The 69,256-nt window shown below is 43.6% G+C and overlaps 1 long non-coding RNA gene across 1 annotated transcript; it reads right to left on the bottom strand.

Annotated features, from left to right (window-relative positions):
* Window positions 1-9,181: 9,181 nt before the first annotated feature.
* Window positions 9,182-36,564, bottom strand: LOC133382873 (uncharacterized). Its single transcript, XR_009762108.1, has 6 exons — window positions 36,197-36,564; window positions 35,911-35,997; window positions 19,454-19,567; window positions 16,585-16,776; window positions 13,926-14,066; window positions 9,182-12,174 (listed from the first exon to the last, which is right to left on the bottom strand). It is a non-coding gene; the product is annotated as an uncharacterized LOC133382873 (long non-coding RNA).
* Window positions 36,565-69,256: the final 32,692 nt, after the last annotated feature.

Below are 69,256 nucleotides of genomic sequence, written 5' to 3'. Positions count from 1 at the left end.
TGTTTATGTGGAGGGGTTTGTCACCTGAACACTGATATGCATGATAGCCAAACTACCTCTGACAGCGTGTTTTGGTGTTAGTGTCAGAAGATCATATGCAAAAAAAGATGTGTGTGCTTGAGACTACTTAGGAGGATAAATCTTGATTGTCACAGGATTCCACCTGGCACTCAGGCCCTTCACAGTGATGCCAACTGTGTATCTCAAGACACTGTGGCTGACACTAGTCAGCAGGCACACTCACCTCTCACATGCTCATGTGAGAGAGAGAGAGAGAGAGAGAGAGAGAGAGATCAACTTTCCTGATATTTCTATGTAACCAATTTAGGATCAGCATTGTTGAACAGACACACAGAGGTGTATTCGGCACTTTCATTATACAGGGTCCATCGTATGCTGAAGACACATTTTTACCCTGGCTGATGACACCTGAGATCTACCCTACTCTATTCCTGTGACTGGAATTTGTTTTAAACAAGTCATTAATCTACTGCAAATCATCCAGTTTTCCACTTGGTCCCAATTTACCTTCTGCCCACACTCCTAATAGGTGAACAGGAAGGGATTTACTTTGAGATTCAACCAAAGGCCAGCTGTTATGAGCTCTGGCAGCGCTATACATTTAATAGTCTTTGCTGGCAACAATGGCACTCTTCAGTGCCAGGTTTATCATATTGTTAATTAAAGATAAATAAAATGTTGATCTCCCCCTCATTGACCAGCATCACCTCCCTACCCCCAAATAACCTTGTCTGCAGAGGTGTAATTTCAACAGCATCAAATGGAATGAGCCTAGTGTACCTCATAAAAGACCATCATTTCTCACAATGTATACAATCACCGACTTGTCTTATTCCCCACTTTTACTTTATGATCTGGACTCTGGATAATTCAAGTGCAATAATAAACTCTCATGCATTGGCCATGTCACTTTTTAATGATGTGAATAAATTCTACTCCTTTCCCTCTTGTCTTAGGTTGCTTTGCTTTCTGGTATAAATTTTGGTACAAGGCAAGCCTGAGTGTATAGGAGAGGCAGCTGCAGAGCCTTCTGTTTATGAACAAACCAGCAGAGGGAGCAGAGTCAACGCCACTGGGTCTCTTTCTCAAACTTGTTAATTTTTTCTTACCCATGTAAGAAAAACTAAAGATGCTCAGGAGGTTTGCTCACTGCTTAGATATTTCATTTAAAAAATGAATTACTTCCAGTTCCAGTTCACCACCACCCAAAAGGATCTAACTCCATTCCAGTTCAATTCACAATTCATTCATGCGGTCCTCGGCATCCCCCCCTTCATCATATTTAGACAATCTATTTAAGAAGACGAAGAAAATATAGAAACACACAATGTGAACAATTACTTTATTTATCCCCCCCAACAATTACGATCTTTATGCTTAAACAGCAGCATCACTTCTCAGATAAGTAAAAATGGTAAATGCAATGGCCACAATCAAACACAAAGTTAAGTGTGATGAAATCCCTATATATAAACATTATTGAATTAAAATTAAAATTGAATTGAATTAAAAATCGGCCAATGTTCCACTGCAAAAGGAACTTAATTCACATTTAGTTCACCTGGAAATTTTTGGAACTACTTTCAGAGAGTTTTGAATTAATTCAGCAAATTAGTTACTCTGAATTAGTTCATTCCAAGCACTGGGTTTGTTTGGCCATACATTGTTATTGTTTGTGTCATTGCAACTGTAGCTTAGGGCCAATCCATGCAATTTGGCTTATCATTATTGTGGAATTATCACTGTGTTTTGGGGGAATGTATATATATCATTTAGCACTCTTCATCAGTATGCTTCAGAGCTCTGTATGGAGCACACTGAAGGCCAGCTTACACATTTAGCAGAATCAAGTGATCAAGCTTTACTTGGAATGTACCACTTCAGACTTCGGGTGAGGGTGACTTGCCACGTGCTCTCCTATCTTAACAATTTTGTGCATATCCAAAACTAGCACATCAAGTAGGAGGGTTCAGTGTAGCCATCTTCCCAATATGGAATTTACCTATGCAGGGAGTCCATATACCCCTTGCGAGCATTCAAACACCCAGCATTGACAGCTGCCTGATTGAACACCTCACTGTGCCTGATGGTAGGGCCAGCCCTGATCATAATGAAGTAAGGGGGGGATTTGTGGCAGACTTGGCCATTCAAACAGGAGCTTGTGATGTTCCTGTATTAGTGTAAATAGGGTAAGTGCTGTTTGTATAGGAGATACATGGTAAGTAGAATGAAAGAGGAAGGGGGAGTGAATGGGCAGTAGAATGTTGGATGATTGGCTGAATGTTTAAAATGGCTGACAGTATAAAAGGAAGAATGACAGTGGAATCTGGGTGGTGGTGAATGTTAGTGGGTTGTTTTGGTGGGTTTTGAGAGGAGATTGTGTGGAGAGTTGGTGGATGTGAGGAGAGGGTGGAGTTTGGATTAATACTAAGACCAGTACCTCAGGAATAGATGTAACCATATGCTTAAGTGCCTTTTAAAGAAATCTTGTTATCTTTGTTATTCAATAAATACTTTTGGTTTACCAAAGGCCTGATCCTTGGCTGGGGTTTCACAGACCAGAAGAGAGGGTAAGGTAAATACCAAGGCTGAAGGATAACATATGGTGGCAGCGGGGAAGGGAAGAATAATACCACAAGCAGTCTGAGTAAATCAAAGGGATTGGGACAGCTTAAGCACGCAGTCACAGAGGTAACCTAATTGAGGGAGACTCAGGCCGAGTCTCTGGGACTACTGGTTATAGGACGTGACTGGTGGTGCTGCCTAGCAGGGGGATCTGTTGAGATCTGTGCTAGAGCGGGGAGAGAAACCATAAAAAAGGACAGTCCGGACTGGTGGAGTCGCTGGTGGTGCCTAGAGACAGGCAGTAACCACGAACAGGTAGGAACCTGACAGGGAGAGCCAGGGAAGGGCGTCACATGTGGTGGCAGTAGCGGTGGGATACGAACCAAAGAGAGTCCCAAAGACACGTGGTGACAAAGGAGACTACGTCACAGGTGTTGGCTGTAGCGGTGGTACGAATACTAGAGAATCCCTAACAGTGGTGTGGCAAACAGAAATAACAAAACAAGATTACTTGTGAGAGTGACTGGCAAAGAGTGTGTGGCAAAGAGTGAGTGAACTCAAACACCATGGCTGAATATATAAAAATGAAAAGAGAGGAGCTGGTGGAGAAGTGCATAACATTCAATTTACCTCACGAGGGTAAAGGGGTAGATGAATTGAGGGTAGCACTTATAGGATTTGCAACTGCCCAGCAAAAACAACCTGTCAGGGAAGAGACCCCAGAAGGATACTCAAGCAATCCCGCTTATATAGAGTACTTGAGAGAGAAGTTAAGATGGGAGCATGAGTTGGAAACTCAGAGATTGAGGAGGGAGGCTGATGAGAAAGAAAAGCAGCGGGTCTTTGAGGCTGAGGAAAAAGACAAGCAGAGGGAGTTGGAAACTGAGAGATTGAGGATGGAAGCTGATGGGAAAGATAAACAGCGAGAGTTAGAAACTGAGAAGTTGAAGATGGAAACTGAGAGATTGAGGATGGAAGGTGCAGAGAAAGATAAACAGCGAGAGTTAGAAACTGAGAGATTGAGGATGGAAACAGAGAATGAGAGTGGATGCGGAATTACAGGCAGAAAAATTAAAATTGGATAGAGAGAAATTTCACTCTGAGGAGACAAGGAAAGACAGAGATGGAGCAAAAATAAAAATTACTCCAAAGGACTTTGGTGTGTATGAGCCTGGTCAAGATCCTCAAATTTATCTCACAACCTTTGAAAAGGCAGCTCAATTGTGGGGGCTACCTGAACATAAATACATGCAGTATTTATCAAACCTGATCAAAGGGGAATTGGCTGAGGTATACCAATATTTCCCCTCAGACAGGCCCGTCACCTATGCTGAGTTTAAAGAGGCAGTATACAAAAGGTTCAGACTGGGACCTGACTACTTTAGAACATTATTCCGAAACTGTCAGATCCAAGCAGGGAGGTCTTTTGTTGAACTGGGAGCAAAGTTGATGGATATATTTGGGAAGTGGATGAGTAGTGCCAAAGCTCAGTCAGTGGAAGAGATGAAAAGCCTCATGATACTGGATCAATTATACCATCAGTTACCACCAGAAATAAGGCTCCTGGTCAAAGACCGTTCCCCTACATCGGTGCAGGAGGCCGCAGAGATGGCGGATCACTTTGCCTCCAACAGAACTGGCTGGGTGGGGAAAACATCAACAGAGTTTAAACCCAGACCATATAATGGTGGCAGAAAGGATGTGGTGCCACAGCGAGTGAGTCCTCCAGTAAATCTGAAGGGCACAGGACACCCCAGAGTGGATCTGTGTACCCTAAAACAGAGGAGAAATTATGCTACAAATGTGGTATACCGGGGCACCTACGTTTTCAATGTGAGGTTGCCAACCCCATTAGTAATCCTGCTCAGGCAAGGGCAGTAAAAATAGAACCAAAAGATTTAACCACAAAAAAGGTTCAGTTCTGCCAGATAAACTGGACAGAAGTAACAGACCTTGATTCAAGTCTGAGAGAGGAAGTGAGTGTACAAGGGGCAAATTATTGGGCATTGCTTGACACTGGTGCCGCTCAGACATTACTGAGGCCAGATTTAATAAAATCTGAAGAAATATTACCTCAGGAAACGGTGAATATCCAAGGAGGGGTCAACCAGAAAGCTTGCCTGTGGCCCTGGTGAAAATGGCGTGGAGAGGCCGAGAGGGCAGATATAAAGTAGGCATTAATGCCCAACAACAAGAACCAGTGATACTGGGAAGAGATGTTATGGGGGCACAAGGGAAAATATATGTGGTGACCAGACAGCAACTTGGCAGAGAAACAGAAGCCATGTTAAGGGGGGCTGAAACAAACAAGGTGGAATCTGTTTGCAAGCCTCAGGTCCCCATAGCAACCCTTGGCAGGCCTGCTGAAGGAGACAAACTGTATCAACTGGTCTCTGGGGAAGAGACAGAGCATTTCAGAGAAGAACTGAGTAAGGATACCAGTTTGAATCAAATAAAGGAACAAGCCCTGGCCCAACAGATTCCTTTCACTGACAAACTGAGGAATCAAGTTGTGTGTGAGAATGGGATTTTATATAGACTGTGGATGCCTGCTGAGAGAAAGGATGAATGTGAACCAGTGAAGCAATTGATAGTACCTAGCAAATACAGAACCAGATTGCTAGAGGTAGCCCACGATGTCCCATGTGCAGGACATCTGGGAATAAAAAAGACCAAGAGGAGATTGGCTGCACACTATTATTGGCCAAACATCTCCAAAGATGTAAAACAACATTGTCTATCTTGTGGTATCTGCCAAAAGGTGGGAAAAAGTGGAGTAAAGACTAAGGCACCCTTAAAGCCCCTTCCTATAATTGGACAACCCTTTTATAGAGTGGGAATAGATTTGGTGGGCCCTTTTTCCATACCCACAAGGCATGGCAAGAAATATCTAGTGGTGGTGGTGGATTTTGCCACCAGGTACCCAGATGCAGAAGCACTAAGATCTGTAGAAGCCCCTGTAGTGGCAGAGGCTTTATTAAAAATCTTTATGAGGCTGGGTTTCCCTCATGAAGTGCTGACAGATCAAGGCAGTGTATTCATGGCAGAAGTGATGCAATGTATGTGGAAATGTTGTGGTCTAAAAATCTAAAGACCACTATTTACCATCCCACCACTAATGGGCTAACAGAGAGATTCAATGGTGTTTTGAAGGGCATGATAAGAAGCTATGTTCAAGATCACCCACAAGACTGGGATGAACGTTTGGGATGCTTCTTATTTGCATACAGAGAAGTCCCTCAGGAGTCAACAGGCTTCTCACCCTTTGAACTGATGTTCACTAGAAAAGTGAGGGGACCTTTGGAACTATTAAAAAATTCATGGGAAGGAACCCTGGGAGAGAACAAAACATCTGTAGTACATTTTGTATTGGAATTCCGCAATAAATTAACATCAATGATGGAGGTGGTGAAAAAGAATTTGAGTCAAGCACAGCAGAAGCAAAGTTACTGGTATGACAGAACAGCCAGGGAATGTGTGTATGATGTGGGAGATATGGTTATGGCGTTCATACCCAGGAAACATGACAAATTACAGGCTAACTGGGAAGGACCATATACCATCAGAGAAAGGCTTGACACAGTGACGTATGTAATCACCACAGACCAATTAAACAAAAGCAAAGTGGTTCATGTAAATATGTTAAAGCCTTACCATACCAGGGATGCACAGGTGTTGCAAGTTACCTTATTCCCTGAGGGAAGTGGGCCTGAACTTCCAGATTTGGTAAAAGAAAGCAAAGACAAAGGAGGGGTAGATCAATTGGAATGGTCAGAGGAGGTGAAGAAGGAAGTAAAAGAAGAGATTCTGAGAGTTTTGAAAAACTATGGGAATCTCTTTAATAATAAACCTGGCCGAACCAGTATAGCCAGACATTCCATTGATACTGGAGAGCATGCCCCAGTCAGATCTGTACCGTGCTGTGTGAATAAGAAGTTTGTGAGAAATTTTGGGGAAATAGCAACCCCCTTGCATGAATTAACAAAGAAGAAGTGTTCTGAGCGGGTGGTATGGACGGATGAATGTCAGAAGGCTTTTGATCTGCTGAAGCAAGCCTTGTGCCAAGGACCCATATTAATAGCACCAGACTATGAGCAACCATTCATCGTGGCTACAGATGCGTCAGACCTCGCGCTGGGAGTCGTCTTGCTGCAGGAGAGAGAAGGCACCAGACATCCAGTGGCGTATCTGAGTCGCAAGCTGACGCCGAGGGAGAAAAACTATTCGTCGGTCCAAAAGGAGTGCCTAGCGGTCGTGTGAGGACTGAACAAGTTGCGCCCATACGTGTGGGGACGAAGATTCACGGTAACAACGGATCATCGGGCCTTGTTATGGTTGCAGACTATGAAAAACCATAACACTATGCTGCAGAGGTGGTCCTGGGCCCTACAAGACTATCAAGTGGACTTCCAGTTCATAAAAGGCAAAGACGATGTACTGGCCGATGGACTTTCCAGGCAAGTGGCTGGGACTGCAGTGACGTGACCAGACGGAGGAACAAAGAAAGACATTTTCCCCATAGAGACTTGTTATATTGTTAACGCGACGTATACATTCTGGAACAGGAATAATACTCTGCCGTTGTTTTAAGGGGGGGGGAAATGTGATGTTCCTGTATTAGTGTAAATAGGGTAAGTGCTGTTTGTATAGGAGATACATGGTAAGTAGAATGAAAGAGGAAGGGGGAGTGAATGGGCAGTAGAATGTTGGATGATTGGCTGAATGTTTAAAATGGCTGACAGTATAAAAGGAAGAATGACAGTGGAATCTGGGTGGTGGTGAATGTTAGTGGGTTGTTTTGGTGGGTTTTGAGAGGAGATTGTGTGGAGAGTTGGTGGATGTGAGGAGAGGGTGGAGTTTGGATTAATACTAAGACCAGTACCTCAGGAATAGATGTAACCATATGCTTAAGTGCCTTTTAAAGAAATCTTGTTATCTTTGTTATTCAATAAATACTTTTGGTTTACCAAAGGCCTGATCCTTGGCTGGGGTTTCACAGACCAGAAGGGAGGGTAAGGTAAATACCAAGGCTGAAGGATAACAAATGGTGGCAGCGGGGAAGGGAAGAATAACACCACAAGCAGTCTGAGTAAATCAAAGGGATTGGGACAGCTTAAGCACGCAGTCACAGAGGTAACCTAATTGAGGGAGACTCAGGCCGAGTCTCTGGGACTACTGGTTATAGGATGTGACTGGTGGTGCTGCCTAGCAGGGGGATCTGTTGAGATCTGTGCTAGAGCGGGGAGAGAAACCATAAAAAGGACAGTCCGGACTGGTGGAGTCTCTGGTGGTGCCTAGAGACAGGCAGTAACCACAAGCAGGTAGGAACCTGACAGGGAGAGCCAGGGAAGGGCGTCACAGAGCTCTCCAAAGCCGTTGAGGTCTCATGTTGCCTAGAATCTATCAGCCCTATTAAAAGCAATGATGGTACTGAATCCATAACTGTGTAACGCCATATTGTGAGAACTAGTCTTATATATTAATTGTACAATAGTTCCATGTATGAAAATCAAGACATACTTTACTTCCTGAATCTCTAAATTGAAAAAAAGAAAAAGAAATAAACCTCAGATGATATCAAAGTCGTATTCAGAGTAGGGAAAATAAATTATTTAAACCCATTACTTTTAATGGATCTACTCTAAGTATGACTAACACTGGATACCACACCTTGATTACAATTCCAAATGATCTCACTTTTTAACAAATGGTGACACTCCTGTTATTGGATAATTTTTATGCCACCTGTTTATTTTTTTTACTTTTCAATGCACAAACCTGCTTAACTCCGCATTCCTTAGAATCATTTTTGTTTTTGATGATGCAGTGTTATTTTTTTAAATTAAATAAAATTTTAAATTTATTTAAAACTTTAAATTAAATAAATATTTAAGATAGCACAATCAATAAAAATAATAAAACAAATCCCCCAAATGGTATTTGCTCTCCCTGTCCTGACTCATCTAATTTAGTATATCCAAGAGTCCCACATAGATAATAAATGTAACTTACAGTACTTACAGAGCAATCCTAACCCCGGCTGGGCAGCAGTGGGGTGTGATGGAGTGGCACAGCCTCTGCTGGGGCAAACACTTCACTTGCGCTGACTGGGGTGGAAAGCTGGGGGTGGGGAGGGAAATGCCTGTTCTGTGCTATGGCAGCCTGGAGCTAAGGTAATGACTGACATCGTCAAGTGATGGCATTTTATTTATTTTTATTTATTATTTGATTTATATCCTGCCCTTCCTCCCAGCAGAAATCCCAGGGTGGCAAACAGAAATGCTAAAAACACTTTAAAACATCATAAAGCATTGAAGCTGGCTCAGGATCAAAACAGATCCTGGAGCAGCTCATTCTCTTCTCGCCTCTGGGATGCCCTGTCTGGGGGCTTTCCATGGACTACCACTATGGAAGGCAGTAAGTACTTCCACCTGCCCACACTTTGTTCGGTATTATAAAAATACACACACAGAAATAGGAATTAATTTGGTTGGTCCTATTTCTTAGCAGAGTTGTAAAAATACAAGCAGCGGAATGAGAATGTAAACCAGCCCACCTTTCTCTATATAAATAACAACAGACACTATCCTTTAGGTAAAAGAAAAAGAATGTTTACTCGCAACCTCATATGTTTAGAAGAACATGGGCTTTAGCTTGGAAGAAAGAAATAGTCTCAGTCCATTTTGGTGTTTGTAATGGATGCTCTCAGAGAGAGAGCATCTTGCCATGTGGCCTCTCTCAAAGGTGGGAAGATCAGCAGGAAAGGGAGAATATTCAAAAATCCCCCAGGACAAAGGAAAAGGAAGTCAGGTAACTAAACCCCACCCATTAGGAAGTTACATCATGGTAAACAGGTACATGGGATATTCCCAAATATCCCTTAAAGTGACCATGCAACATTAGCCTATTCCAACACACTTTTGGTAGGCAGAATAGGGAGCTCTGCACTAGAGGAGTGATGCTGGTGTCCCTTCGAGGTCAGAGGCTGGTGGAGCTGTTTTGAGCTGGGCAAAGGAAGACCTCTTCTCCATCCACCACTACCGCCCAGCATGGCAGGTCGGGAGTTTGGATTTCAGTTTTAATCTTACAAGATATAGAGTGACCTGCATTTGTCTGGTTTTCTTCTTGTTTGTTTTTGATTATCCATATAGCTTAGAAAAAGTCTCCTGGTTCCTTAAGAAATAGTGTTTCTTCTGATTATGCACATTAACTAGGGATGGGCAAATCTGTCAATTTCAGTTTGTCTCTGTTTCTCATTTCACCAGTTTTAAATTTAGTTCATCACATTTCCACATAAGTTTGAGGGTTGTTTTTTTTTAAAAAAAAAACCATCACAAACATTTGTCAGTATTTTTCTTCACTTCTCATAGTATGCATATTTTGTATTAAATTTTTCCTAATATACACATTTATGTAAGCAATTTTCCTGAGTAAAATGAACGTTTGTATGTTATTTTCACTAATAAATGAAGTTTTTGCACACTTGCCTCCAATATACACATTTCTGTACACATTTTTGTTGGAGAATCACATCATAAAGTTCAGAGCTGTGTGGATTTCAAAGGATTAGCTGCAATGCAATTTGTTGATTACTTCAGGAAATGCGAATTACGTAGATTCACATTAAACTGCAACCAAGATTAATTTCTCCCCATCCCCAACATTAAATCCATCAGATTGGCAAGTGCCAGATACAAGGGCTTTTTGGTGATGGCCTCATATTTGTATAACTTCCTCCCAGGGGATATACTTTTGGGTCCATCTTGGTTAGTTCTTAAATGAGCCTTGAATTCAAGCAAAGTTTCAGTTTGTACCTAGCTAAGATGTTGGGCTGTGCATTTAATTGTATAAACTGTTTCTATTTTTTTTTTCATAACCACTTACATCTGTTTTATCTGGCTTGCTGTGCTGACCTGTGTGGTGTTTTTCAAACTGCTATTTTAGTTTTGTAATTACAGTAAGATTATTTTAATTGTGTTTTATGTTTTAATCAGGCATACAAGTTCCCATTGGGAGGGCTTTCAAAGGTGGCCTTATAAACGCCAGAATTAAACAAACAAACACACCAACCAGTAGCAGTTGGTGGGATGGCAAAGGTAGGGCAGTGTTGCGTACCTGGACTCTGGATGCTGAACATCGCTGCTGCTTACTGAAAGGGAGGGGGTGAGGTGTGGCCAGAGCGGCATGAGGAGCGAGAAGTGTTGTGGGTGTGCTGGCAGAGCCAATCCAACGCTCCTGCCATGGCACCTGCATCACGCCTAATATCTTCCCTTCTCCCTCTTAATAAGTGGCAGTGACACTTGTTGTCTGGAAGCCAGGCACATAACACTTTCACTGCCCTACCTCCCACTACTGCCACCAATATTACTTCCCCCTTGTGGGTGCCTATGCACCGTTCTCTTTTTGAGCCACACATAGCTTGGCCACTGCTCTGTCCTGGTCCTGAGGTGCTGCTCATGGGGTACAGGAAGGCAGGTTGGTGGATTCAGCACTATGGGAGCTCTAAGTGAACAACTTCCTCTGAGGAGGGCTAGAGGTGAACTGAGAACTTTTGAGCCTCTGCTTCCAGTCCACCTCTCCTATGCTGTTCCCCCTTTGGTGGACAAGGACACTTCTTAAAGGACCACTGATCTGGCTTAAAGATGGGTGCATCACCTTTGTTCCATGGCGTCTTTCCTGGTGCATTCTGTAGGCCATTGGATCAGCAGGGTACTGTGAGAGGCACTTAGTTCCTCAGGAGTTGGCAAGACATCTGACATTTTCCTGGCTCAGACTCTGCAGGCCCTAGTGCTGTGGCATCTAATTCAGCAGTCTCCTGTTTACCTGCCTCAGCTTCAGTGGGTCCCACCAGTATCAGATTCAAAGCCAGGATTCTGGTCCAGCACCTCAGTCAATGGCCTGTAGCTTCTGATTCAGTATCCTGGTCACTGTGGGTAATGACAGCAGCAAGCCACAAACTGATTATCAAGTGTTTGTGGCTAAAGCTGCAATTCTACCCCAACTTATTTGAGAGTAAGTCTCAGTTAATTCAATAGGAATTCCCTTTAAAAAGACATGCATGGGGTTGTACTGTTAAGTAACACAAGGTCTTTCCATCTGACATTTTGCAGTATTAGCAAGGATTGAGTGAAAAAGCATGTATGTGATTTCCTTTTTTAATCTCTTATCTGTTCCCCAAACTCATGAGCACCAAACAAGCATTAATATGCCCTCTTTACCATTTCCCTTTCAGCACATCTGATTCCTACTTTCCACATATCCTCGAGTTGTATGAAGGGGACAAACCACCTACTCACAATTTTGTAGATGACTTCTTTCAACAAGGCACTGAATAATAAACATTCATTTGCCTAACATCTATGGAGGTCTTCAATCCTCTTACATCTTGCTGGATTAGATGCGCCTTTAGCCTTATTCAGCCAAGCTTTTCTCATGTTCTTACCTACAGCTTTCTCCAATTACTCAATAAATTGTTTGCTTCTTTGATAATCCCAGCAAGAGAAATTTGTACATTTCAGATGTTCAGTCATTAAAGCCACTTCCATCAGTCTCAGTTGGATAGTTAATCCTGTCAGGTGTTGCTGACCTCTGTAAAAATGTGGGGTTGGGATGGAAACCAAAAAAGATGAGACATAGTTATTAGGACATTACCCGACTTGATTTTACATAGCACTCTTTCACAGGAGAAAAAACAATCCTTGCAGAATAACATTTTTAAACCTGTCAATTTTTATGTTTTTTTTTTTAATGAACCGTTCCCTTTTCTTTTCTAGGAATCAATAACAGGTATGAGATAAAAGAGGAAAATGGAGAGTTGCCAAGTGTTAATAATTTTGTCACTTCCCGAGACTCTCACTGTGTCAGCCATTACTGGGTTTTCTAGGTGGGTATATGTAACTTGTTCCCTTCAAGAGATGTACAGGAGGAATTTCCTCCCTGTTCTCCCCCACCCCCAAATTTCTCCATTAAACAGGTGCTTTCTCCCCGGATGGTAAAATTTGCCTCTTCTCCATTAAACAAGATAACTAGTCAAGGAATTAATTGCTCTCTAAAAGATTTATAAAAATCCAGCCAGCATGCTCTGAGAGATTTGCCATTCTTAAGATATTTAATAATAACATCACCTACATTCTTATGTCTGTGATTGGTGCATTAATCCTTGCTATATCTTCCCTGGTTAGTGCAAGAAAGTTAACTGAGTCCAAATAAACCTTAATTTTACTCTTACCTGAATTCTTTCCAATGTAAAAAGTCTCAGCATAAAATGTGGGAAATTCATCACAAATTCCATTATGGCTGGCATGGCTAACTTCATTTGGCCTGAGGGCTGCAAGCCAGCATCGGGTGTAGCCAGACTCCCCACACTCTTGCACACACCCAAATACCTCTCCTCAGCTGATCCATGCAGATCATCAGAGGAATTTATTGTCTCCTCCCTGTCCAACAAATGATTGGTCTAATAACTAGGAAAGGGTTCTGAGCTGGGTGGAGAGTTTTAAACCTCTTTGTCCACTCCAGTACTATGTCTACTTTATTTATTTATTTATTGCCATTGCTGCCAAAGTTAGTGCAGATGGGAGGAGGCAGAAAAAGATCTTTGGGGGCTGGATCAGGCTCCTGAGCTGGTGGTTAGCCCCCCCCCGCCATAGGGGTTTGTAGGTATGAATAGACCATGACTTATTCCTAGATGCTCAACCTTTGCTAACAATGCTAAGACTTAACAATGCTAAAACTACAATCTTCATGACATGTGGTCTTTCCTGCTTCCAAACTCACAGCTTTGCATGACATAAACCAGAATGCTTGAATCTTGTTAATTTCCAGTAGGTTTTTTTTAATGAATTGTTGCAGAATGTTACCTTTTAAATCTGGAATCTGCTTTAGCCCCCTTGTTTTGCAACTGACATGTGATCTCTCTCTCATCCCTGTTTGCCTCTTTTTCTTCAAACCTGAGTTAAAATCAAACCAAGCCAAGCTCTTTGAAGGCATCCCATTTAATCTGAGTGTTGGCTTGTTAATATGTGTAGGCTGCTTTCTGAGTACAACTCTTTCAAGGCAGCTTACATAACAGGAGTTCAAAATACATCTTTAATATTTATTACATTTCTTTCCTGTCCTTCCTTCCAAAGAAGCCCAGGATGACTAAGCAGCAAAACAATACCATTAAAATTGGGTTGTTTTTTTAACAACATTTAAAAACGTTAAGAACATTGAAAAACATTGAAAAACAGCCTTATAGCTGATAATTTCAAGGGTGTCAGGAACGGTGTCTCTGAGCCATCATATGCCTTGATGGACAGGAATGTTTTAAAATAATGAAGGAGACAGATGCAACTTACCGGGGAAGGCATTCCACAAACTGGGAACCACCACCAAGAAGACCTTGTTAGCACCAACTGGGCAACGCCATCAGCGATACAAAACATTACATGCAATATAACCTCTACAAACGACCCAGAACAATAATAAACCAGTGGCAACTAAAAAAATAACAAAAACATTATTTTTGTAAAAACATGAGTTAAAAATACCCCAACAAAGAAAGTCGTCACAATCATGTGTAAACCATGTGACACAAGTAGGTCTTCAAGGTCTTTCAAATAGACTAAAGTGTGGGAGCCTTCCAATATTAGTTAATTGCATAGCTATGGGGGCCACAACATTCTCCTCTTCTCCTGCATGCTCCTTTTTTTTTTAAAAGGTAAATATTTTTTCTCTTTTTTTAGCCCTTATTTACCCCTAAGCATCTCATGGCCTGACCACATTACTGGAAATATGGCCATAGCCACAGAAACCTCTTCTGCACCCAACGATGTCAAATGAGATCTAATCTGGAATACAGAATGCTATGCAGGAGAAGTCTATGTTAAATATTTGCTGAGAGATAAAATCTCATGGGTGTTGCGAGAATTTCTCAAATTTTGAATTTGGCACCGAACGTTGTTCCATTCCACATATTTGCAAGCTCAATGGACTGACCTAGTTGCCTGCGGCCTTCTGTGGATTTTCCCAACATGGGATTTTAAACCAGCACTTTGAATATCACCTCAGCAGGCAGGCTCTCCCTTTCCCAACCGCTGCCTCTGCTGCGGCTATTAGCACTGCTGCTAAAGCCCTCCCCATTCTTTCTTTGCTCTACTTGCCCTCTTCCCTCCCCATTCTTGTGATTTGTGTACATGTGAAAGCATTTCTCTTTCTCTGCAGAGTCTCTCGAAGCAGCAGCAGGAGAAAGGAGGGATGGAAAAGGGGGGGATAAGCGTGTCACTCATACGCAGTCTCTCTCTCACACACGCACACATACATGGTGGGGGAGAGAAAAATTAAAGGGCACAAAACGACAGAGGAGGCTGCAGGGGGGAAGAGGCAAGTGAAGGGGGGAGAGAAAAAAGGAGCTCTTAAGCAAAAGGCACTTGGTTCTTCCTGGGCATTTCAATGAAAGAAAGATAGGAACATCATTATTTCTCAAGGGGGAAAAAGCCAAATTGATAAAAGAAAAGTGGCAGCGAAATGAACACGAACTTACTGCCTGCAAGGCGGATGGAACAAGATCCGAAACGGAGCACTAAATGGACTCTGTCCCTAGTTTGGACTTTGGCTTCTCTCCTGTAACGCCAGCTTGGTCTCTGTCAAGAAGTGCCCCACCCAGTGGCTTTGTGGTGCTCTGACATTCTGCAAACTCTGTATACCCTGGTTCAGGGATGCCAGCTCACCCCAAGTCGTGGTCAGGAGGAACCATGCTGTGCCTGTCAGTCATATTTCTTACAGAAAAAACAGTCACCACCTTACCAGTTTCATGGAACATGCCTCTGCTATGAGCGATGGGAAGCCAGCAGCTCTGGATAGGCTAAAGAAGAAAGTTGCTATGAAGCCTTCCTGAAGGCTTATTAGTGACATGGTTGTTGGGAGGCTAAACAAAAGAGTGCCGTTTTGCTAGCAGGTGCTCTCCGTCATTATGAGGAAGCATGATTGATTTCCTCAAAAATAAATCGCTTGCCAAAGTGGACTGCTGTGAGGCACGAAGTGGAACTAAGCGGAACTTGTTAATTCCCTTTCGACTTTCTTTCATTTGCTAAAAGTACCTAATTATACAAATGCAAATCGGCAAATCGGAAAGAAAAGGAAGAGTTTATATTTGGCAAACTGCATTCTGCTAGCCCTCCTCTCAGAGGTAAGCCTGCTGAGAAACCAATGAACCTTCCACCATGCCCTAAATGACAACAGGGTGAAAAGAAGAACGGCAGGTCTTGGATTCTCTCTCCAGTGGGAAATGGTTGGTATCTAATGTAATCTTTATACTAGAAGACAAGGGTCCATCAAGCCCATTGTCATTTCTCTGGTTGTAGCTGGAATGGATGGGAAGGATGTAATGATATGCACCATGCATCATTCACCACAAGTCTTTAGGACAGGGCTGGGGAACCACTTCTGCCCCGAGGGCCAGGACTGAACGTGGCCAGCCTTCCAAGACCACATTCCAATGGTGGATGTGGGTAAAAGGCATAAATGGGTGTGGGGAAAGTGGGTGAGGCCAAAGCGAAGAGGGTGTGATTAAAGACAAATCAGAACAATAAACAAAGAGCAGTGTGTCTATTACGAGGCGAGCACAGATGCAAAGTCTCCCCTCAAAGCAGCAACCAGTTCAAAGCATCAAGGTCCATATCACACATCAAGCAATGTAGAGCAATAAGACAGCAAACCCCTCATGAGCAAACCATGGGGGGGGGACATCATGTGCAAAACACAGGAAAGTTAATAAACCATCATTTCAGTTCTCAAGACACCAATTATAAGCAACAAATAAGCTGATTATGAGCTAACCACAGGGTGGGGGGGGCGCAGGATCTCTGAACACAGCCACCACGCAGGCACAAACACAGTCCCCTATCACACACTCACAAGCATGAAATGATTTAGACATGGTGACGTGCAGCACACCCGTCTTCTTATAAGAATGCACCATTTCACAACTGCAAAATAAGTTCCGCAAAGAAGTCTTACTGTTCAGCCGAGAAGGGAACTTCCAGATAGTTGCTGTTTGGGGGTGGGATTCAATCACATGCTGGCAAATTCAGGTTTTGAAATTATGGTTGCTTGGGAGGTCTTACACAACAAACCTGCTTTTACAATATACTGGACTTTTTGCGATAAAAATGCACTGGAAAATGTGGGAGAATACTTGCGTTAACCTCTCTGCAAACAAATCAGAATGAAAGTTCAATAAACAGACCATCTGGATGCGCCCCAAGTCTCTGCCACTTTTCAAAAGTTTAAAAGAGTGTGCTGTCTGGCACTCTGAAGTCTCCGGTGTGCAAGAGGGGGAAGTTCATCAGAAGCCGCATTCAGAGTAGCCTTGGCAACTGTCTTAGCAACTGGATGCAGGATGTTAAAAAGGTGCCAGTTTCAAAGGTGCATTAAGAAAAACTGGCTGTTCATAGAAAAAGCAATGCTGCAGTTAGAATTTACAAGCTGTGGCTGTTGTGGAAAGTGCGTATAGCAGCATGGGCAACTGGGGTCAACCAGAGTGAGTGGCAAGTGATGTCAGATGATGGACTGCCTTCAAGTCGATTTCGACTTATGGCGACCCTATGAATAGGGTTTTCATGAGGCTGAGATGCAGTGACTGGCCCAATGAATGAATGAATGAATGAATCTTTATTTTTACCCCGCCCTTTTTCCAAAACTGGAACTCAGGGCAGCTTACAAATAAAAACTACACATAGGTAAAAAAACATACAAAATATACAATTAAAATAGAATTAAACTATTCGTGACATTAAAACCATGAAACATACACTTAAGATACTAAGACAATTTAAAACATTAAGGTCACCCAGTGAGCTTCATGGCTGTGTGGGGATTCGAACCCTGGTCTCCCAGGTCATAGTCCAACACCTTAACCCAGCCTTTCCCAACCAGTGTGCCTCCAGATGTTGTTGGACCAGAACTCCCATCAGCCTCAGCCAGCATAGCCAATGGTCAGGAAAGATGGGAGTTGTGGTTCAACAACATCTGGAGGCACACTGGTTGGGAAAGGCTGCCTTAACCACTACACCACACTGGCTATCACATGATTGGAAGGTGGGCGGGCTTTGGAAGAAATGGCTTCATGGACCATTTGGAGGAGCCTGAGGGGCCTAATGCTGCCCTGGGCTCTTACTGGGAGGAAGGGCGGGATATAAATCTAATAAATAAAATAAAATAATAAATAAATAAACCAATAGGCCTGTGGGCTGGAGGATCCTCATTACTGCTCTAGAAGATGTCTATCATTTAGGGACAGCCTAAAACTGAGGATGTACTGTCTTCCTGCTGACATTTCTACGGTCTATGAAATGTTCCATTCTGGCATTTAATTCTACACTGGACGTCAGAGCTCACCTTGAAATGTGGTCAACAGCAAAAAAAAGAAAAGAAAAGAAAGCCCCCCACAACTGGAAGTCCTCATATATAAAATGGCATGGGTGTGAGAGAGCAAGAGCATGGGGTGGGGGCGGGAAGCTGTAGACTTGGACAGTCTCCATACCTCACCCAAGAGGATGAGGAGCTATTTAAAGGAGCAGTCAGCTTCATTCCACTTCACTCTGCCTTCAGAGCGTAAGAGCCCTGCTGGATCAGGCCAGTGGCCCATCTAGTCCAGCATCCTGTTCTCAGAGTGGCCAATCAGATGCCCATGGGAAGCCTGCAAGCAGGACATGAGTGCAAGAACACTCTCCCCACTTGTGTTCTTCAGCAAACATGTGCTTCCCAATGACTGGTATTTTATCTTTTTTCCAGAAGGAACAAGATTCGCTTCGCATTGACTTCCACAGACTCTTTTATGAACACGGTCTATACAAATTTGACTAGTGCTATGCTTGTTTACTCAGAAATAAGTCCCACTTTATTCATTGGAGCTTACTGTGATGTAAATGTGCACGGCATTGCAGTCTTAGCAGATTTTGTGGAATCCAGCCTACAGCCTTAAACCCCTTAAGATCAAATTGCGGCTGAATCCTGAAAAGACAGAGGTGTTATGTGTCCAGAGTCCAGGTGGGGGAGAGATGGCCTGTTCTGGATGGGGTTGGATTCCACTGGAAGAAGCACGTCTGCAGCTTGGGGGTACTCTTGGATCCAATGTTGTCACTGGAGGCCCAGGTGGCCTCAGTGGCTAGGCGTGCCTTTTCCCAGCTCCTTCTGGTTCAACAGTTTTGGCCCTTTTGGAGAGAAATGACTTGACCACAGTATTCCATGCTCTGGTAACTCCCAGATTGGATTATTGTAATGTGCTCTAAATGGGGCTGCCCTTGAAGATGATTTGGAAACTTCAAGTGGTCCAAAATGCAGCAGCCAGCCTATTGGCAGGGGTTCCTTTAAGATCTCATATAACCCCTATTTTAAAACAGCTGCATTAGTTGCCTGTTCATTTCTAGGCCCAATTCAGGGTGCTCACATTAATGTTTAAAGCCCTAAATGACTTAGGTCCCATATATCTGAAAGACCTCCTCCTTCCCTACAACACCTCTCAGGTGTTGATATCAGTAGAGGGGGCCCTTTTGGTAGTTCCACCACCTCAGAAGTTCAGGGTGGCGGCGGCCCGGGAGGAGGCATTTTCTTTAGCAGTCCCTACATTGTCGAACTCCCTCCCCATCAGATTTAAACAAATATTGAAGACACTCCTCTTTACTCTGGCCTCTGACACCTGAGACATGTAGTTTTAGGACCCACCCGATTTTGGGGTTTTAGGTTGTTTTAAAATTGTTTTTAATGTCACATTTAAAAATTGTTATAACCCGCCCTGGGATCTTTGGGTAAAGGGTGGGTAATAGATGATGGTGATGATGATTAGTGAGTTTTTTGCTTTTACCTTGTTTATTTATTCTTCACTTACCTTCGGTATTAATCAGTGGCAACCTTCACATCAGAGTGAGTGTTTGTCTTGAAATACTTCCCTGTCCATTTCCATTCCAGGATTCCAGTTTCCTGTTCTTGCATTCCTTGTTTTCTGTTGTGCAATTGCAAAACAGATGTGTGCTAGTTTTAACAGTTTAATAGACAACACATCAAACAATTGAATTCACAAGCTGATACAAACCAATTGTATTAAAGGCCAGCACTGAATGCTGCCAGGTCTCCCCATTACAGGTGCTTTATACACACACTTTATCCAGCTACATCAAGGTGACTTGTGGTGCAGGCTAACATGTCAGAGTTCAGAGACCTGTTCCTACAGAACAGCAGCATGTAATTCCTCACATCATCTAAATTGGCACTGCTCCAAGCCAGCCCGAAAAGATACATCATTCCATGCTACTTTCTGGCTGAAGTGGAAGAAATCCAGATGAGTCACTGTCATTTGAAAAAGAGTGTGGACATATTGCAAAAAAATCTGTGTGAATGGCTCTCAAGCATTTCTTATGTTAGAGTGTGGTCTAGGTCACTGTTCTTCAACCAGATGTTGTTGGACTACAACTCCCATCATCCTTGGCCGTTGGCTAAGCTGACTGAGATTGATGGGAGTTGTAATCCAACAACATCTGGAAACTCAAGGTTGAAGAACAACGGTCTAGGTCATTTAGACTGGGTGGACCAAGCCATATGCCTATTGAAACACTCTTGCCGTGATGTAGCAGCCAGTTCTGTGACAGATCAAAGTTCTATTCACGTATTCTTTTGATGGCAAAATAGTGTTTCATAGATCCCAGTCTCTGAGCAGTGAGAAGTTCCAGGAGTCTCCACATGCACCATGAGTTTGGTTACCTCCGAATGAAGGTCACTGGAGGCTTACAGCATTTCTGTGATATAAAGTTTATTTGCAGTCATGCTGAGCATAAGGTGAAAGGTTCATAGCATTATCATGCCAACATATCCTGCTCCCCCATTTGGATTCCAGGGGAGCCCCCAATGCCATAGCATTTTATACATTAAATTGCTTGAAATATTAATTGGTAGTATTCTTTGATTCCTTAAGTGTCTGTTTCTAGAGATGCCCAGGTCTCAATGTCAAAAGCCCGGGTGTCAGGATACATGTGAGAACTGCAGCCTTTTGTGTAAATTCATACTTCTTTATACTACTTAAATTATAGTAATTACTTCTAAATGTTCATCTATGCATGTAAGTTAGCACATGCAAGCTTTATGCAAATCCTGGCCATCTTTTGGTGATGCATTTCTCCCTTTTTGGCAATGTGTAAGTGGCTCAGCCCTACCCATTCTCCTGGGACTTGAAAATACGCTGGAGTCATGAGCTCTTTGGGGAATCTCCCAGGATGATGACATAGAAAACAATTATTATTGTAAATAATAAACATAAGCTATTATTATTATTATTATTTAATACAAATACTAATACTAATACTACTAATAAAATTTATATCCCACCCTCCCAGTAGGAGCACAGGGTGGCAAACAATGAACACCAGTGATGGAATTAAAGTCACTGCAGAATATGTTGGCTAATAGGAGTGAATGGTTAATCTGGAAATCTCTGTTTAAATGAGATATATATATCAGATATTGGCTAAGACGACACCACTAACACCAGATAAGAGGAGGGGCAGATATGTCTGTTTGTGAAAAAAGCAGCACTTTGCATTTGGGAACAGCCAGAGGCAGAGAAAGACAACTGAGAGAGTGGGCTAAAAGGCTCCTTGTTGCGCAAGGGCTTCCCTTTGGGGTATCTGAGGTCAGGTATCAGAGCTGCAGCCTTGTAGGGATGCCTGCTGTTTGCCCCCACTTATGCTCTACTCATATATTTGCAACCAAAGCAAATTCTGCTACGAAAATGCTTTCTTATCCAAAGGAAACCAAACGTAAGTAACTTCAGCTAAGGAATGTGGGGTACTCATAACAATACTAACAATGTAATCACAGCTTGGAAAAGTTACTTGTTTTGAACTACAACTCCCATCAGCCCCAGCCAGCATGGCCACTGGATTGGGCTGATGGGAGTTGTAGTTCAAAAAAGTAACTTTTCCAGGCTCTGAATGTAATATGTTATAAATGGATAACCTGACACTGCTAAGATCACTTGCCCCTTCATTTTACTTTCTTTATTATTATAGGTACTGTGCTACAGGAATATAGTCTCTCTCTCTCTCTCTCTCTCACTCTCTCTCGCTCTCTATAAAAAAAATCCGCCTCCTAAGCATTGATTGTAAGAATGATAATCTTATATTTCCTTTTAAAATATCAATATTTCCTCTAAAGCGTTGGTATTTTTAAAGGAAATATCAGTTTTTCCTTCAAAATATCGATATTTTCTTTTAAAATATCGATATTAATATCAACATTTTTTCCGAGCAGAAAAAAAAATGGGTCAGTAAAAGCAGTGGCTAGCGAATACAGAACAAACTCGAATTGATGTTAGCTTGTTAGGTCAATGGAATGCTTCCAAACCAAACTGGCCAATGCTCTCTCTCTCTCTCTCTCTCGCTCTCTCTCTCTCGCTCTCTCTCACACACACACACCCTGAGCAATTGTTCTGGCTGCAGAACAAGAAAGGAATAATTAAGATCCTGACAGCAGGAAGCAATGAACCAAATGGCCAATTCATAACATAGTCACGAGAAGTGAACAGGAAACAACCAATTAAAGGACCAGTAAGCTGGAGGAAGCAGAAATTCTCTAGCATTTTATGCGAATTTATCCTAACACACACATTTTTGTAGGTAGTTTTGACTAATACACCCATTTTTTGGCAAGCAATTTCATATAATGTATTTGTGTGTGTTATTTTGACTCCTATATTCATTTTTATGCATACTTTCCCCAGCATATACATTTTTGTAAACATTGGTTAGTTGGAGAACTGCATTGCAAAATTCAAATACATGCGAATTTCAAAGGATGGCTGTGTTTCAGTTTTCATATTGTTTTGGAAAGTGTGAATTTGATAGATTTGGCTTGAAATGCAAACTGAATCAAATTTCTCACCCTTCCCTAATCACCCTTTCTAATAAGGAGCTAATTCATAGTTCTCCCATTTTATCATCAAAACAACCATGTGAAGTAGTTTAGGTTGAGAGAGTCATGCCTGTGTGCGGATTTGAATTGAGGTCTCCCTGGTCCTAGTCCAGCACTTTAGCCGCTATATCACACTGGCTCACCTTCCAGCTTTTACCTCCTGAAGTAGCTCCCACCAGCTCCATCCTGACTAATCAGGATCGAATCAGGTCATTCCTTATTTCCGTATGGGGCTTATCTGCCCTAGTAAACATCATGCCCTCTGCTCCTCTTTGTAATGAACCTGGGTGGTTGCAGGTGTTTCCATCTCAAGCTGATGTGTAGCATCAGGAAATGAGCCTCCAAATAACTAAGGTAAGGTCATCGTGGCTGCTGAGGAATTTGGTTTTGGTTTTTCGGTCTGCTGAGATATTGCTCGCAATCAGCTTCATTACTCTGAACTGTGCTGTTCAGCACCGGCATCACATCATTCACGTTCCATACCCTCTAGCGTTTCACTGATGAATATCCCATATAATGCCCCAGTTCTTATACCACAGATTACTGTCTAAGCCTACGCCCCCTGCCTATGCCCTGATAGTGAAGGATGGGCTTTGCCTGCTGACAACTCTACTCATTTACTCTCCAGTAGTATTTTCCATATTGGAAAAAGTTGCTTGCACTTTACATTAACGATATATTAAAAGAAGAAAAATATAATTGTCCTCCAAGCGGTTATCAGCAGTTCAGAATGAGTTGCACAATGATATGAAATGGCAGGCTGATGGCACATGCATACACATTAGAAGCAAAATGTATCCACCACTACCACCTCATTGTCTGTTTTTCCCAAGTTGAGCATGCATATGATATGGCAGCTCTTACACTGGCATAGTGGTGGTAGTGTATCTCTGGTCCTGACATAATCTGAGCATAGTGATCTTTGTCAACCTGGTGCTCTTCCGATGTTTTGGACTACAACTCCCATCGTATGCTAATATAGGTGAGGAAAGGTTGTAGCTCAGGGGCAGAGCATCTGCTTTACCTGCAGAAGATCTAGCTCCAACCCCTGGCCTCTCCAGATAGAGATAGGAAAGAACCACTGCTAGTCTGTAAACAAGAAGTTCAGTTCTCCACATTTCCGAATCACTTTGCAAAACTATTTTTTTAAAGGCCTCAAGGAAATGCATCAGCATTTTAACATGAGTTTCTTCTAATATACACAGGCAGGGCTGGCCCCAGACATGCCGGGGCCCTTGGGCACAAGCCTGCCCCGGGCCCTGGTGCTCCCCTTCCATGATTTGCGGCAGGATCGCTGCTACAGATTGCATGGTGAGAGCTTTGGAGCCCCCTCCATTCCCTCGCTCAACCTACCTTTCTTGGCTGTGTTGTGTGGCTGTGCGCGCAGTGCATGCAGCACTGCCCTTAACCAAGATGGTGCCCGAGGTTTCCCTAAGGGGCTGAAGCCTCTGCCGCCATCTTGGCTCATGGCAGGGATGCGTGCTTAGCACACGTGTGCCTTCAGCCAAGTTGGCGGCAGAGGCTTCAGCCCCTTAGGGAAACCTCAGCCATCATCTTGGTTAAGGGCAGGACTGCATGAGCATAGCGCACTGCACACACTGCGCACATAGCCACACAACACAGCTAAGAAAGGTAGGTTGAACGAGGGAATGGTGGGGACTCCAAAGCTCTTGCTGTGCAATCCACGGCAGTGATCCTGCCATGAATCACAAAAGGGGAGCAGAGGGTCCCCTGTAGCCCCAGGGACCCTCGGCCAGGGCCCCACCTGTCTGCCCTTTGGAGCTGGCCCTGCACACATGAATGCAATTTTGACTAATATTCACATTGTGGGAAGCAGTTTCCCTAATAAAATGCAGTTTTGTATGTTATTTTAACGAATACAGGCATACCCCGCTTAACGTTGCCCCGCTTAACGTTGCCTCGCTATAACGTACATGCTCCATTCATCCCCATACCCCGCTTAACGTTTGCGCGCTTTGCAATAACGTATATTTTATCGGCGTGACGCCGCTGCCATCTAGTGGTGATTGCGTGCACTACAAGTGAAGACAATTGCTTCACTTAACAGTTATTTTCGCTTTAAGTATACTCTCCGGTCCCATCGCGAACGTTAAAGTGGGGTATGCCTGTACATGCATTTTTGTACACATTACTTGACTGGAGAACTGCACTGCAAAATTTGGAGAAATGCAAATTTCAAAGCATAGTTTGCTGATTGCTTTGGAAAGTGTTAATTAGGTGGGTTTGCTTTTAAATGCAAACGTAATAGAAATTTCTCCTCCATACCTAAAGAAAAAAGCACACACACGTACAAAGAAGATCCTGCGAACGTGAAGTACGCCCCCCCCACTCTTAAGCACTCTTCTCCAAGGGAAGTAGTCTCCCAGTCTGTTCCAGATTAGGAGCCTGACTGTCTCTTTTAAACCTAAAAGGCTGGGAAATACTTAGCTAATACTTAATTGGGGAGTTAGTGCCATACTTTGCAATAAGGTTTTAGCAGGCTTCAGGTTTTTCAGATCTGCGTTTTGTTTGTTCGTTTTCGTTTTACTCAGGAATGGTCAGAGGAGAAGGGGACCACCAGAGACTTGGGTCTCATAGCACTGGTGTTGCTGCCATGCACCAGGATGGGGCATGGACGGAGCAGGACAGTGGTGAGGTTAGCATGGTGCAGGTACAACAGCTGGAGTGCTGGACTGGCTTTGCTGGTGCACCTGCATTTATTGATTTATTAGATTTATGGTCATCCAGCCACTCTGGGCGACGTACAACATAAAAACATACCATTTACATTAAAGCATTAAAAAAATCTGCATCACCTTGACCTCATTGCCGCCCTACCACGACAGCAATACTGGTGCTCGGAGGCTAGCCCTTCTCCACTGACCACTCCTGATGTAACTAGAACTCCAAGATCTCCCAACCAAAGACAGGTGCAAAAGCCACAGGGTGTATTCAACCAACTTTTTGTGCTAACACAAGGATTAGCACTAGCACAAGGGGAATTCCCCCCCTCCCCCTGCATGTGCCCTATGCCATCCCCAAGTCTGCTCTGGAGGGTTGAGGGAAACCCTAGAACATATGGAGGAGTGAGGAGAGGAGAAGGGGCATTGTTCCTTCACACAAGGACAAATCCTTGCAGTGACAGAACCTTAGCCTTAGCGCCATGTTGAATATAACCCATACACCTGGAATTAAAGAATTGGGCGTCTCTGAGTGCATTCTAAGTTTAGCAATGTGTTTTCTTTATCAGAACTAAACTGAGCTCATAAAAGTCCAGTTCTGGTTACTCCAGTTTTCAGCAGCTTAATTTAAGGCATCTCTTTGCTGCGGCCAGTCAGAAAACCTTGCCATTCTACAGCAAATTGCCCATTTCTGCTTTGCAAATACACTGCAGAATGAGTCATATTGGGATAATAAATGACAGGGAAATATTTTAAAAGGCGACCTGCCCAAGATGCTAGTGCGAGCGCTCATATCAAATGCTGCTGTGCTAAACTAGGCCAAAAGGTGTCATCAAGCACACACATTGAAAGGAGCCTTTTAAAAAATTCCCCATTACCTTGAGTTCCTTCATCAAATTCAGTTGATTGATGCCATAATTTTTATGTAGTGAATTCTCATGCTGTACAGAGAAATACATTAGTCTTGCTTCTGTGAGCCTGGCTAAGGTTTTCTTTCCTACAAGATACCTGCTATGCAAGAGGTTGGACCACTGTATCCATGGGAGTTAAAAATGTCCGCTAGAAAAGGAAAAAGGAGATTGCAAAGAAGGTGAATGAAATCTTTGTGTTTGTTTTCACTGCAGAAGATGTAGGGCAGATACCCATGCCTGAACTGACTTTCTCAGGAAGGGAGTCTGAATTCTCAGTGGCCACAAAATATGACTAGCTGTTGGAGAGAGGTGTGTGTGTGTGTGTGTGTGTAAAAAATGGAAAGCACAGCAGAAGGGGATAGAATATCCTGAAAGAAGATATGGTTCACTGGATGGAATCCAGAACAGGAACATTTCATAATACAACATTTTGTTGCAGGTCCCTCTTGTACATATGCATTTTAAAGAAATGGACAAAGACAGATAGTGGGAAAGAAGCAAACAGAAACAGAGATGGATAGGTCAGTCGGTTACTGATCAGTATCACTTTTGCATGTGTTTATGAGTTTGTTCCATCCCATTTCAGCATCAATCTGTGACTATTATTTTTTTAATCGGCATGAACATTTGTATTTAAATATATATTTTTGAATGTACTTTCTGGTGGAGGGGAATACACATTTCTAAGTATTTTTTCTCGTTTAGAAATGCATTTTGTAAAAAAATATGCATCTGTAAACACATTTTGATATTATTAATTATTAGAACCAAGAACTGCACTGCAAAATTCAGAGAGATGCAAAATCTGCAAAAGCTCAGTTCATATTAGAATTCACAAAGAACAAAGTCATGAAGCATCCCTAAACAGAAAGCAGCCCTTCAACTATAAAAGGCTAGCTACAGTGTGCATTAACTTACCCAACCTTTGGATAAGTTTCTTCATGTGCAGAAACTCCCCTGGCTGTATATGAAGTGGCTCAAATGAATGCTCTCAGCATTACTGAGGAAATGCAAGAGAGCATAGCCTGGCTTCCTGTTAAGTTGGCCAGTGGGCTAAATCAACACATTGAAATTCTGCCAGTGCCTGCCACTAAAGGAGGAATGCTTTGAAAAAGAACACAAGTTTTATCTCATCCCTATTCTGCCTGGATTGATTTCCCCATTATAGGCACCAGTTCCTCCTGAATGACTATAAAGAATGATGAGATTTCTGAGGCACTCGCAGGTGTGACAGTGAGGGAAGAATTTTTGGCACCAAAAGCAATTAATTGATCTCCGAGTGTCAATATGTCCACAGAGCGTGTTGTCTGCCAGAGGGATGAGGACTGTGTGCGTGCCGTGTAGTGGGTTTTGCATATTTCTGATTCAAGTAGCCGAAGGGAGAAGACAGAGGAAGTCTTCGGCTTTGAGTTGAGAATAGCTAATGGCCCTCATCAGCAATATGGATTTATGCTTTGGTACGGGACAGGACAGTGATTCCCATATGGTCTCTACTGTGTCAGGCTGTACAGGGTCACCACTCCTTGTATCAGCATGCAACACACCTTGAGCTGTTATCACAAAGACACACCAAGAAGCCCCTCTCACACAGTGCCAATTCTAATCAGGAAACACAACTGACTTAATGCCCCTCAGCCTGAATTGGAATCAAGATGATTATGAAGCGCTCAACAGCTAGCGGCAGCTAGGAAAGATCGCTGGAGCAAGCTATTTTTTTTTCAAAGCACACATTCAGAGGCACCCTGAAGGGATTTGCAATGATAAAATACAAAATACATAAGCTATTCAAGAAAGCAGTACAAATATAAAGTACTAAATGTTTTCATCAAAAGAAAAGTAATCTAAAACAGCAGAAAATATTCACCCCCTCCACACAAGATGAGTACCAGCAGCTACTAAAAGGCTGACCGACTGTGCTGTCAAAATACCCAAGAGAATAAAAGCATCTTTGCCTGGCACTGAAAATATAATAAAGTTGCCACCAGATGAGCTTTCACAGGGAGAGCATTCCACAATGGGGGGGCTACCACAGAAAAGACCCATTCTCTCATTGCCATCCTCCAAACATCTCTTGGAGGGGGCATACAGAGAAGGGCCTTAGATGTTTGATCTCGGGGTCCAGGTAGCTTCATATGGGGAAAAGTGGTCCATGGGGTATTGGAGTCCCAAGCCATGCAAGAGTTTTTAGGTCAAAACAGCACTTTGAATTGGAGTCAGAAATGGAGTTGCTGCTGCCAAGGACAGTTCAGTGTATGTGATGATGGTGGAAGTAACTCTTCTGGCCTACTCAGGAACATGGGGCAATGCATGGCGGTGCTAGCCCAGAATGGCACGGCTGCCTCAGGTGGCAGATGATAAAGGGTAGGGAGGAGGCAGAGCTGTGTGTGCCAGGCAACATGTGTTGGTCAGTGAAGCATGCTGTGAGACTCACAGACAGGGTTTTTAGCAAAGAGAGTGAAACCTGAAGCAGAAGGGTTAAGCTGTGAGAACAGAGCGCCAGGTAAGCCAAGGTCAGTAGCTGGCTGGGAAGCCTGATAAGATGGGATGTTTGGAAAAGCTCAGAGTGGGGGAAACGCTGTCTGTGAAATGAACTGTGTCTAATGTCTTTGCCTAGTAAAGACTCTTACAAGAAACTTGCCTGGCCTGGCTTATTCCTGTTCTATGCAACTCTTGGATTCCTTTCTTGTATGATCTATACACGCACACGCGCAACAGGGGTTATGGGCCCAGCTTATCAAACATGGTAGCGGGTTCGAGAGCTGTTGACGTGACGTTGGTGCAGAGAGAAACAAAGTGCAAGTGAGAGGCAAGTAAGAGTGGGCAACATGGCTGTAAACCTGTTATCCGGGATGCCGATGGAGAGGCTGAATGCTGTAAACTACTCCAGCTGGAAATGGAGAATGAGAGCAGTTCTGATTAAAGAAGAGTTGAATGATGTTGTAGAAAAACCCCCTCCGGCAGCTCCTTCAGCAGCGTGGTTGAAGAAAGACGAGAAAGCGAAGGCTTTTATTACTCTGGGGCTGTCTGATTCTCAACTGTTGCTGGTGAGTAATGAGCCGACAGCTAATCAGATGTGGGAGAAACTAAGAGCCGCTCATGTTCAACAAACTGCGGGGAGCAGGCTGTGTTTAGCACGGAAACTTTATCAGATGCGTTTTACAGATGAAGTGACTATGACAGAGCATCTGGCTGAATTTCGTAGATTAAATGCTGAGCTGCAAGATAGAGGAGTGCATCATAGTGACATTCAGATGGTCTATATCCTGTTATCTTCATTTGATCAAAAATGGGACGTCACGGTCTCTAGCCTGGAAACTTTACCTGACGGACATCTGAATTTGGACTTTGTAGAACAGAAACTTCAACAAGAGTGGAATAGAAGACAAGAGAATAAGAAAGCAGAGATAAAAGAGACTGTGGCTGTACAACAACAACAAAATCAAATAAGCAGGCAAGAGAATAAAATATGTTACTTTTGTGGGTCACGTGGACATATACAGAGACATTGTTTAAAGAAGAGGAATAACAGGGACTTTGAAAGTCAGAGAACAAGCGTGAACTTTGTTACTAAGGGGACAATAAACCCATTAACTCTAAGTGGCTTCTCGACAGTGGAGCGTCTAAATGCCTAATCACAGACTCTAGTTTATTTTACACTTCAAAGCCGACGCAGCAGAAGCTTTATCTGGCTGACGGATCGACTCAGGACGCGATTGCAACAGGCACGCTCAAGTTGGGTAATTTGGGAACTATTTTGACAGATGTATTATTAGTTTCTGGTTTAAAATATAACATTCTATCAGTAAGAAAATTGGCTCAAATAGGTTGTAAAGTTACATTTGAAGGGGATAGATGTTTTGTGAGAAAAGATGGTGAAATATGCATGCAAGGGAAATTACAGAACCAAATGTTTATGGTTGAGTGCAATCTTGATAAACACACGTGTGCTTGGATAGCAGTTAATAAAGATAAACATGATAATTGCCTGGCCTGGCTTATTCCTGTTCTATGCAACTCTTGGATTCCTTCCTTGTATGATCTATACACGCACACGCGCAACAACATGTCCAACATTCCCTGAGCTAGCCTGCTAAGCTACACTGTCTTGTCACTCATTTTAATGTACAATTCAACTGGGCTCCTACTGGAGGAAGGGCAGGATTATTCTTATTATCATGATCATTACCATCATTATTATTTAATACTAATAATAATTTAATTTATTTAATTAATACATTAAATTAAGTATAATTAAACTATTAATTATTATTAATAATGAATAAAATAAAATATTAATTACTTATTTATTTAATTAATTAATTATAATAAACTATTTATTTTTATTAATAATAATAATTAATAAAATATAATAATAATAATAATAATAATAATAATAATAATAATAATAATAATAATAATAATAATAATAATAATAAAACTTCCAGTGCGATCTGCATTTGTAGATGAAATGAGGGAATACATCATCTTGTTCCATGCTACGGTGTAAAATCTATCTATTTATCTGATGCATACATATAAATCGGATTAATCAGCAGGAACTATAGATTTTCTTTTGGCAGAAAGCAGTGCCCTAGTTGTGCCCTCCCCAATCTGGTGTCCTACAGATGTTGTTGGACTCCAGCTCCTGTCAGCCCCAGCCATCATTGTTGATGATCAGGGATGATGGGAGTTGTAGTCCAACATCAGCAGGAGGGCCACAGGTTCCTAATCCCTGCTTTAGACAAACAACAACACTGCATCACATTCTTAGCCAGGATGACAGTGGAAGGGAGGCGGGAAGAGAAGGGCAAAGGCAAAGGAAACCCCTGTGTTAAAACAGCTGCACTGGTTGCCAGCTGGTTTCCAGACCCAATTCAAGGTGCACACATTGGTGTTTAAAGCCCTAAACAACTTAGGCTCCAAATATCTGAAAGGCTGCCTCTATCCCTACTAACTCTTTGGGTATTGAGATTGGCAGAGGGGGGCGCTCTTGGTGGTTCCTCCACCACCCTCAGAAGTGTGGGGAACAGCAACCCAGGGAGCACATTCTCTGTGGCAACCCTTGAATTGTGGAACTCCCTCCCCCACAAAGATGCAGCTAACACCTTGGCTGTATACTGAAGACTTCCCCTGGCCTTTTCCCAGGTCAGGAATTTTTGTGGGATTCACCTCATCGGTTTTGTTTAATCCGTTCTGTACTGCTTATGCTAGGAACTGTTTTCGTTGCTTTTATAATTGTATGTAAACTGTTTTACTTCTTTTACTAGTTTTTACTTGTATGATTATATTGCTCTCGGGAGGGTAAGAAATCTGATAAACAAACAAACCAAGACTTCATGCACAGAGGTGTGAATACGCTGTCATTTCTGTCTGGGGGCCAGACCAAAACATTTTTGCTGCTTGAGGCAAAGGACAATATGTTGTCCCCTCCCCATTCCACATACAGAAACTGGCTGGACTGGCAGCTGACTCTTAATCCGATGCTGGTGATAGGACAGTGTCCTCCACTACACCTGAGGGCACCTGCAACTCAGGGCAGTAGGTTAGTTTAGAGGGGTAAGGACATGTTGTGTAGCATGCACAGCTCTGTCCTCCAACAGAGGGGAATGGCCTCAGGGTCTTAGGAGGAACAGCCAGGGAGGAGCTGCTGCTGCCGCCATCCCACCCCCCCAAAAATCTGCCACCTGAAGCAGTCTCCTCACCTTGCCTAATGATAGGGCTGGCCTTGTTTTTGGCTGCATTTAACAACTGGAAACAAGGGGAAAGGCGTCAGTGACACTGCCGTGAGAGCCGCCAGAGTCTTTTAGAGAAGAAAGAATTTTGCCGCAGATGACTTACTGCATTTGCCTTGGATCAGAACAGGAGAATGAACTTCATTCTCCTGCTTCTCCTTGTTTGGCGTACCAAATTCAAAAGATGGGATGCCATTGGGCCAAAGGAAACCAGGCCTGGGCTGTGCCTGCAAGCTGCTACAGATGGATCCCTGTGTAATGAAGCATGTCACCCAAAGTTGGCTCTGTTTGCAAACAGGAGGATCTTCTGGCAGGAGCAAAGTCATCCTCTGAGTCGTACAGCCTGTTCCCTGTGCATAGCCTAGGTGCTTGCATTTGTTGGCACCTAGGCTACGTTAAAAGCTGGCATCATACCCCAGTGGGCATGGTGCCACCTGAACAGATGGGCACAAGTGCAAGCGTATTCAAAAGAAGCCGTACACATCAGCTTAACGCTTGAACTTTTTTTTATGAGATGAGGATGTCGGCACAGGAGGCGCAGTGTAACAGCAGTTTGAGGGACTCTTCAGCAAGCTTAGTGGAGAGCCATTGATTCAAAATATTTAGAACGAAAGTCACCTGGAAGCTGAACAAACTAAAATGGCCTGGCTGTGGAAGGAAACCATGTCCACCTGGGTGAGGAAAGGGGTGGGGCAGATCATCAGGCAGAATGAAGGGGGTGGTATTGTCACCCAACCCAGTTCCTTCTTCTCTGAGACTCCAGGCTTCATCACTGACCATGAACAGTCATGGTGAAGTTCCTTCCTTCCTGTCCTTCCAGCCATGCCCATCTGCCTTACTCACAACTAGGACTTCACTTCTAGGCAGGCTATTATTCATGAGGAGGACTCACTCCAGATCAAGGGAATTTGGAGAAGGTGCCCTAGAGGGGTTGGCCAATGGTAGACTTGCTGCTTCCCCCATTACTCCCCACTTTCCCCAGTGGTGGCTGGTCTGTGTTGGGACTTGTAGGGCAGAAGGCCAAGGGTAGGCAGAGACGGAGGCAGTGCCAGGCAGAGCCAACTCATTTTCCTTTTGTCCCCATCCACCTTGCTGCTGAATTCCTCAAGGGCAACACTGAGGCTATGGAGGAGGAAGAGGAAGTTGCCAGGCAGAGCCACGCCCTGGACTTGGGGTAATTAAGACGGCAGACAGTGGGGTAAGGCTGAGATCAGACTCAGGTTGATGGAGCAGAGCCCCATTTGCTTTAATAGACCCCCCTCCCGTGTCCTTTCTGCCTATCATGGACCTTCCTCCTGCATCTGGGGGCTTTGGCAAAGTGGAGGGTGCCCCTTGAATCCCCACGCTTAAACATGTATATCTCATCTTTTGAGGTTCAAGGCAGATTACACAGAACACATTAAGGCTCCAGTCCTCACTCCTCACTGCCACTGTTGCATCCGCAGCCTAGCCGCTCATGTCGACGGTGGCAGAGGGTGGGCAGGCAGGCAGAGTGGGCCTGATGCTGGCCACTGCTGACTGTGAGATTGGCTCAGGATCCAGCAGATCCCTCCCACGTTGGCTTAGCTCCTCCCTCTCTCTGCCCTTGGAACACCCCGTTTTGGGGCTTTCCCCTGGACTCTGCTGCCCAGAATTACCATCAGTGGACCTCCTGCCTCCCTGCGACGTTGGTGGGTGTCTGGCTGAGCAAGCAGAAGTGAGCAGAGGGATGTCTCCACTCAATCCAGTCTTCCTTCTGTAGCCCAGGATAGGGGAGTTTGGATGGCAGCCTAAGACTGCAATTCTGGACTCATTTACCCAGGAGCAGAGCTTGGAAAAGTTACTTTTTTGAACTACAACTCCCATCAGTCCAATCCAGTGGCCATGCTGGCTGGGGCTGATGGGAGTTGTAGTTTAAAAAAAGTAACTTTTCCAAGCTCTGCCCAGGAGCAAGCCCTCTTGAACTTTTGAGTAGGCAAGCGTAGAATTGCACTGTAAAAAAGAACAGTTTAAAAAACAAACTGTTGAACTATAATAAAAGCAATCAACCATTGTTAAGTTAGTGTGAGCTCAAAAAGCCGAATCATTCTAGTTTTGGTTAATAACATAAGTCCAGAGAGGGTGCGATCCATATTGGTCACATTTTTTTCCGGATGTCCGCTGAACATCTGCTTGCTATACTGAAGCCCGAATTATGCCATCATGCCTGTCCTGATTAATGATGGCATGAACCCATTTGGCTGTTCCAGGGCTCGGCCCACACCTGGAAGGGCACAGTAGTTTCTGCTCCTGCCACTTCCCAAGAAGGAGGAGGTGAAGAAGGATCCTCTCTTTTTAAGCAGTGGTGGTGGAAGAAAATTAGAAGACAAATGAGGAAAATCCAGGGGGGGGGGAAACAGACCTCCTCCCCTGAAAAAAGTTCCCTCCCGCAAAACCCAGTTTCCCCCCCAGCCTTCACATTTCTATTCCCACCCCACTCCTAAAAATAGGACCTTTCCTGCAAACCCTGGATGGTCTTCCAGAAAGCCAACCTCCTCAGCATTTCCTGGTTACATTATGCTGTTGTCCTTCTGAAGTGCATGTCTGCCCTCTGGAATCATAACAACTAGGTATGTGGTGAGGTTCTCCTCCCCTTTTCTTTTTTAAAGCATGGGGATTATTATTATGATTTCAATTTCTATCCCACCTTTCCGTTCAAGGGAGAACTGGATTTTATCTCGCCAACCATGAGTTTCCAAAGCCATGTTTGCCAAGATAACACGAACACCAGTGCCAGATTTAGGAAGAAGCCAAGTAAGCCATGGCTTAGGGTCTCACATGATGAGGGGCCTCTAAATATATTGAAGATAACTAAGAAGATTTATTATAATTGAAATAGCTTTGGCTTAAATAACCTTTCATATAAAATCCACCACCAAAATTCTGAACCCTGACCTTTTCATTCTAATCCACATCCAATCCCATCAACTTCCCTTCTAGGGCTCCTGGACTACTTGCAGCAACCATGGGTTGCCCAACCTCATGAGGAGACAGTGGGAGCTAGCCTGCCAACATGTCCTGAAGTCCTGCTCCATGCCAGGCATCATTTTCACTAATCCTCTCCTTGCAGCTGAGGAAAATATGTATTCCATGTATTGGAAAATACATGCAAGATCAGTTTGTATTTCGAGAAGATAGGTGAAATCTAGCAATTGCCCCTTTGATGCACCGCTAAGGGGCCTGAATCTGCTTAATAATCTGCTTTTAAATGTAGCTGTGCCATTGCAATATTTGAAACTCCTTTCAGGCTGTAAAAATGAATGACAGAAATGAATGACAGGGGAGGGGCTATGGTCTTCAGTTTCATATATGCTAATTCAGAAATCATAAGGTATTTGATAATGCAAATAATGCTTTTTGCAAGAAGTGTTTTATTTAGTTCTTTTGCATTGCATCTTTGTTTACATATATATGCAAATATAATGGTTTACCATTTATTGTTTTCATTACCCTTTCAATTATAACGTAAAACACTTTTTCTCCCTTTATTTTTAAGGTATGGGGCCTCTGAATCTTGACAAGGCTTAGAGCCTCAGCATGTCTTAATCCAGCCCTGATGAACACAGATAGGGAACGCTGTCTTGGGAGAATGGGTGGGTGGTAGAGAGCATTGGTTAACCCTTCCTGTGACAAGTTGTTCCCAGGATCTCCCCCCTGCCGCCAGCTGTGCTTACTTGCTGTTTCTGAAGGGAAAATGATTAACACCAAGCTACAAGAGCATTTGCAGAGGAGTCTCAGCTAGGGGAAGAAGTACGAAGTACCACACTCCCTCCCTACTGATTGACCCCTTCAGCTGCATTTGCCTTACAAAGAAAATCCATGCCATTCTGCTCACCTTTAATAAATGCTGGCTATTCTAATAGAAGCACCACCACTTCATTCAATTCTTATCTATGGGCACAGCGCTTTCTAAAAGCAGGCTTGACAAGTCCCTACCCCAAGGGCCCTGCAATCTAAAACAGCCAAGCTAATGCTACTTGTTTAAATGCACTTGTTTATCCTGAAACTTCAGCTTTCAAAATGCATGCCAGCATCACTTACGAATTTATTTTGCCGCAGAGCTGTGTGTTCAGTCAAATAGCTGGGCTGCACAAAATCCCGTTGTTGATCTTGTGGAGTGGAACATTTCTGTAAAAGATGGAAACAGCTTTTAATTAGAAAGGCAATGATTTTTGGTTTTTTTGGTTTTTAAGTGAGAATGCAAACCAACGAGAAAACAAAATTACAAACGTGTTTTAGCATTGTTCACAGAGCTAGCAGAATGCCGTTTTAAGAAAATGTTGGGAAATTTTGACCCAGCCCAAATGTTGAAAACATTTGACCTAACCTGATATACACTCTTGTGGAATGGATAGTACACTCAGTTCTTTATTCCAGAAGGTGTGTTAGAAAAGAAGGCACAAATGTCACGTCTGGTAAACAAGACCAGACAAATTTAATCTTTGCTGTGTGTACTAATCTTTTACTGCCTTATGTTTGTGGATTTCCTCTGTATTTTTGAAAATAAAAATGATCTAAAAAAGAAAAACTTTGACTAGATGCAAAAGGGAAAAAAAATAACTTTGAGCACGATGGCTTGCTGTATAAGTAGCCAGAAAGCTTCAAGACAACATTCGCAGCTTCCCTCTTATCCTTTAGTTAAGCCAGTTTGGAGCTGTGTGCAGGACTGTCAACATTCCCTGAAAAGTCCCACCAACAATTTCTGGTAGCTGCTGTACTTTACTCTGGAGCACATTTAATTTATCATTAACCAGTGTGATATTTCCCCAGGCAACAACCAATGGCCAGGACGATCTTTAAAAAAAAACAAACCCACCCAGGCATTCTTCCCAGAACATCTGAAAGCTTTTGGCAGTAGGGTTGATGCACACACAGACAATTTACAGCCATTTTACATCAGCAGATTTTTATTTATTTTTTTGCTTTTGCTTTTATGGCTTTTAAGATTTCAGTTGCAGCTGCACCTGTACCCATTATGGAGTAATTCATTACTTGCAGTTGCCTGGTAAAAGCTGCCGAAACTGGTTCTACTATTTATATTCAGCATGGGATAAGTCTCATAAAACTAGGGTTTAATTTCCAGCTCCAGTACCCTATCTGTATGGTCTTCTGTCAATAAGCCAATTTAGCTGCACATGGTCCAGAGACATGGCAGAGAAATCCCAAAGCTTCAGGCTGCTGTGTTGTCTTCCTTTGTGCCTATTTATGTGATGAAAACAATCCAAAGGACTCCTTGAGCTTTTTCGTTATTATTATTATTAATATGCTAATGCCCTAATGTAATCTTTTGAAAACAAAAAGCCCATGGATAACGATGGACCCAAATCTTTCTCTTAAAGAAAGGTTTTAATGAACTTTCGTATGACCTGGTACTGCTTCGGTTTTTATTATTTATCTGATTTTATTGTTTGTACGTGGGTGAATATTGCAAGTGATTAGCACTATTGCTAATTATTCTCATTTAATTTTACTGCTATGGGGTTAAAACTGTGAAACCAATTGATTATGAACTGTATGTTAAAAGGCTCAGAATTGAGAAGGCCTGGGCCTAAAAGACATCCTATAAATATTTTAATTAAATAAACCTCACATTTGCTTCAAAGGAGGGGTTGGAGAATCTGTCAGTTTCAGTTTCTCCTTTTTCCAATTTTAAATCCAGTTCTGTACATTTCCAAATCAGTTTGTGATTTTTTTTCTAAGAGTCCTCATGAAAATTAATCAGCATTTTCTACAAATTTCTCCTAATGCACACATTTTTGTATGCAATTTTCCTGAATACACACGTTTCCCCAATGTAATAATGCAGTTTGGTATGTCATTTTCAATACCATATCCATTTATATACACACTTTGCATATAACATATGCATTTTTTGTACACATTACACGGCTGAAGAGCTGCAGTGAAAAATTTGGAGAAGTGCAAATTTCAAAGATTGGCTGCATTTTGGTTTGCATGTAGTTTTAAGCTCTAAATGCAAAAAGAATATAATTTCTCCCCCATAGACAAGGCAAACAGAAGTCAGAACTATAAGCACAGAGTGATCTGAGAACAACCCGTAACAGTAGAGTACACCCTAGGCCACTGACATCCCAACGTCTGAGACAGCGGAACATACGAAGTTGCCGCACACTGAGCCAGCCCATTGGTCCATCAAATTCAGTATTATCTACACTGACTGCTCTCCAGAGTTTCGTACTCAGGACATTCCCAGCCCTGCTGGAGATTGAACCTGGGACCTTCAGCTTGCAAAGTAGTTGCTCTACCGTTAAGCTATAGTCCTCTCCCCCAACACAAGGGAAGAATCCAAAGATTCATGAGGAAGGTTAGGTGAAATTAAAACTGTGGGAATGAGGCATTGCAATGTCATGGGACTGCCAGTTCTCAAGCAACTAAAATCTGATATCCCAATAAGGCTCAGGGATGTGGCCTAGCAATAAAGAGGTGGAACTAGGGATTTAAAAGTCCACGAAAATAGAAAAAAAATAAGGGGGGGAGAATACAAGCTTTTTTCCCATAAGTAGAAGCTATTTTTCCAGTAGAAAAATTAAGGAAATGATACCTCGTGTAATAATTTCTCTTGTAGAATTAGTGTTGCTTTTTAAAGTAGTGTTTTAAAATAACACTGCAGCAAAACTCCTAGACCTAAAATCCAGAGGTAATAATCTGAGAGTAGCAGAGGGTCCTGAGATTTAAATGTCATGTCCAAATCTCAGAGCCAAAGACTTGGCAATTCTACTTTAGAAGGAGCAAGAGTGAGCCATTCAAAGAGAGATTCAGAAATAAGGAATTGTGCTTCAAGGCTAATGCAACAATCATTTTGAATAAACGTTAATAGGTTTATTAACTGCCTTAGAAACAATCTTCCTTTCATACTCATGCTCATGGAAATATGGTTGCTGTAATTTAGTACTGGGGGCATCCTATAGGCCCCCTGATCAAAATGCTTAGGGAGAACTTGAGATGAAAAATGAAATCAAGGAAGCATCCAAACTAGGAAATATAGTAATGGGTGACTTCAGCTACTCTGACACAGACTGATTGGGAGCAGTGGTCACAGCGCTATTAAATTAAACAGGCACGTAAACAGCCAATTGCTAAGAAAATCCAACAGGTTCACATTGACTTCAAAAAAGGAAACTTCTCAAAAACGAGGGTATTGGTAAAAAGGAAGCTAAAAGGCAAAAACAAGAGAATCAAATCCAAAATGCTTGGGAGTTGTTTAAAAAGACAATATTAGAAGCTCAATTGGAGTGTATACCGCAGATCAGGAAAGGTACTACCAGGGTCAAGAAGATGCCAACATGGTTAATGAGCAGAGACAAAGAAGCTATTAGAGGCAAGAAGCCTTCAAAAAATGGAAGTCTTGCCCAAATGAGGAAAATAAAAAGGAACACAAACTTTGGCAAAAGAAGAGCAAGCCAACAATAAGGGATAGTAAAAAAGAATCTGAGGAGCACATTTCTAAAAACATAAAGGCCACCAACAAAAAAACTCTTTAAATACTTCAGACCAGGAGACTGCCTAGGGAAATTGTTGGACAAGGGAGTCAAAGGTGTGCTAAAGCAGGCTAAGAAGATTGCAGAGAAGCTAAATGAATTCTTTGCATCTGTCTTCACAGTGAAGGATATAGGGCAGATCCCTGTTCCTGAACTAACCTTTGGAGGAAGGGAGTCTGAGGAACTGAGCCAATGAGTGGTGACAAGAGATGAAGTTCTAATTTAATAGGCAAAATAAAAACTGACAAATCGCCAGGTCCATATGGCATCCATCCCAGAGTTCTCAAAGAACTCAAATATGAAATAGCTGATCTTCTAACAAAAATATGTAACTTGTCCCTCAGATCTGCCTCCATACCTGAGAAAGTGGCCAATGTAACACTAATATTTAAAAAGCAATCTGGGGGGATCCCAGAATTACAGTCTCTAGTTAGCTTAATGTCTGTCCCTGAAAAATTGGTGGAAAGTATTATTAAAATAACCAAGCATATTGAAAAGTCTTTCCCAATCTTTGGATTCCCAGATGTTAATGGACTACAGTTCCCATAATTCCTGACCATTGGCCATGCTGGCTGGGGCTGATGTGAGTTGTAGTCTAGCAACATCTGGGGACGCAAAGGTTGAAGAACAAGCCTAGCTGAAACAGAACCAGCATGGCTTCTGCAAGGGTGAATCTTGTCTCACAAACCTATTAGAGTTTTTTGAGAGTGTCAACAAGCATATAGATAAAGGTGATCCAGTGGACATAGTGTACTTCGACTTTCAAAACGTTTTTGGAAACGTATCTCACCAAAGACTCCTGAGTAAGCTTAGCAGTCATGGAATAAACGATCCTCTTGTGGATCTAGGAACTGGCTAGGAAACAGAAAGCAGAGAGCAGGAATAGATGGTTCTCCCAATGGAGGGATGTAGAAAGTAGAGTCCCCCATGGATCTGTACTGGGTCCTATGCTTTTTAACTGGTTCCTAAATGATGAGCAGTGAGGTGGCCAAGTTTGCTGATGATACCTCATTGTTCAGAGTTGTTAAAACAAAAAGATATTGTGAAGAGCTCCAAAATGACCTCTCCAGACTAAGTGAATGGGTGGTAAAATGGCAAATGCAATTCAATGTAAACAAGTGTAAAGTGATGCAAAAAATATATATCTTAATTTCACATATATGGACTGGTGATGACTGACCAGGAACAAGACCTTGAGGTTATAGTGGATAACTCAATGAAGATACCAACCCAGTATGTGGCAGCTGTGAAAAAGGCAAATTCCATGCTAGGGTTCATTAGAAAAGGTATTGATAATGAAACTCCGGTATAATAATGCTGTTATACAAATCTATGGTGTGGCCGCATTTGAATACTGTGCATAATTCTGGTCACCTCATCTCAAAAAGGATATTGTAGAGTTGGAAAAGGATCAGAAAAGGGCAACTAGAATGATCAAGGGGATGGAGTGACTCCCCTATGATGAAAGGTTGCAGCATTTGGACCTTTTTAGTTTAGAGAAAAGTTGAGTAAGAGGTGACATGACTGAAGTGTATAAAATTATGCATGGCTGGAGTGGATAGAGAAAAGCTTTTCCTTTCCCATAATACTAGAACTCATGAACATCCAATGAAGCTGAATGTTGGAAGATTCCGGACAGACAAAAGGAAGTACTTCTTTACTCAGTGCACAGTTAAATTATGGAATTCGCTCCCACATGAGGCAGTAATGGCCACCAACCTGGATGGCTGTAAAAGAGGATTAGCCAAATTCATGGAGGAGAAGGCTATCAGTAGCTACTAGCTATGATGACTATGCTCTGCCTCTATGTTTGGAGGAAGTATACTTCTGAATACCAGTTACTGGAAATTGCAGAAGGGGAGAATGCTCTTGTGCTCAGGTCCTGCTTGTGGACTTCCCATAGGCATCTGGTTGGCTACTGTGAGAACAGGATGCTGGACTAGGTGTGCCACTGGTCTGATCCACAAAGCTCTTCTTACACACAGCTACAGCTGAGGGCCTTCACAATTGGACATGGGTGCTTCATAAACTTTTGCTTTGTTTAGCCTCTCCTTTAGATCAGGGATGGGGAACCTGTGGCTTTCCAGCCGTTGTTGGTCTCCAACTCCCATCAGCCCCAGCTAGTGTTGCCAATAGTAAGGATTGATGGGAGTTGTAGTTCAGCAACACCTGGAGGGCCACAGGCTAACCTCTTCTGCTTTAGAAAGTATATCTGTAGTCCACAGGAAGTCCAATCAGGAACATGTTGGATTCACTTTGTTTGCTTTCATTTCCCCCCCTGAGCAACTAGCTACATGTTAGGCAGAAACTCATGTGACAGAACTAATGATTAAAAAAAAGAAAGAAATATAAACAGTGAATAAGAATAAAAGAAGCTGATGCAGGGAAAGAACGTGAGGGAGGAAGGGGGTGCTTAATCCCTTTTCGTTCCTGCTATCCCTCAGCCCCCTCCCCCCATGATTCAAAATACATGTTAAACCATGTTTGAACCACATATTATAAAAGTTGTGGGGGGGGAAGGCAATTTGGAGAAAAGAAACTGGGCCTGTCACCAGAACAAAACGTTTCCATTAGCCACACCTGGAGGGGGAATGGATTGATCTGCCGATCAGCTGCAAAATCTTGGTGAAGCTGAATTTTTTTACAAAACTGCACTCAAGCTGCTCCCACCGGGTTTTACAGGAAAAAGGGGTGGGGTTCGCCTAGTGTCATGTGCCGCCGTTTTCAGAAGAGAGAGGTGGAGATGCACTGGAATTGGCAGAACGGTAAGTGTGTTTCTACCCAGAGTGTGGAAAGAGTTAAGCATCCCTCCCTCCTGGCACTCCTCTGGTCAGCCCCCCCAGTTCCATATACCAATTCCTGTACCTAGCCCCATTGCTGCCACCCTTCTTCAGCTCAGTTTTGGTTCAGAGACTAAGGGCACTTTCATACACTGAAAGCATGTTCTTGTTTTCCTAAATTACTTTTTAAGTTGAATGTGAAACCCTACATTGGGGCATAAATGCTCTTTCCAGTTAGAAATGCTTCTCTTCTACATTCACCATTATCACATGTTCTCATAAATAATTCACTAATAGGCAAAAAACCTTGCGGTTTAAGAATGCACCTGTAATTTCTCCAATTAAACAAGTCGGAGGCTGTAAAGGGCACATATGAAAAGACCCTCTCCCCCTCAGGTCCAACCGCCTCTCGTAAGGGAAAGTGTCCTTGGGGCAATCCGCTTGGACATTCAAAGGAGCCTTTAATGGTTCAGGATCTTGTATGCGGGGGTGAATAAACATTTCCTCCTCCATCCAGAGCCTTGCGGAGGACGGGACCCCCTTCGCGCGAGGCCCTTTGGGCTTCTGTTAACAATTCTCGGTAACGCGGTGGTGGCGGTGGCAGTTCCCCTTCTGCTGGTTGGAAAGGAAGGGCCGCTGGCCCATTACTGACGTTATTTGGGACTACTGGCGTCCCTGCTACTGATTGAATTATACCCAGTATTCCTTGAGCGTCCCTCCCAGGGTCCCCACACCCCCACTGGCCTTCGGGGACTCTGGAGTTGGGTATTACGGGAGGGCGCTTACCCTGTTCAGTTTTCACCATCATGGCTTTACAAGTTATTCCTTTACATTTCTTTACCCACAGTAGGCTTTTATTTTCCCAAAACTGCCATGCATCAATATATGGGAACTGGTCCCAGTGGCCGTCTTGGGCCACCTTCTGATGCACAGCGGAAATTACTTCCCTGTCCCAAGTTTCCCCGGTCGGCCAGCCGACTCCAAATGTTACCCATTCCCTGTTACAAAATATGATAAGCTTATCCTTGGTCATTTCTACCCCATAATCCCTTTTAAATACTTTAAAATTCTGAAGCATGCATGCCAAGGTATCCGTTCCCTTCTCCTCATGAGACCCAGCCGCCACCGTAATCCACCCAACTGCACAGTGCCGCTACTCTAATGTCAATCGGCCTGTGCTGCAAATGAACCCAGCCCCACTGACCAGATTCCCAAATGGGTGTTGGGAAAAGAGGGTGCACCTTCCCTTCTGACGGCAGTCCCAAGCCGACGGCGTCCCGTCCCCAACTGAACCCTCGCTGCTTCCTCTCAATTTTATAGGAGCCCCATTGGAAGTCAGGCTACCGGGGCGCAGACCCTGCTCGAGTGCCGAGTCTCAACCGGACTCGGGACGTCCTCCATTCCTGGTGCCGTCTCCGGCACTGGCTCCCGAGTCACTCAGGGGACTCCTGGCTGGCTCGCCAGTTTTTGTTGCAAATATTGCTGTCCATTCCCCTTGGTAGGCTTTCTCTGATTTTCCACCAAGAAAGAGAAGTCAGTCAGTCGGGGGTTCAACCCAAATTTTATTCTGCAGAATAGAGACACACTCACACGCTCATGCGTAAAAGTAAGCTGCCTGCATGTTACTGAGCAGGCTTTCTTTTTATACCTTATTTCAGTAATGCTATGTGGCAATAAAAAGTTACAAAGCTCAAGCAGTTTAACAAAGGAAACAAAACTTTAAAGATGTGCCACCGTTTGGCTATCTGCCAATTACATCTGCATAAACCAGATAAACCAGAACTTCCAGCTAGTTTCCTTATCCTTATCTCAGTACATTGTAGTCAGTTCCCTGACGTCTTTTGACCTTCGATGTGGCTGTACTTTATTTCTGTTATACATTATAACACACTCTGTATTTTCTCAACAATGTCATCATCCTTGCTGTGAAATAAGTGATGGTGCTTTGACCCTGCTCTTCACTGCTCCTTGACACCACTGCCTTCCATCGTTAAAATTATGAAGTGCTGTGTCTTTGCCAGCTTTATATGCAGACAGCAGTCTGTGCATCACACTCTTCCAGGAAGTAACATCCTCCCATTGGCTACTTTGCTCCGAGGTAAACTGGTTGATCATGTATACAAATATTAAAGTCTTCTGGCACCAACACACAGACGGTTGCATGTGTAGACACAAACGGCTCTTCTCTTTTATATCAGAGTAAAAGATGTTCTATTGTGGATAATTGAACTGTTTGGACAGTAATGCCAGGGCACCTACATGACGTTCTCTGGAGGAAGCAAGATAGTAGTCTCTCCTGGGGCTGAAGCATGTTGAAATAGACAAAGGTCAGGCACAGCAGCATTTGGAAACTCCAATAATGTGCCAGTGCTTCCTGAAAACTCCAGGACGTCCTTGGCTAGGCTTTCCTGTAAGCAAGGGAGGGTCAGGAGGTTCCCTGCTTTGGGCCTGAAACCTTTTCATTGCTATTTTTAAAAAGTGATGTCTTTTTACTTGATCAGTTTGGAAAAAAATTTTCAAAAGATATAAGGAAGGACTTGCTTTAAAATAAAATTCAACAAAGGCACCAGTCTCATACAGTCAATAGCTAGCCTTCTTGGCTTTTCCTGCTTCTGTTAAAGCTCAGGGGCAGATGTCATGTAATAATCCCTCCCATGGAGCCGCTTCTGATCAGAAAGTGCAGGCAGCCGGGAGGCAGTAGAGTGCCAGATAAAATGTTTATCTTCATCATAATTTATTGGTTACTTATAACACATTAAAAAGATAAACATAAATACATCATTAAAGAATTCTTATAAAACACCTACCATTCACACACACACAATTTAGTTTATGACTCACCTTTTACACGTGTCTCAAGGTGATTTACAACCATACCATAAAAACAGCTAAACATACTTTCAAAAAATACAAAAAACACAACTGAAAACAGGATGAACAGCAGAAAAGAAAGGAAAACTCACACACCAGCCACAACCACCTCACAACAAAAAGGCCAGCTCAAACTATCAAAAAGAATAAACAAATTCTAAAGCACCCTGCAAATGAAGCAAAAACAAAATTGATGCCTCTTTCACAGAGGAAGAAAAGTTTTGGGAAATTGGAGGACAGGTTTTGCCATAGCACTTATATACAGACACAGACAGACAGACACACACACACACACACACAGAGGGCCAGTGAGGTGGAGGTTCTTGAAGCTCGGCTCCTAATAGTCAAGCTCTGGCACTGTACATCCTGTGCTGCCCAAACACTCTGTGCCCATCGCTATCTTTGGCCTGCTCCTCAGTCTGATCGATTGGTCTCTGGGGTGAAGCTACTGCCTCACCGGTTCCTTTTCCCTCATTGCTCCCTTGGATCTTGATCCCTGTCTATTTTGAAACATGAGCCTGCTTTTGGTCCCGTGAGCTTCCCCCACACCCTGAACAAGTGTTCCTGCAATATAATTTTTTTATTTATTACATTCAGATCCCACCTTTCCTCCAAGGACCTCAAGGTGGTAGACATGGTCCTCCTCCCATCCTCATTTTATCCTCACAACAACCTTGTTAGGTAGTTTAGGCACACAGAGAGGGAAAGAGATGATGATGATGATGATGATTATATAACACCCCTTTCCTTCAAGCTCAAAGCAGCATACATGGTTCTTCCTGTCTCCATTTTATCCTCATAACTGTGTGATAAGTTAGACTGAGAGACAGTGACTGCCCCAAGGTCACTCAATGAGCTTCATGGCTGAATGGGGATTTGAACTCTGGTCTCCCAGCTCATACTCAAACCACTACACCATACTGGCTCTGGGGTGCAAATTAGCTTTGGAATGGAAGAAAAACTGGACTGAATAGGGCCCATTTGGTTTGATTTTCGTTCGCTCTGAAACAAATGGACAGAAGGTGCAGACTTTGGCAGCTTCTCTTGGCAGCTGTCATTTTCTTCCACCAGATGTTGCATCTTTCTGGGGGTATTTGCGGGGGAGGAAATGACAGCTGCCGTTTCCCCCGACTTAGCATCCTTCTGATCATAAGCTACTCAACACAACAAAGAAAACCCACGAAAGATGCTTGGGAGGTGGGGGAATGCTGAAAAAGTGACTATGACAATTGAAGACCAACTGCCTTCTCGCTTTTCTACCAGAGGCCTGTACAGTAGCCATTATAAGGAGCAATTGCGCATCTACGGATTGCTGGGTTTTTTTAAAAAAAAATTTAAATTAATTGTTTCTCTACCAGTTTTACAATCAAAGCACTCACAACTGCAGCAAAGGACGCACATATTGATACGTATTGTGACTCAGTTGCTACCATTGTTATCCTGAACTTGACATTTTTCTTCAGGTTTTAGGCCACATCCACACCAGGCATTTACTCCACTTAAAACAGTCATGGCTTCCCCCAAAGAATTCCAGGAAGTGTAGTTTGTGAAGGGCTCTGAGAGTTGAGAGGAGACTCCTATTCTCCGCACAGTGCTCCAATTCCCATGATTCTCTGGGAAGAGGGGCTGACTATTAAACAACTTTGGGAATTGTAGCTCTGTCAGGGAAATAAAAGTCTACTGTCAGCACCCTTCAAAAACTACAGTTCCCAGGATTCTCTGGGGGACGTCATAAGAACATAAGAATATAAGAAGAGCCTGCTGGATCAGGCCAGTGGTCCATCTAGTCCAGCATACTGTTCTCACAGTGGCCAACCAGGTGCCTGGGGGAAGCCCGCAAGCAGGACCCGAGTGCAAGAACACTCTCCCCTCCTGAGGCTTCCGGCAACTGGTTTTCAGAAGCATGCTGCCTCTGGCTAGGGTGGCACAGCACAGCCATCATGGCTAGTAGCCATTGATAGCCCTGTCCTCCATGAATTTGTCTAATCTTCTTTTAAAGCCATCCAAGCTGGTGGCCACTACTGCGTCTTGTGGGAGCAGATTCCATAGTTTAACTATGCGCTGAGTAAAGAAGTACTTCCTTTTGTCTGTCTGGAATCTTCCAACATTCAGCTTCTTTGAATGTCCACGAGTTCGAGTATTATGAGAGAGGGAGAAAATTTTTTCTCTATCCACTTTCTCAATGCCATGCATAATTTTATACACTTCTATCATGTCTCCTCTGACCCGCCTTTTCTCTAAACTAAAAAGCCCCAAATGCTGCAACCTTTCCTCATAAGGGAGTCGCTCCATCCCCTTGATCATTCTGGTTGCCCTCTTCTGAACCTTTTCCAACTCTATAATATCCTTTTTGAGATGAGGCGACCAGAACTGTACACAGTATTCCAACTGCGGCCGCACCATAGATTTATACAATGGCATTATGATATCGGCTGTTTTATTTTCAATACCTTTCCTAATTATCCCTAGCATGGAATTTGCCTTTTTCACAGCTGCCGCACACTGGGTCGACATTTTCATCGTGCTGTCCACTACAACCCCGAGGTCTCTCTCCTGGTCGGTCACCGCCAGTTCAGACCCCATGAGTGTATATGTGAAATTAAGATTTTTTGCCCCAATATGCATAATTTTACACTTGTTTATATTGAATTGCATTTGCCATTTTTCTACCCATTCACTCAGTTTGGAGAGGTCTTTTTGGAGCTCTTCTCAATCCTTTTTGTTTTAACAACCCTGAACAATTTAGTATCGTCAGCAAACCTGGCCACTTCACTGCTCACTCCTAATTCTAGGTCATTAATGAACAAGTTGAAAAGTACAGGTCCCAATACCGATTCTTGAGGGACTCCACTTTCTACAGCCCTCCATTGGGAGAACTGTCCATTTATTCCTACTCTCTGCTTTCTGCTTCTTAACCAATTCCTTATCCACAAGAGGACCTCTCCTCTTATTCCATGACTGCAAAGCTTCCTCAGAAGTCTTTGATGAGGTACCTTGCCAAACGCTTTTTGAAAGTCTAAGTATACTGTGTCCACTGGATCACCTCTATCTATATGCTTGTTGACACTCTCAAAGAATTCTAATAGGTTATTGAGACAGGACTTTCCCTTGCAGAAGCCATGCTGGCTCTGCTTCAGCAAGGCTTGCTCTTCTATGTGCTTAGTTAATCTAGCTTTAATAATACTTTCTACCGGTTTTCCAGGGACAGAAGTTAAGCTAACTGGCCTGTAATTTCCAGGATCCCCCCTGGATCCCTTTTTGAAGATTGGTGTTACATTTGCCACTTTCCAGTCCTCAGGCACGGAGGAGGACCTGAGGGACAAGTTACATATTTTAGTTAGCAGATCAGCAATTTCACATTTGAGTTATTTGAGAACTCTCGGTTGGATGCCATCCAGGCCCGGTGATTTGTCAGTTTTTATATTGTCTATTAAGCCTAGAACTTCCTCTCTCGTTACCACTATTTGTCTCAGTTCCTCAGAATCCCTTCCTGCAAATGTTAGGTCAGGTTCAGGGATCTTCCCTATATTTTCCACTGTGAAGACAGATGCAAAAAATAAATTTAGCTTCTCTGCAATCTCCTTATTGTTCTTTAGTACACCTTTGATTCCCTTATCATCCAAGGGTCCAATTGTCTCCCTAGATGGTCTCCTGCTTTGAATGTATTTATAGAATTTTTTGTTGTTGGTTTTTATGTTCTTGGAAATGTGCTCCTCAAATTCTTTTTTAGCATCCCTTATTGTCTTCTTGCATTTCTTTTGCCAGAGTTTGTGTTCCTTTTTATTTCCTTCATTCGGACAAGACTTCCATTTTCTGAAGGAAGACTTTTGGCCTCTAAGAGCTTCCTTGACTTTGCTAGTTAACCATGCTGGCTGGTCATGATAGTTTAGAGTGGAATAATAGTGGAATAAATGCATAGTGTGGAAGTGGCCATAGTGTCAGGTTTACTGTGGATGGAGGAGGCAAGATGGGGTGTTACAGGGAAAGGAGGGATAGGCCAGGGGAGGCAGAAAGAAAGAAGCAAAACAGCTTTTCAAAGCTAGCAAAGAAACTGCTCGTCTTTGACATTCAAAATGCCCCTCCAGTTTCCTGCAAGTAAGTCATTTCTCATGTACACACACATAAAGATTGGCTCCTGTCTGCTATTTGCACTGACACCGAAAGCAAAAGGGAGACTAGGAGAGTCACATTGCTAGGAAAGCTTCTAGCTTAGGCTTTTCCTGTGCTAATTTGAGCAAATGCAGGCTTCCCTATCATCAGCACAGGTATGGACAAACCTGTCAGTTTGATTTTATTTCTGTTTCTCGTTTTTCCAAGTTCACTTCTCCAAACCTCAGTTTGCCAATTGTATTTTAAAATGTCCTCATAAAAATTCATCACTGTTTTAGTGCGAATTTCTCTCCCTTTGTAGACATTTTTGTATGAGATTTTGTCAAATATATACATTTTTACAAGGCAGTTTCCTGTAACATAATGCAGTTTTGTATGTTGCTTTCAGCACAGTATGAATTCTAATGGACATTTCCTCCTAATATATGCATTTTTGTACACATCACTTGGCTGGAGGATTGCATTGCAGAACTGAGAGATGTGCGAATTTTGAAGAATGGCAGTGTTTCGGTTCATGGATTGTTTTGGCAAGTGAGGTCGGTTCACCTTTAAACATGAATGGAATCAAATTTCTCCCCCATCACTACACACTCATAATCACTAGGATTTCCCAGACACTAACAGGGAAGATTTTATGTGGCAAGCTTTAGTTTTACCACCGCTAACATTGGCTCATCAATAGGATTCAGATATAGAAGCCCCAGAATTAAATAAATAAAGCAGTTTCACCTTAAATTTGGCATTGTATACTGCAAGAAAATATAATAAGACTATCAGGTTTTGAGCTCTCTGCCATCTCCCAATTATGCCACAGTTTGGTTCAAAAAATATTTGGATGATGAGATTTCTCAGTGCAAACATTAGGTCTGGCCAAATTATGCAACAGCAGTCCCAGCAGGAAGCTCTGGGATGACACTGTCATGGCAGGTACAGTGACCTCTTTCAGATGTATTAACACAAGAACTATGTCCTGCCTTTGTTCCTGATTTCATAAATCATCTCTGCTGCATTTCAAATCCTCGTGTGTCTTGTGGTTGTTGTTGTTACAGAGGCAAAGCACTTTTAAAAAATAAAGGGAAAGAGAGGCATCATTCTAACAAGCAATGGTGGCAGGTGCCTATTGGGACTGGTTGGGTGGAAGGCAGGAAGTCCAACAGTAGATGCAACCAGAGCCAATGATAGGCAGAGCCAACTAATTCTGGTTTGTCCCCCATCCTCCTCCCTGCTTCATCCTATGAGAGCACCATGAGACTAAAGGGGAGAAAACTGACAGGCAGTGCCACTTTTTAAAATTTATTTATTAAATTTATTAGTTGCCCATCTGGCTGGCTGTCCAGCCACTCTGGGCGACGTACAAAATAAAAACATACAAATACATTAAAACATTAAAAATCTCAACAACAATAATAAAACCTAACCCACCCCAAAAGCCTGCCTGAAGAGCCAGGTCTTCAAGGCCCGGCGGAAGCTCATTATAGAGGGGGGCATGGCGGAGATCATTTGGGAGGGAATTCCACAAAGTGGGGGCCACAATTGAAAAAGCCCTCTCCCTAATCCTCACCAGTGTAGCTGTTTTAACTAGTGGGATATAGAGAAGGCCTTTTGAGGCTGATCTTGTTGAGCGGCATCCCTGATGATGTTGGAGGCGCTCCTTCAGATAGACTGGGCCGAAACCATATAGGGTTTTAAAGGCCAGAACCAACACCTTGAATTGAGCCCGGAAAACAACCGGTAACCAGTGCAACTCCTTCAGCACTTCTGGATGGGTTGTAAGAAAGGAGGCAGGCAGGTGAGGGATGGCTGAAGGCAGACTGAGGTTGGTGGGGCAGCACCCCATTTGTCTTAATAGACCACCCTCCTCAGCTAACAAGCCAACAAAAATCTCATTAATGCATTACGTTCATTTAAATGCTTCCAGTGTGTGCATGCTCTTAGGGCTCCCCCAAATGAAGCACCCTGGCTCTCTGCTCCTTCCGTCCTGGTGCTAGATTGAGCCACAGCATGGCTGTCGAGGCTGTTCCCCCAGTCGATCTCTTAGCAAGAGTACCATTTGGATTTAAAGGGGCAAAGGGGGGAAGTGGTCTTTAAAATCCAGCCGCCGTGGTTCCACCAAGCGACAGTTTTACTGAGATCTTGGTGGCTGCAGCAATCGGGGCAATTGGCCATCACTTTTTTTGCAAATTGAGCTGTGAAGAAAGTGGGAAAGGAAAGACGCTCTGGGAGTACATAGTGTAATTCCCTTCCTACTTCCTGAGAGCGCCATTTTCAAATTGGCAGCAGGCTTCCAGGACTGCTGCCACTGAGTTTCTGACCTTGGAGGAAGGGTATGTCCAACTGCCACCAGGCAAGTAAGCAGGCAGGGCAGTAACTGCAGAGGGGGGGAGTGGCCAGGGTGGAATGGGGGATCCCCAAAGGGCACTTTGCCTATGGTCCCCTCAAACCTGGAAGCCCTCCTGCAGCTGTACTAAAGAATATGTATAGGTTCTCCTCCTTGCCTTCACTGATCAATATGAGGACTATCACAGCTCCATTAAGGCAGATGCAACAGGGAACAAGAATTTATCACCATCTGAATTTGAGCTCAGCAATTAATATGGACACTATTTCAGGGGTCTGGAATCTCAGGCCTGGTAGCTGATTGCATCCCCCCAGGCTTCTTTGTCTAGCCTTCAGGACTGTACCCAGGACATGACCCTCTCAAGTCCTCACTTGTCACTGACTCTGTATCATGCCTCCCTTTTGCCTGGCTGGAATGTTGCCTGGATGTGGGTGGAGACATGTGCACATGGGCAGGGCCGGTGCCAAAGGGAGGCCAGGTTGGGCCCTGGCCGAGAGGCCCTGTGGCCCAGAGGGGCCCCTGAAGGACCTCTCCTTAGGGTGTGGGGATAGCACTCCCCTTCTGCAATCCTCAGTAGGGTCGACTCCCGACCCTGCCACAGATCATAGAGGTGGAGCTCCCAGCTCCTCCTACAGACCATGCAGGCCCACGGCACCTGCCTGCTCCACCCCCCTCTCCTCCCTTTCTGTGAATGCCCTGCACGCTCAGCTACCATCAACCAAGATGGCAGCAGAGGCTTCTCTAAGGGGCTGACACCCCAACCTCCATCTTGATTGATGGCAGGCATGTGCGTGCTTGCAGTGTGGTGTGCATGCGTGCCATCAACAAAGATGGCGGTGGGGATATCAGTCCCGTAGAGAAGCCTCCACCACCATCTTGGTTGGTGGCAGCAACCTGTGCGCCAAAGAGAGAAGAGGTAGGTAGAGCGGTCCCGCACAGTCTGTAGGGGGGCCTGGGAGCAGGGGACCTGGGGCAGGCTGGCACCCAAGGGCCCAGTTATGCCTGGTGCTGGCCCTGCACATGGGTATGTATGTTAGAAACCTCTGGCTTTTGTACACCTGGAATGTAGCCTACTGTACACAGGTAAGAGTCATATCCATTGCCCTGCCCATCTTTTACTTCTGGCCTTGCCCACCCCTGGTACATGGCCCAAGAAGGTTGTGCTTATACGGATGCAGCCCTTGGACTGAAAAGGATTCTGCACCCCTACAGAATATGATCTCAGTTGGCAAAGAATTGCAATCCTTGCCTCCCGCTGTATGTGTATGTTTTGGAGGATACATTTTTTCATATTCCTCCACATCTCTTTCCCTAATGTCCCTAAATGCAAAGTTGACATGGAAAAGCAACTAGAAGACAACCTTTTAGTCCCATTTTCACAGTGAGAATCTGGTAAATGCATATTTCTATGGCACCACAATCACCCACGTAGCACACCCTTGAATGATATTCAACATTCAGTATTACAGGCATACCCCGCTTAACGTTGCCCCGCTTAATGTCGCCTCGCTATAACTTACATGCTCCATATGTCCCCATACCCCGCTTGACGTTCGCACGCTTCACAATAACGTATACTTTATTGGCATGATGCTGCTGCCATCTAGTGGTGATTGCGTGCGCTACAATGGAAGACAATTGCTGCACTTAACGTTTATTTTTGCTTTAAGAATACTCTCCGGTCCCATTGCGAACGTTAAAGCGGGGTATGCCTGTATATATCTTCTCCTGGGTGATATCAGGAAATGATTTAATGGAGGAGCACTTGTAGTTTGACAGCTGCAACTCACTCATGCACAAATTGCTAGCATCAGGGTTGGCACCAGGCATGACTGGGCCCTTGAGCACTAGCCTTCCCCAGGCCTGGGGCACCTGCACACCCCGCCTACCTCTCCCATCGCCTCATGTGAATGCCTTGCATGCCTACCATCAAACAAGATGGTGACAAGGTCTTCCCTAAGGGGCTGATACCCCTGCCACCATCTTGGTTGATGGCACGCATGGGCACTATACTACCCCACTGCTGTCTTGGTTAATGGTAGGTATGCACACACAGCTCGCACAGCATTCACAGCAATGGGAGAGGTAGGTGGAGTATGAGTGCAGGCTTATTGAAGCCCACGTGGTCTGTATAAGGGGGTGCCTGGGAGCTCCCTCTCTGTGATCTGCAGCTGAGTTGGGAGTTGACCCGGATCACAGAACAGGAGCTCTACCCTTCTGCCCTAAGGAAAGGCCCTTTAGGGGCCCCTCTGGGCTGCAGGGGCCCTCAGCCAGTGCCCAACCTGGCTGCCCTCTGGCACCAGCCCTGGCTAGCATCCTAGCCTCCTTTTCTCTTTTAGCTTGCAATTCCCATAGCTTCCCTCTGTCTAGATCTTGGGATGTAGCTACATGCAGTGAGTAGAACAATCCCACAATGTCCTGCTGGCTGTTAAAATGGCTCTGTATCAAGTCATGCAGGAAAACATGCTGACAATTTCTCATTTAAGACTAAGCAGAAAGGGGGGGAGGAGAACATGGCTCTGTGAAGTATAACAAAGGAGGGTTTTTCCTCCATAAAATATTTCTTTTGACATCCTTTTTCTTAAAAAAAGAAGCTAGTTTTATGCAATGGATGGAGTTAATCAGAGAGAGCTTGCTTTTTTTTTTGGCACCCTCTCCCAACTAAGCCCAAGCAGGATATTGAGAGTTCCTGTACTTTTATCACAAACCTAGTTCTTTCCCTGTGACCCCGAGATATGTTTGCTAAACTGCTCTTCAGCAGAAACAGGGATGGGGAAACCTGTGGCCTTCCAGATGTTGTTGGACCTCAACTTCCATCCGATCCAGTCAGCATGACCAATGGCCATGGATAATGGGAGCTGTAATCCAGCAACATCTAGAGGATCACAGGTCCCTCACCCCTGAGGAAAACAGTTCAAAGTGGTCCTAAACCTGTTTCTGTGCCTTTACCGGAATGAACAGAGTCCCATCCTTTCAGAGAATGTGTTTCTGACCTTAAGTAGAAGGGACACCCACCCTTTGCCATCTTAGCCCAGACTCTTGAATCACCTTGACAGAGGCTTTACTGCAACCACTGAGAATAGACTCTTGACACCTAGTGTTTACTGCCTGCAGTTTAGGGATGGACAAATCTGTCAAGTTTTGGTTTCTCTCAGTTTTTCATTTTCCCAGTCAGTTTCTCCCATTTCTACATTAGTTTTTAGTTTCCTAAATTTGCTTTTAAAAGCCAGCACAAACATTTGTATGCCTTTCTGGAGACATTTCCATGCAATTTTGCCTAATATAGACACAGTTTTCCAAGCAATTTTCCCTAATATAATGTGTTTTTGTACATTATTTTCACTAATATACAACTTTTGGTGTATGTGCAATTCAGTTTCGACTGCTTTTTTTTTGGTTGGAGAACTGCCTTGCAAAAATAGGAGAAGTGAGAATTCGGAAAGATAACCACATTTCAGTTTGCATCTTGGTTCAGGAATGGCAAATTAGGCAAGTCTACATTAAAATGCAAACCAAGCAAATTTGTACAGCAGGGATGGGAAAAATAACAGGTACTGTTCAGGTGAGTATTTCTAACACAGAAGCACTTATGTCTGTTTTCAAGAACCTCTCACATTAGGTAGGGACAGCCATGACCTTTATTCTTCATCTTGCGTTTACATTGGGCTCAGACAGTTTGCTACTGCCCTGGAATTTGTGGGGTGGTGGTGGTGGTGGAAGGATTGTTGGAAACAGCTTGTAATGAAAGCAAGGCTGTAGCAGGAACAGCATCTGTCTGCAGCTGAAATAGCTGAACAAAATTGCCACAGGAGTGAATGCAGCCCCAGGGAAATGGCAGACAGCCGCTTCGCCAGGTTCACAAAGACTCAGAACAGATGACTGCGATCTCCAGATGGCCCCTGTGGTCCTAAAAAGAGCTATTTGTGGCAAGCAATTGATTCCACTTCAGACTTTTCTCTCCCTGATTTCTCTTACTGATTGTTCAGAAACAGATTTTAACAGTACCGGACCATTTAATGCAAAGACACTCCAGCCTGCACATGGCTTATGAACTGAGTAATTTTGTGTGTAATCCCCAGAGCAGGAGATTCAGCATTTAAAAAACAAACAAACAAGGACTTCCATGTTATTAACACAACTCTAAGGCCTGCTGTATAGTCACATGGTATTTGGTATTGTTCCATGATTAGAAGCATTTATAGCAAGGATCTCCCACCTTTTTTTGGATATTTTTGGGGGGAATAAACAAGCAGGCAGTATTCCCCCCCAAACAAAGCACACACATAAACAACTATAAAGAAGTTCCCCAAACCCATTGTTTAAAAATAAATAATTGGAAGGGGCAAGGGGACTTGATAGGTGCAAAAGGGGGTGTCTGAGGATCCTAGATCTACAGAGACCAGGCCTTATCATGCATCCTTTCTGGGCTATTGATATTAATGGGCCTATTGCAAGTCTCAATGATCATCAGACAGAAAAAGGAAAGATCAGTAGAATAAATAAAACAATGTGCAACAAAATAAAATACTGTTATTAGTTACAAGGAAAAGTCCCAGAAAATTACAGACTAATAAATAATATCGCACAAGAGTGATCCAAAGGCAAAATGAGCCCAGTATGCACAAAAGAAGTTCATAAATACTAAACTTTAAAAATATTGTTCGAGAACACAAATGAAATATCTGAGAACACTAAATAATAAAAGTACAAAGTCACTTGCCAGTCCTGAAGAGTAGATCTAGGCTGTGAACACACTAGTCACAAGATCAAAGCGTTTTCATTAGTCACACCTGGAGGGGGAACAGGTTGATCTGCCAATCAGTTACAAAATCCCTTTAAAGATGAATTTTTTGAAAAACACTCAAGCTGCTCTCACCAGGTTTTATAGTAAAAAGGGGCAAGGTTTGAGTAGCGTCGCATGCCCCCTGTTTTCAGAAGGGAGAGGTGGAGATGCACTGGAACCAGCAGAACAGGGAGTGCATTTCCACCCCTAAAGGTAAAGGTGTCCCCACACTTGTAGTGCAAGTCGTTTCCGACTCTTAGGGTGACGTCTTGCAATGTTTACTAGGCAGATTGTATATATGGGGTGGGTTTGCCAGTTCCATCCCCGGCCTTTTTTTACCCCCCAGCGTATGCCAGATGCTCATTTTACCGACCACAGATGGATGGAAGGCTGAGTGGACCTCAACCTCTTTTACCGGAGATTCGACTTCCTCCTTCTGTTGGAATCGAACTCCGGCCGTGAGCAGAGCTTCGGCTGCGTTACCGCTGCTTACCACTCTGCGCCCCTACATTGGTCAAAAACATTAAAGGTTGGTATTCTAAGTTAGTTCTACTCAGAGTAGACCCATTGAAGTTAATAGGAAGAATTAGGTTCATTAATTTCATTGGATTTACTCTAAGAAGGAGTTAGTTGAATACAACCCTAAAGGTCTGGCTGGTAGAAAAAAGAGTTGAGAAGTCACAATGCCAACTAGTTCTAAAGACAGCCAAGTCACGTAGCCATTTCAAAATATATTTTTTATGATACAGCAGAGCAGCTTGTATACCTGATCCCTATAACAACAGAGATCCCTGGTGACACAGTACCCCCTCCAGTTATCCAAATATAGCAGCAGGTAGCTAATCTTTAATCAATTACAATTATACAATATATCTGCTATTTTTTTTAAAAAAAAGACTAACAAGACCACAATTTAAAACTGATTAAACCGTATGACAAAGCCTTTCACAAGTTATTATGACACTAATACAAAAACAAGCCACAATACTATTAGGCAAGAACATGTGAGAATTAATTAAATCTCTGTGACAATAAGACTCAAACTTGATGAACACTGCTAGGGACTTCCCTTAAGTTGATGGAGGAGAATCAACATGCTTATATAAAATGGGATAAAACTTGGCCATTATCCTGAAAACACTTGCTACAAAAATGTGAAATACACAAACTCACTTTGGATATAATGTCAAATCACTATTAAGTTTAACAAATGCATTCATCTGTGGAAAAAATAGGGTTCAGAGGCATAAACATACGCTTCAGATCTGCTCAAAGGTGACATAAAACTAAACTGGAAGATTGAAATATGCTTGCAAATCCACCATCCAGCATAGCTATCCATTGATTTAAAAACCTCACACTACAAGTACATTTCATGCTGCATTTCTGTCTTTTACACATTTACACACAAACAGTGGGAGAGAGGCCCAAATGTGGTTTAACGTGACACATGTGAAACCTTTCTAGTAAAGAAGACACGTAAGAACCACCCTGCTTAGGGTTGCCAGGTTCAGTCCCTGAGACTGATGCTGCATCTTTAGGAGAAGAGAGAGTCAGCCAAGTGCAGGCGTTCTTGCAACCCTGTAATGGGAAAAACCACAAAGTGGAATTCTCCCTCCTCCCTAACCAACTTTGAAAGATACAAAAGACCTCTTGGAGGCTGGGCCTGGCAACCAAGAGGTCTTCTGTATCTTTAAAAGTTGTGCAGGGGGGAGGGAGAATTCCACCTTGTGGTTTTTCCCATTACAGTGTTGCAAGAACACCTGCACTTGGCTGACTCTCTCTTCTCCTAAAGATACAGGAACAGTCTCAGAGATTGAACCTGGCAATCCTAACCCTGCTGGATCAGAACAAAGGCCCATCTAATCCTGTATTCTGTTCTCACAGTGGCCAACCTGATGCCTCTGGGAAGTGCACTCTGAAAGTAACTGTGGATTGTTAAGTGACCACCATCTTCCAACTAGTGATGGGCAGTTTTGGTTTCTCTCAGTTTCTTATTTTTCCAGTCTGAAGTTGCGTTCTCTATGGTTTCCACATTAGTTTGCAAATTATTTTTTTAAGTCATTACAAATTTATCAGCAAATTTCTCCTAATTATCTTTTTTTCTGTGCAATTTGCCTAATATACACATTGTTGCAAAACATTTTCCCCTAATATAATACATTTTATATGTTATTCTCAGAAATATATGCATTTTGATTCACACATTACCCCCGTATTTTTGAACACATTACTTGGCTAGAGAACTGCTTTGCAAAATTCAGGAAAGAGTGAATTTCAAAGGATTGCTGTGGTTCAGTCCGCATAATGTTTTGGAAAGTGTGAATTAGGTAGATTAGTCTCAGGGCTGGCTCCAGGCATGCGGGGGCCCTTGGGCATCAGCTTGCCCTAGCCCCCTGGTGGGTGGGTGGGTGGGTGTGCACGCGTACATCTCTGCCATCAACTAAGATGGCGGCAGAGGCTTCAGTACCCTAGGGAAGCTGCGGCCACCATCTTCATTAAGGGCAATGCTAAAAAGCCAGCTGACAGGTAAGTGGGGGGGGGGCGTGGGGGAGGCACAGATCGCGGAAGGGGAGCGGAGGGCCCCTCAGGGGCTCCTGTAGTTCTGGGGCCCTCGGGCCAGTGCCCAACCTGGCCACCCTTTAGAACCGGCCCTGATTAGTCTTTACCTGAGAACTGAATTTAATGTCTCCAGCATCCCTGCTTCCAACTCTTATGTCACTTTCCATCCTTACCCAGCCTACCTCAAATCCCTGCCACCCTTCTGCAAGCACTCTACCACCTTTCCATCAGAAAGACCTGCCAATAGGTGGGGAGAAACTCAGGAAGGAACACTAAAAGATATGCTGAATATGCCTATAGCTGTGCCAATGCATTTTTTCACCCTAATGATTATGCCTACTGAAAACTGCCAGGCAAATGAGTAACCAACTCTCCAAAAACGCAGAATGTATGATTGATATGCCCATTCCAATCCATCATCCTGCCTTGCGGAAGTGTTGCTTTCTCATAGCTGGCTCATTGCTTTGCTTCTTTCCTTCCTGCTCTACTTACATCTAATAGACAACTTTCATAGCTTGGCACCATTTCCTGCCTGGCAGAGTCTATGGGAGGAAGCCGACTTCAGTCAGCGTGACAATTCAGAAAACCCATAGAACACCAAGCAACTGCCAAGGGCTCCTGTTTAAATCCTCCTAGGGAAACTAAAGCCCAAGCCTTGAGTGTTAACGTGGGCCAGGGTGTTTGGCCTGTTCTCTGACCATGGTGTAGTTCCCCTGACATCACATACGTCAAGCCCAAACTACATATGTTTCCTTGTCTTGTTGTTGTTACGTGCCTTTAAGTCGATTTTGACTTATGGCGACCCTATGAATCAGTGATCTCCAAGAGCATCTGTTATAAACCACCCTGTTCAGATCTTGTAAGTTCAGGTCTGTAGCTTCCTTTATGGAATCAATCCATCTCTTGTTTGGCCTTCCTCTTTTTCTACTCCCTGCTGTTTTCCCCAGCATTATTGTCTTTTCTAGTGAATCATATCTTCTCATTATGTGTCCAAAGTATGATTACCTCAGTTTCATCATGTTGGCTTCTAGTGACAGTTCTGGTTTAATTGGTTCTAATACCCAATTATATGTCTTTTTTTGCTGTCCATGGTATCCACAAAGCTCTCCTCCAATACTACATTTCAAATGAGGTGATTTTTCTCTTATCAGCTTTTTTCACTGTCCAACTTTCACATCCTTACATAGAGATCGGGAATACAATTGTCTGAATGATCCTGACTTTAGCATTCAGTGATACTTCTTTGCATTTGAGTACCTTTTCTAGTTCTATCATAGCTGCCCTCCCCAGTCCTAGCCTTCTTCTAATTTCTTGAGCAGTCTCCATTTTGGTTAATGACTGTGCTGAGGTATTGATAATCCTTGACAAGTTCAATGTCCTCATTGTCAACTTTAAAGTTGCATAAATCTTCTGTTGTCATTACTTTAATCTTATTGATGTTCAGCTGTAGTCCTGCTTTTGTGCTTTCCTCTTTAACGTCCATCAGCATTCATTTCAAATCATTACTGGTTTCTGCTAGTAGCTTGGTATCGTCTACATATCTTAAATTATTGATATTCCTCCCTCCAGTTTTCACACCTCCTTCATCTTGGTCCAATGTCGCTTCCTGTATGATATGTTCTGCATATAGATTAAACAAATAGGATGATAAAATACACTCCTGTCTCACACCCTTTCCGATGGGGAACCAATCGGTTTCTCCATATTCTGTCCTTACAGTAGCCTCTTGTCCAGAGTATAGGTTGAGCATCAGCACAATCAGATGGTGTGGCACCCTCATTTCTTTTACAGCATTCCATAGTTTTTCATGATCTACACAATCAAAGGCTTTGCTGTAATCTATAAAGCACAGGGTGATTTTCTTCTGAAATTCCTTGGTCCATTTGTAGTTACCTGATTGAAAATGTTCCATTCCCATCCATTTTAATTCACCCACGCCAAGTATTGTAATGTTGATACATTCCATTTCTTCCTTGACAATTTCTAACTTTACCTGGTTCATGCTTCTCACATTCCATGTTCCTATTGTGTACGTTGTACAACTCTGGACTCTCCTTTTGCATCTGTGCACATCAGCCTCTGGGCTTCCATTCGGCTTTGACCAGTGGCATCATTAGTCATAGCGCTACTCGTACTTGTCCTTCCCTAGTAGCTTGTTGAGTGCCATCTGACCTGGGGGTCTCATCTTCCAGCACTATCTTATGTTGTACTTTGGATACTCTGTTCATAGGATTTTCACGGTAAGAGATATTCAGAGGTGGTTTACCATTGCCTTCCTCTGAGTCTGGATGCAGTCTGGTGTCTCAGCTTTGACCATTCCACCTTGGGTACCCCTGATAGGAGTCTAGCCTCTTGGTCTAGTCTCCTGACGACCTTGCTCTCAGCTTCTTTGACACTCTCAAACCCCCTTACCATGTGAAGGTGTGCATCCTAGAGGAGGACCTTGTCTTGAACATTTTAAAATTAAAACTCTACAGGAGAAGAGCTACTTTTTTGGAGAGGGAAAGAGTTAAACACCCCTCACTCTGCCACCTTTATACTACCAATCACTCATGCCCCCCCTGATAAGCAACTTTCCCACATTTCATGGGACCATTGGAGGTATTGTTACATGTAATGAAATCAGCAGTCTGCTAAATTTACTCATTCTCAGAGTCAAACTATAGATATGTTACATAGCATCTTGTGTTTTCACCTCCTCTGATTCCCAACAGGTGTCCTTTTGAAGGAGGAGGTTGTGGACAGGACTGGAAAAGCAAGGCAGGAATTCAAGCCAAGGAGTAGAATGTTGGACAGTACGCTGTTCTTGTCAGTGTTCATAGATGGACAGAATGGGAATTTCAATAAGGAGAGCTCCAAGAACAGCCTGGCAAAACCCTCCGCTCAAATCTGAGCAGAGTTCAAATGCTGCTCCATCAAAGATCTGCAGCTCCGTGAAGGTTTATGAAGGCAGCTACCCAGTCAAGGTGCTGAACTCCACTCCCCAGGGCAGTCTCCTATCATTTAAAGGGGTTCTGCCTGATTTTTTCAGGCATTGGCTCTGGTGGCATTGAGGAGGACTTTAGCTCCATCACGGGTCCTGAAGTGGCACCTACGGAAAAGGGCAGCACAACCTCCTCAGATGACAGAGGTGGTGGCACAACTAGCTCCAGGAGTTTTTCTGTTGGGGGATGTAGTTCCCTGGGATTTGTCCTGGGAGGAATTCTCTCTCCCAGCCTGCCTCCTCCTAAGCATCACCTTCCTCATCTCCAGAATATGGGCTGTTTCCCCTGAAAAACCTCAGAGTGAAAAATACACATAGAACTGTCAGGAGGTTGCCCAGGGGAAACACCACAGAGCACATGTCCTAGAGCAGCATTCCTAAGGTCTGCTCTATCTGGAAAACCTACAGAATGTTCAGAAGGGTCACTTTGGCCCCTGCCTTCTGTGCCTGCCCCATGTATGTGCAGGAATGCCTGCCTGTTGAACATTTTACATATTTTTTTGGCAGCAGCAACGGTGGTGGCTGTGGATGGGGTGGGGCTGCACCAAAGAAGATGGAAAATTGCCCGTGGCTTAGGTGATTAACTGAATGGTCTTCCATACTAAAACAAATCCCCCCGCATAGAAAACTAGCAGGTTGAGGAGAAAGGTTCTAGGCTAGAATTTTTCTCCCAGCAATCCAGTTTTCCTCAAGTAGGATTTATTTCTTACTTTTACTTTTTGGTATGGAGGAAAACTCCATCATGCAAGGACTTGCCTATAGTCTGAAGTGGTATAGCTCAGACACAGCTTGACTACCTCAGTAAGAAAGAGGCCAAAGTCCCAAGGAACTAAGCAATAAAACGTGAAGATGAAAACAAACTACATATGGTCTCTTGAAGGGGAAAAAATGTAGAACAGCCTGTACAAAATAATGAATCAGCCATTTCCCCAGCATTCTTTATCATTCTACTGAGCTTTCCAAATTTCCAGTTACAGAAAACAAAACCTCGTTTGGCAAGCATGACAGAGAGTCATTGCCCTTGAAAGCTGGAGGGTGGGAAGCACTCACCGGGGAGCTGCTGCCACTGTGGTTTCCCAATGCATATACAATCAGAGAAATAGATACGTATGCCATTGTTGCACCTTACACACGGCCACCCACAAGCTGTTTGCATGCCTGGAAGAGCCTGTCAGATGGGAAATGCCTTTAAAGTGGCCTTGACAAAAGTTCAGTGAACAGGCCTAAAATGGGTCGACCTAAAATGGCTACAGCAAAACAAGCCAGAGAGGGAGGAAGGTCAGCCAGTGTGGTGTAGTGGTTAGAGCAGGCAAGGAGAACCTACAGATGTTATTGGGTAACAACCAGAATATCTGAGCACAGGCCATGGCGGTGGGGCTGATGGAAGGTGGAGTTCAACAACATCTGAAGGGCACCCCATCCCTGAGTGAGAGTGTTAGGCTAGAATTGGGGAGACCCAAGTTGAAGTCTCTGCTGTACCATGAAGCTCACATGGAGACCTCAGGTCACTCTAACCATACCTCACAGGGTTGTTGTGAGGCTAAGTCAGAACCATTTGTGTCACCTTTACCTTTTGGAAGAAAGGTGTCAACAAGGAAACATGGCACGTTCATGACCAGATCTTCTGACTTTTTTTAAAACTTAAAAGGTGTTGTGGGACCTCCAGGGGCTCATCCAAACGGAGCGGGATAATCCACGTTTTCCATATCCGGTTCATCATCTGACAGTCCTCTCTTTGCTTGTTTGTTCGCTCTTTCCCAATAAAAAAACCGCTCTATTTGCGCCAACACACGCAGTGAGAGGACCCGTACTTCTTGCTTTTTCCCAGCTATGCCCATAACACTCCCGCCATCAGCCAATTGTGGGTTTTTTGCTTGTATTTGTGATATTTCGCAAAAGAGAGGGTATGCTTTTCAGCTCAGCTGGGCTGCTGAGAACCTGCAGGCTGTGGTTGAAATTGACAAGACTCAAAGAGAGTAGCCTTGCAGGAAGGAAAGCGAAATTGACTAAGAGTGCAGTGAGTGTCTGTAATCCAAGAGGAAAGACTCTATTTCTCTTCTCCCCCCCCTTTCCCTCGACTCTGGATGCCTGGAAGCAAAGACCAATACATTCAAGAAGGACATTTGATGCGGGGGTGAGGGGTGGGAGGTGGAGGTTAGGCAAAGATAAATATTTTCTCCCTTGAAAAAGTTTACAAACAACCACAATTGCAGAACTCACCCTGAGCGGCTGCCCAGTTTGCAGGCTGGCTAAAAATTAACTGCTGTTGCTGCTTCTGCGCAAATGCGCTTTTTTGCATCTGCGCAGTAGAAGTTGCAGGGGGGGGGCCCAACACCACACCATTGCTCTGATAGGTTCCTTTTCCCCGGGCTTTTCCCGGACATTCGCGCACATGAGCAACAGTGGAAATACGTGATTGGCTGAGAATGAGGGAAGGGATATGGGGAACCGCCCAAGAACCGCCCATCGAACGCCCACAGCTGTAAAGTCCGTGGTATTGCATCAGAGCGCCTGAAGGTACAGTGGATGATTTCCGGTTTAAAAAAGCAAATCGCATGATTTGCAGTATTGTAGGAGCAGATTTAACCGTGCAAAAATTCGCAACAGCGCACGCCGTCTTATGGACGACCAAAAAATAATGAAAACACAAAGCGATCATGTCACACATTTTACAGTTGTCTGGATGAGCCCCAAGTTGACCCAGAGCAGTGCTGCTAGATAATTTCTTTAACCCCCCCCCATGAAAGCACTAGCATAACATATTGTGGGGTACAGAAGGGGGAAACTGAATTGTGGGAGCAAGCTTTGTCCCACACATTTGAAAAGAAAAAATAACAATATATTCCTTATTAATGCTTCCATCCTAAACATGGAAGTGGGAGTAAGAATTTAGGCAAGCTATTGCTTTAAGCAAGTGCCTTCCCCAGTATCAATCATCTTGGACCCTACAATCAGTAGGCGAGACCTTGTTGGTGCTGCCCAGTTTGTGATGACTCATGACAGGGCCTTTACAGTGGTAGCTTCCTGTTTGTGGAATGCCCTCCCTAGTGAGATGCATCTGTCTCTGTCACTAAATTAGGGTTGCCAGGTTCATGGCCTGAGACTGATCCTGTATCTTTATGAGAAGAGAAAGTCAGCCAAGTGCAGGTGTTCTTGCAACACTGTAATGGGAAAAACCACAAGGTGGAATTCCCCCTCCCCCCTGCACAACTTTTAAAGATACAGAAGACCTCTTGGAGGCTGGGCCCTAGTCACTATTGACTTTCAGGAGAAATCTGAAAAACATTCCTGTTTACCCAGGCATTTGATGGCTGAAGGGGACTGTTCCTGGCAACCCAAAGATCACTGATGAAAGAATGCTTTTAACGATATTTGTATTTTAGAATGTTCTTAACTGTTTTTTTAATGTTTTTCTTTTTCTTGTTAAATTATTTTGTTGATATGTTTGCTGCCCCGGGTGAGATATAAATTTAATTAATAAATAAACAAATTAAAAATATATGCCTGAGGACACCTTGCCATCTCCTCTTCTGATGCCACCTATGGGTTGTATTCCACTAAGTCCTACTCAGAGGACCCACTGAAATTAATGAACCTATGTTAGTAATCTCTGTTAACTTCAGTTAGTCTACTCAGAGTAGGATTAGCCCTGAATACCACCCTATGTCCCCCCCCCCTGCTGTTTCCCTTATGGAAATTGATCTCTCCAAGCTATTATAGCCCTGGGGTGGAGGGCAAAAGAAAGCTACAATGCAGCATGTAATTACAAATCAACAGAGGCCTCAAATCAGAAAATGCGGATTGTTTTGTTGGCTTAACCGTCAGCTGCTGGAGGTGAGTCAGAGCGAGCCAGGAGAGACTTGCTGCTCAGGCAAGGTCCCCGTCCAATCATAAAACCTTTACAGGCCTTCCTGTAAGGGAGAGCACCAATTGGCCAGCCTGGTTTCTGGTTGGGTAAAAATCCTTCGCTGTCAGGGAAGTGTTCCAACCTGCAGTTCTAAAAGCTTACCACATGGATCACCTGCATACAGTACTGAAGGCTCTCCATTCAAATGCTAGCAGCTCCTCACAGCCACTGAACTGTGGCCGGCTGGCAAGGGACAGAATGGTACCAAAGCCGCGAGAAGAGGCTACTTGTTTTGGAAGCGGGACACACAAATAGCTTGGAAACTCCGTCAGCAGTAGGGATGGGGAGAGGAATTTGGTAGGTCCCCGTTCTCCAGCACACATACCTGACCTGCAAACCCCTGCACTGGAACCTAGGTCTCCTGAGGAACCTGCGCCACGACAACATCCATTTCCCCCCTTCTTCACGACGCATTTTAGTTCCTGTGGCTCTTAAAGGGTTAATAGCTGCCAGAAGTAGCAAACAGCCATGACTAGAAGTGCGCGTTCTGAAAACTGCAGCCACAAATCCAGAGCTTGGAAAAGTTACTTTTTTGAACTACAACTCCCATCAGCCACTGGATTGGGCTGATGGGAGTTGTAGTTCAGAAAAGTAACTTTTCCAAGCTCTGCGCCCTAGGTTGTCATGCGGTCAGTCTGATACCTCTTATATTATATGGAAAGAATGCTGCCCCATTGCGCCATAGATGTAGCATCAATCGGATGTGACTCATCAGTAATATTCAAAGAGGCTCTGTATCCACTGTCTTGACTGAGGCCTTGCCTCTTCTTTGGATCTGCTTCTCGCATGCAAACCAATGTCCTAGTTCATCGCCTAGTCCTTAACTATAGCTTCAAATTTTACAAAGTGTCTGGGCATGCAAACTGAAAGGAAAACTTTGAGCAAATGAAGCTTTATTGTCGGAAGATGACATTAACCATTCTTCTTTAGCTGAAGCCCAGTGATTAAATATGTATATTGCAGTCAAGATATAATTTATTTCTTTTGTATTGTAAATTCTTCATCTCCTTGGATTTTTCTGAGCTGCTTATAATTAAGACATTCTGACACATCTCAGTGTGGCTGGCTACTAGCAGCAAAGTTACCCAATGTGTTTAAAGTGGAATATTTGCATCTGCTTCCCTCTCTCCACTCTAATCAGCTAAGGGATTATTCTTTATTAATGCCAGTAATTATTTGATTTCCTTCTTTATTACCAAACAGAATAACACAGGCTTGAATTAGCAAGGCGTATCTTGCTGTTTCCTTTTTTATTTTCTGGAAAGATTTCAAAATATTTATAAATTAAGGGGGGTGGAAGAGAAAGATTTTTAAAGGAAAGAAAATAAAGTTGCATTGTGATTGTTTGAATGCCATTTCCCCTGTTCTTCCTCATCAGCAGGAGTTGCAATTAATCCCATTGTATACAGACTTTTTGCTGAATTGACTATTCCACAGGCTGAATTTTGACTCTCCAGAACCATCGATACAGCAAATGCAAGCATCTTCCTGAAGAATGAAGCCATATCAGATATATCAGCTAGTGCTTCATCCCTGTCTTTCTGCTACGTGGCAGATGCATAATTTGCTGCCATTAGCCTGCCTGGTGGCACATGAAGTTGCCTTATGTTAGGGATGGGTGAACCTGTGCCCCTGCAGATATTGTTGGACAACAGTTCCCATCAGTCCCAGCAAGAAGGGCCAATGGTCTGGGGTGATGGGAGTCGCAGTCCAGCAGCAACCGGAGGGAAACAGGTTCCCCATCCCTGGTTTATGTAAACATATGAAGTTGCCTCATACTGGCCGCCGCTCTGCAGGGTTTTAGACCGGGTCTCTCCCAGCTCTACTAAAAATCTCCCACCTTGTTCTTCTAAAAACTCCTTTTTTAAACAGCAGAATCAAAAAGACATGAAATCAGTTGATGTTTCACACAAATCTGCATGGTGAATTTTTTGGCACGTGTGTGTGTGTGTGTGTGTTTGCTAATACGTTCCACTAATTACAATGTCATCGACTAGAGCTGGAGTACAAGTTTAGGGCTGTGAGGGTTCCTTCTATTTGAGAAGGAACTGTGATTTATACTCTGCTGTATGTCAAGCTTACAACGTTCTGCCAAACAGTTTCTCATGAATCTCTGATTATTTGTCATCTATAATTTGCAATGCTGCAACTTGTTCGTTCTCTAAAAGCACCCAGCAGACAGACATGCATTTTATGTTTTCTGAATTCCTAGATGCTGGTTGGCAAATAACAAAGGTGGGGCAATCCTGCATGGCCTGAAAATGTAGTGTGGCGATTGACCCCGATAGCAGTCCATAGAGGCCCCCCCGCTTCTAAGGTACCACTGCAGTGCACTGCTTGGCACACAGCACTATAGACCGGGCACTTTTCTTAAGGTACAGCATTCCAGCCTTTCCTTACATCCACAAACTCATCCTTGGCTCCCTGTGTGTTGTATTCACCCAGTCACAGTGAATTAATTATCCACTCTAGGGATGGAAGGATCTGTCAGTTTTGGGTCTCTCCATTTCTTGTTTTTCTTCTCTTCAGTTCTCCACATTTGTGCAGCAATCTGCCTTTAAAAAAAAGATCCTCATGAAAATTCTTCAGCATTTTAGAGCAAATTTCTCCTAGGCACTGCACAGCCTACTGAAGCTGCCTTATACTGAATCGGACCATTGATCCATCTAGCCCTGTACTGTGACTGGCAGCAGCTCTTCAGGGTTTTAGACAAAGGTGACATTCCCAGCCCTACCTGGACATGCTGGGGACCAAAACCGGGACCTTCTGCATGCAAAGCAACTGCTCTGTCACTGAGATAGCAGCCCTATGTACTGTCACAGGTAGAAATATAGATGAAGAGAGAGAGGCAGATGGCCGTGGAAGCAGAAGATGAAGTTGACTTTTGAAGACGTGTCTTGAGGAAATGGCTTGGGGAATGGGGGCCTGGAGGGCAGCCTGTTCTCAGCACAGAGAGCACCGCAGATCGACACTGACAGTCATTAAGGATTCAAGGAGAGGGGCGGCATGATCCGAGGCACCAGGAGAGGCAGGGAAGTGTATTGAGGGCATTCTGCATTGATTGGAGAGATGAGGTACAGCAGGAGGGAAGGCTAGCCAGGAGAACAGTAATCCAGATGAGACATGACCAGAGTGCCAATCAAGTATAAAAGCAATGCCGAGTTTCCAGGATTCACCAAGGAAAAACGAATTCTTGACTTTGGTGGGAGGGGGGGAGAGGAGACCTCTTTTCTTTTAGTTTTGAGATGATTGCAGGACCGAAGTTCCACTTTCAGGGTGGAGGGGAGCAAAAAGGCATTTGGAGCTCTCCTTCTGCTACAAAATAAAGTTAAGCTCTGCCCCCACCACACTTCAAAACTGTACCCTGGCTGCATTTTGCATCCTTCCTTACTCTTCATGTCAAGGGATGCACCCTTACAAATGAAGTTTAATACCAATCGATCGACTGTTCTCTAAAAGCTTGTCTGGATCTAAATCTTATACTCCCCCCCGCGCCCCATCCAATTAATTGTGCCTTTGCTGTATCTAGATGGCAGTGCCTTACTGCTGTGGTC

Source organism: Rhineura floridana, chromosome 4, assembly GCF_030035675.1.
Source record: "Rhineura floridana isolate rRhiFlo1 chromosome 4, rRhiFlo1.hap2, whole genome shotgun sequence".
NCBI lineage: Eukaryota > Metazoa > Chordata > Lepidosauria > Squamata > Rhineuridae > Rhineura > Rhineura floridana.
This window is presented reverse-complemented; position numbering and strand designations above follow the sequence as displayed.